General features: G+C 42.7%; 1 protein-coding gene across 2 annotated transcripts; it reads right to left on the bottom strand.

Annotated features, from left to right (window-relative positions):
- Positions 1 to 25,990: 25,990 nt before the first annotated feature.
- Positions 25,991 to 56,231, bottom strand: LOC147456085 (RING/FYVE/PHD zinc finger superfamily protein). 2 transcript variants are annotated; one of them, XM_086514648.1, is made up of 7 exons: positions 56,001 to 56,231; positions 55,641 to 55,726; positions 55,391 to 55,537; positions 28,209 to 28,317; positions 27,997 to 28,129; positions 27,157 to 27,430; positions 25,991 to 26,590 (listed from the first exon to the last, which is right to left on the bottom strand). In XM_086514648.1, the coding sequence occupies exons 1-7, from the start codon at positions 56,173 to 56,175 to the stop codon at positions 26,483 to 26,485; spliced, it is 1,032 nt and encodes a 343-aa protein (XP_086370774.1). In that variant the 5' UTR covers positions 56,176 to 56,231; the 3' UTR covers positions 25,991 to 26,482. The 2 variants fall into 2 exon arrangements, with proteins under 2 accessions (XP_086370774.1, XP_086370775.1); XM_086514649.1 differs by having other exon boundaries at positions 27,997 to 28,120; positions 56,001 to 56,230.
- Positions 56,232 to 72,089: the final 15,858 nt, after the last annotated feature.

The following is a 72,089-nucleotide window of genomic DNA, read 5'->3' on the forward strand; positions in this document are numbered from 1 at the left end:
TCTCACTCACACAAAACTTGCAATGACGGCGCCGTCGATGACGTGGTGTGGGAGTCAGATCTATGATGTGGCAGTCGCTGGGTTTTTGTAGCGCAAAAACCGCCGCCAGTGGCTCCGAAACTGAGCGCACTAGGGAGATGGTGAAATTTCATCTCTGTGACGCCCTTATCTGCCGCTCGTCTAGCCCGACGCAACACCTTTTCTCCAGCGCAGTCTCTGTTCGTAGCCCCTGCCCGCCATCTCCTTTCTTTATTTTTTTCTTTTTACACTCTGTTTACCCTTTAATTGGGTGGCCACCCCTCTTTAGGTCATGGGCGGGTCAGGTCATGGGCGGGCAGCCTTTAGGTTCATTGGGCGGCCTTGGCTTCATAGTGGAGCTTTGTAAGGGCACCACATTTGGCATATACACACTGAGCAAAGGCAATGTAGTAGACACCAAATTTGGTGTACATAAAACCTATAGCACATCCTTTAATTTTCAGCGGCCCTTGTCTTGGAAAGTGCCACAGGCCATCAAGACACAAATATAAGTGATTGCATTTGTTGGAAAGCATTCCCTTCGCACTCGATGAAAATAGCCCGAAGCTTCTTACCGCAGCCATGTTGGGCATTCCCCACAATCATTGCATTCCAAGAGACCACATTCCGGACACGAAGCACTTCAAAAGCCTTATATGCTTCTGTTCGGCACCACATTTGGCCCGGATCCAGTGCCAAGCACAATGATGACACAGATTTTGACTAAAGTAGTGTCGAGTTCATATCCTCTCGCATATATAATTATTAGTGCACCACAAAAGATAACATTTTGAAACTTGGTGGAAGTCAAAAATTCCGAGATGGCACTCCAGCCGAGCGGACCAGACTAGTACGGAACCGGCCCCCGGTGAATCTTTAACGACCAATATCTTGGCAACCGAAACTCCGATCATTGACCTAAAAAGACCCACGCGCTCCACGAAGTGAGGACTTCAAGCCCATGCATTCATTTAAATTATGTCCCCTCAGCTGGAGCTGCCAATCTGGTACGGATATGCAATTGACTCAAACTTCAACCTGCCATAACTTCCTCACCGTAGCTCCAATCGACGAGTCGTAAAGATAGGCCGGTAGAGCACGTCAAGCATTACAGTTCTAGGTCATAATCTCCATTCTATGATAACCTCAAGTGTATTATCTTTTAGAATCATTAAGGCATATGTTGGCCCCTTTAAGCCGCATACGGCATATATTAATCATTAAACTTGGCCTGTTAACAAGCCTTGATCACTGCTCAACAAATGTTTAGGCTTCAGAAAATCTTAGCTTGCATTTCTTTGCTCTTTTTTCCATCATGGAAGCGGAGCTGCATGACATCCACCCCCTCTGAATCTGCACAGCCTCCGGTCTATTCCAAATGCAATTCAATCTACATCTGCTATAGGTACCTTAAGCTCTTTGTCATCATCAGACTCATGTAACTGGTAAACATATAAAAAATAAAATAAGGCTTATACCCTATCATTAATGTTCTAGATTAATCATTAGGTAGCTGCCCATCAGAAATCTCTGAACAATATATGCACTCAATTATGGAAACCTGTTTAGTGAACCACACCAGACTCAAGTGCTCCAATTAATGATGCACACGGCTTGACCATTAAGCTCGCTTTAAGGAACCCTGTCAAGCTCAAGTATGTCTTACTCTGTCTGCACACGGAATGGCCGTTAAGTCCTTTACTTTAAGTTCTGGTAGCAGAACCGACTCAAAAGGTGTGAAGATACTTCATGAATTGTCCAATGATTTTAACTGGAAGCTAGCCATGTAAGCTTATTGAATGCATAACCAAAACTCTTCTGGCTCAGTATGAATCTAGAAAACAAAACCTTGTACCATGAAACCTGCTACAACAGATAATTGGTACTCTTCAAATCTGCAACTTTGCAGTTTAGTAGCCCCCAAGATCAAATGGGAAACCAATCATTTGCCCTTTTGTGACCATTCCTTTAATAATTTTGCACCATCCTCCAGGATCATAGGGAAAATACAAGAATTTCCAATCAGTAGTACATAAACATAAATCAACCCACAAATCTTCATGCAAACCGCCAGGATCATATGGCATATAATTCAATTGCCCCGGACCATGCATATATCTCTCAGCTCCTGGGTCAAAAGCTAGCTAAAAATCTTCTACATCATAGGGTATCATCAGATTCCACATAGCATCACGTAGCACTAAATACTACCATATCCCCTGTGCAACTGGCTCATCCAATTATCGATCATCAATCACAGGTAAAAGCATTGGTAGTGCACCTTCACTCTCACTAGTGTTGGAATCCCAATCATGCATATATGAATACATCAAGTCTCTGGTAAAACTCTCTTCATTAGGCTCACAAGATGCATCAAAAAACAATTCTCTATCTTGTAGAGGCTCAAAATCAAGTAAAGCATCATCCAACAACTGCATAAGATCATCATCAACTACATCTGAACAATCTTGCTCATGCATGAATCTGGATTGATTGGTATCCTTAGCATTTGTATTTGAGAACCTTCCAAAGCTTCATCCAATAAGCACATAAGGTCTAGGTCCGCCACTTCAAAAGGTTCCTCCATCCTGCACATCTCGGACTGTTGTAAACTAAGATTTCCACATATGCATGCATACTAAACACATCTGCTGTAGACTGCTCTGTATGTCTTTCAACCTCATCCAAATATCTTTGCACTTCTATAGCACAAAGTTCAACATGCACATTGAAAATTTCATCTACTGCCCTGTCTATCATCAGCACAATGAAACCAATCATATTCAACATCAAGAGATTGCATTTCGCTATGCACCCCCTCTGAATCAGCATCATCAAGTTCATGATCATTCTGCCATAGTGTGAGCCCTATATCACAAAATCTTGATAGAGAAGAAGTTTGCTCCCCCTCTAAATCACCAGCAAATTCAGGATCAATTTTCCACATCGGTAGCTCTGGGTCACAAAAACTTGTCAAAGAAGGAGTTTGCACCCCTTCTGAATCAACAATTTGCAAATCTTCAAGCACATAATCTTGCTTAACCAAGTCCTCAAAATATGGTATATCCAAATTTGGCAAATCAGGTATACACAAATCCATGGTCCTGTTGCTCTCAATAGCAGCCCTACTGTGACCTATAAGATCGTATCTCAATCAACTCTATGGTAGAATTTGCACCAGTATCATCAATCAACTCTATGGTATAATTTGTATCAATTTTTTTTTTCTCTAATTCTGAGTCAATAGTAGCAAAAGTATCAGTTGTAACCGAATCTTCCTGCATGTCTACTTCAATATGGTTGCAGTCATTCACCTGTACTATTTCTTCTTGAGCTTTAGCAACTTTGTTGTTCCCTGATTCTTTTCCTCCTGTACTGCATGTATAGATTCTTTGCAAAATTCATCATGTGTATCTTGTGGCGGAAGAGCCTCACCCTCAAAGACTTCTACCTCATGCACGACATCTGCAAAACCCCACTTTTCATACACAGCTTTAACTATTTCTTTATCATTAGCCTGTAAGAAGGTAGCATCTTGTATAATACACTCATCAATCACAGCTTCTAACTTTCACCGTACTTATTCTCGAATATCTGTGTAGTTTGGTAGACTTGGACTCTGTTCTTGATAGCTTTCATAATTCTCATAACTTACTGTACAATTCCTTCTTTGAAATATTCCCAGTCGTCATTGCAAGCTTTGGTAACCTCTTGAATCTGCTCCTTCAAATCCAAACTCACTAACTGCTCAAAAGATCTAATCATTAACTCTTCAGGTATCCATCTTAACTTGGTTTCCAACTCATAGCACTCTAGGTAGCCCTCTCGATCGTATCCATCAAAGACTCGCCTCTCTTCGTATACCGCATCTAAAACTGCATCAAAAGCTTCATCCATTTAATTTTTCTTCTTTACGGTCTCCATTTCAAGTAGAGATCCTTGAACCAATTGAAGCATCTTCAAAAAATCTGGAACTGTCGACTTATCATCAAAACTGTTTGCACTTAACTCTACAATCATCTTCATCATTTGCTCTAAATTCTCCATCTTTACCTCCCACCCCGGCTCATTTCGCGCCGGGTTCACCAAAGATGTCGGGGGAAATGTGAGCGGACAGGCGTCGGGCCTCTGGCTGTGAGAGGTGTGAAAGAGAGAGAACGAGAACATCAGATGCAAATGGCTATTGCAATCACCACAATCTTCAATTAATTAGTTCAAGCACTAAGTACAATGTAATTGATAGGCAAGGTGGGCTGTTAGCAGCACCAACACTTGGATTAATTGGTAAGAAGGAGTCTAAGCTCCCTTTATAGATTAACCGGGCCGTTAATGACATCGAGCTTAATTAAACGGTTAATTAATCTTCAGACTGATGACGATGATGGAAACTTTTGACTATCACTTTACCTGATTTGTGCGCTTTGCACTGCCTTAATTGCCAAAATAATATTCAACTCTTTTATCAGCTTGTTTTGCTTTGATTGCAGTCGTGCTTTATATCTCCTTGGTGCTTCCTCTTTCCGAGTTCAAGAGAGAGAAAGAGGGTTTCCCTGCTTTATTTCCTAGGTCAAGAGAGAGAGAGAGATGTTCCCCCTTTTGCCGAGCCTTTGCTTTGCTTCCTTTGTTTTGTTAGCCGAGGACGAGATCTAGAGAGAGAGCCTTGAGTTGCTATGCCTTCTTCTTGCTTGGTTCCCCCCGCTCCCTCGTTCATGCCCCTTTTTTATTTTACGCCATGCTATGCCCTCTCTTGTTTATGTTTCCTTCAATAGCCTTCTCTTCCTTTGCTATGCAAGGATGAGAAAGAGAGTCACCTTCAAGCTTCTTCTTCTCCCTCACTTCACCAAGCTTCTTCTCTTTGCCAAGCTTCTTCTCTTTCCTTATTGCTTCAAGGTCGAGAGAGAGAGAGAGAGAGAGAGAGAGAGAGAGAGAGAGAGAGAGAGAGAGAGAGAGAGAGAGAGAGAGAGAGAGAGAGAGAGAGAGAGAGAGAGACCCTCGCTTATTCATGCACAAAGAGAGAGAGAGAGAGAGAGAGCCTTCCTCCTTGCTCCAAGAGCTTTTTCTTGCTCTTGTAACCCTTGAGTCCTTCTCGTCATGGCCTCCTTACCCTATTCTACTTTCCTCTTCTTTTTTTTTTTGCTTACCCCATCTCACTTACACAAAACCTGCAAACGATGACGCCGTCGGTGATGTGGCAATTGGCCGGTCTCGGGAGCGCAAAAACTGCCACCAGTGGCTCCGAAACTGAGCGCACTAGCAAGATGGTGAATTCCCATCTCTGCGGCACCGTCATCTGCCGCTTGTACATCCCGGCGCCACACCTTTTCTCTTGTGCAGTCTCTCTGTTCGCAACCCCTACCCGCCATCTCCTTTCTTTATTTTCTTCTTTTTACACTCAATTTACCCTTTAATTGGGTGGCTACCCCTCTTTAGGTCATGGACCGGCAGCCTTTAGGTTCATTGGGTGGCCTTGGCTTCATAGTGGAGCTTTGTAAGGGCACCACATTTGGCATACACACCGAGCAAAGGCAATGTAGTAGGCACCAAATTTGGCGTACATAAAACCTATAGCACATTCTTTGATTTTCAGCAGCCCTTGTCTTAGAAAGTGCCACAGGCCATCAAGAATTGCATTTGTTGGAAAGCATTCCCTTTGCACTCGATGAAAATAGCCCGAAGCTTCTTACCGCAGCCGTGTTGGGCATTCTTCACAATCATTGCATTCCAAGGGATGACATTCCGGACATGAAGCACTTCAAAAGCCTTATGTGTTTCTGTTTGGCACCCCATTTGGCCTGGTTCTAGTGCCAAGCACAGTGATGACACAGATTTTGACTAAAGTAGTGCCGAGTTCAAATCCTCTTGCATATATAATTATTAGTGCACCAGAAAAGATAACGTTCCGAAACTTGGTCGAAGTCAAAAATTCCCAGATGGCACTCCAGCTGAGCGAACCAGACTAGTATGGAATCGGCCCCCAGTGAATCTTTAACGACCAATATCTTGGCAACCGGAGCTCCGATCACTGACCTGAAAAGACCGACGCACTCCATAAAGTGAGCACTTCAATCCCATGCATTCATTTCAATTCTGTCCCCTCAGCTACAGTTGCCCAATCCGTACAGATTTGCAGTTGACTCAAACTTCAACCTTCCATAACTTCCTCACTATAGCTCCAATCGATGAGGCGTAAAGACAGGCCGGTGGAGCACTTCAAGCACTGCAGTTCTAGGTCATAATCTCTCATATGTGATCGCCTCAAGTTTTTTTTTGTGGCATCATTAAGGCATTTGTTGGCCCTTTTAAGCCGCATCTGGCATACATTAATCATTAAACTTGGCCTATTAACAAGCCCTGATCCCTGCTCAATAAATGTTTAGGCTTCAACAAAGCTTAGCTTGCATTTCTTTGCTGTTTTTTCCATCATGGAAGCGGAGCTGCATGGCAACGTGGGTAGGTGCCACGAGCGTAATCTAGCCACCACGGAAATACTCAATCTCCCAATCAGACAAACCATGATCTCTCATCCATAGGGGATACATGCACTCTTCAGAAAGAAGGTCCCTTCAAATTTCAACTACAACTAGAAGCTTCTCCAACAAAGTTTGATCGTAAAGCTGAATTATCCATCTACATAGATGCAAAGTGCATTTAACTTTGTTTGAGTTCCTTTAGCAAGTGATTTATTTATTATAAAAACTCTAAGTGCAAAACAAGTATCAACAATAGAGATATCAATTGCAACACCTGAATAAAACTCTCCTTGAAGATTCCATGAGCTTTGGAATTTTTCTGTCCGACTCTTTTGTGTTGAGCTTACTCCAAAGCTCCACAAAAGCTTTATCAATGTACTCCCTCAACTAATGATGAAACCATGCTTCAAAGCCCTTCGGTAGTTCATTAATCATTTTCCATTTGATCCTTAAGCACTGCTTTAAGTTACTTTCCCAATACCATTCTTTATGCAAATACATTTTAAATTTCATGGCACTAATGTAACGCTCAGAAGCAACGTCATCTATACGGCAATGAATCAAAGAGTGCAATATTTCTTTTTTCTATAAACAAGACAAATAAACAACCCACGAATGCATTGATTCATTTGATGATTCATGTACATTATTTAGCCAAGGATTATTACTTCTCAGATGATATTTTGGAAGTGGCCAAAGAGTGGACCTTGTCTCTTGTAAGGCCCCCCTGACCCTTTCCTCTTACCCAATTGAAGTTAAATAGCAAAGAAAGTTGGCAATGGCTAACATCTATGTTCCATTTTCACCAAATGAAGTTCAAACCTTGTCAACATTTTGTAGAAATTCAAACATGTATGGATAGTAGAGAAAGTGTTTACCTTATAAGCTCTTTCTTTGAATATTTTTTCTACTCTTTCTTGAGCAACCATTTCATTTTCTGGCATTGAAAACAATGGATCATTGATCTCTTGCATCTCTTTGATAAGAGACATATCTAACTCTTCCTTTTAAAGGCAAGGATAAAAAAAGTAAGAGGAGAAAAATTATACCTAGCATTAAAAATTACATAGAAAGTATACCTTGACCTTAATGTGTATCCTACTCCTAAAAGCACAAAAAACAAGACCACAATTAACTTAGTATATTGAGTGACAATCAAAGAAAGCAAGCAGTAATATTGAACTTACTTTGAGAGAGACCTACCTTGCCACATTTAGATGGTGTACGAACCATAATCTCTATCAACTATAATCAATAAAAGCATGCTTAGCAAAAACACCACAAGTAAAAACACCAAAATTTTGGTAACATAACGGCGTGAAAATGCAAATTTTAAAAAAGTACCCTATTTAAACTTACTTTGAGAGAGACCTACCCTGCCACGTTTAGATGGTGCACAAACCATAATCTTTATCAACTATAATCAATAAAAGCAAAAGCATGCTTAGCAAAAACACCACAAATAGAAACACCAAAATATCGACATCATATGTTACCATATACATGTGGTAGTGATGTGTGTGAACCCACTAGGGCCACCGGGGCATTTTTACCCTCTTTAGGAGGTTTTTTAACCTGAGCATTGTATATACGCCCATCACTCTAGGGCTATTGATCTTTCCATTGCATACTAAGTAACACACTCTCTATTGTGTGCCTTGAGCTTCCTTCGTCTTCTCCAAGATGTGTGCGTTTCTCTACAACCCTAAATCCAACAATTGGTATCAGAGCAGGTTACGTCCTCCCGGGCTTAGTCGCCAGCTACTCCAGCACACACCTGCTCACTTTCTCTGATTACAGTGAGCTTTGGCAAGTGTTCGTAGGTCGACAAAAATTTAGGGCGAGCTCGTAGAGCTTCGTCTGCTCAGACTTTTGATTCGGGCTCATTTCGGCCTCCGTTTCCAATACAAGCAGTACTGCACAGGCTATTTCGTCATTTTGTGTAGAATTTCAGTCAGTGCCGTTTTCTACATCGCAAGTGCCTCATAGTCTTCTACGGTTTGTGCTATATAGCATGTGTTGTTCCCACTCCGTTTCTCCTATTTTCGGGCAGTTTTCACATCAGGTGCAGCATTTACCATGGCTGACAACAACACAGATGTGTTCAAGATGTTTGCTGCTGAGAACAAGCTGGATAGGCAACTACCCTATGTGGGCTTATATGATGCAACATGTTCTTGTGTCAAAGGGCGTCTGGAACATTGTGTAGGGCATTGATGTACGTCCTAGTTTTGAGGATATAGGCAATGTTGAGGATGTTGCAGGTCTTGCTGCAAGGATTGCTGCTATTAGAGTTGTTTTGCCTACGACAGAACAAGCTCGTTGGGATGTAAAGGATGCGCAGGCTCATGCATTGATTGCGTTGTCTATGAAGCGCAGCATTGTTCCTCACATTCATTCAACAAAATCTGCAAAACAGGCTTGGGATATTTTGGCTGGTCTTTATGCAGGCCGCAATGAGGCTAAAATTGCTTTGTTGCGTAAAGAGCTGGAGTCGAAGATTATGCATGAGGAAGATGATATGGACACTTTCCTTGCTAGTATCAAGGATATCAATGAGCAACTTATTTCTGCAAGGTGAAGTCATTTCAAACAGTTCCCTTGTGTAGACTGTTCTTGATGCCTTACCAGATTCTTACCAGACTTTTGCTAGTACTTGGAGACTTATGACCCAAGGAAATCCAGAAGTTGTCAAGTTTGATGCATTATGCACATTGCTGTTGCAAGAGTCACTTTCCAGAAAAAACAGGACTAGACAACGTGCAGTTGAACAGGCATTTATTGCTTCTCAAAGAAAGGGTGGTAACAGCAATGCAACCACTTCTTATGGTTCTACTGCGAGTGGCAAAAATTTTGTTCCTAATGCTTCCGCTGGCAGCACTTCGTCTGGCAATTCTGATGATAAGGGCAAAAAGAAGATGTGTTGCCATTATTGTAAAGCTAATGATCACTTGATCAAGCAGTGTCCTAAGTTGAAGGCCAAAGAGGCTAAGAAGAAAGAGGGTGGTTCCACTACAAATGCAGCCAAAGTTGAGTCTTCAGTGAAAGGAGACTATGTTGCTGATGTTGATGCAGAATGGGCTTTTAGTGCAAAGTGCACTTACAATCCTACTGTCCATGATGCATGCTTATCAGTTGCTGCAGATTCACATGGGTGGTATTTTGACATTGGTGCTACAAAGCACATTACCTCACATCGTGAATTGTTGACCTCTCTCGAGTCTGTCCCTCATGGGAATTTAGTCACTTGTGCCAACAATGCCTCTTATCCGGTTCAGGGAGTTGGAAAGATTGTGCTTACTGCTGCAATTGGCAATTCCTTCACACTTGTTGATGCACTTTATGTACCTGGGATCAAGAAGAATCTCTTGTCTGTATCCGCACTTGCTAGACTTGGACTTGTAGTCAAATTTGTGGATGACAGATGTACAGTTCATGATCTCAGTTTTGGTGATGAAATTGTTGCATTTGGCCTTTTGTGCCGTGGTCTGTATAAGCTCACTTTGTATGACAAGTGTGGACAAAATTTTGCAAATGCTGTTGCAGATTCAAGGGCTTTTTCAGATGCAAAACTTTGGCATGCACGTTTTGGTCATCTGAATTTTGCCAGTTTGCTGTGTTTGCAAAAATCTGATTTGGTTGCTTCTTTGCCGCCTCTTGAAGCACCTGTCAAACGTGTTTGTGAAGGCTGTATTTTGGGTAAGATGCAGCGTTCTAAGTTTCCAAAGGATGGTTCAGTTTGGGCCACATGCAGGTTGCAGCTTGTGCATAGTGATGTTTGTGGGGCCATGCAAACTCCATCCTTGGGCAATTACCTTTACTTGGTGACATTCATTGATGATTACTCCATGCATGCATGGGTATTTCCACTTAAAGCGAAGTCCGATTTTTTTTTGTGCTTCAAACAATTTCTGGCTATGGCTGAAAATGTCTCAAAATGTACTATGGGCACCCTCCGTTCCGATCGAGGGGGGGAGTATATGTCTCATGAATTCAATGCATTTCTGGCTAGTCGGGGATAAAACACCAATGTACAGTGCCTTATACACCTCAGCAAAATGGTGTTGCTGAGAGGAAAAACAGGTCACTGACGGAAATGGCATGATGTATGGTCAAAAGTCAAGCTTTGCCACATTCTTTTTGGCTTGAGGCCATCATGTGTGCCACTTATGTACTTAATAGGTGTCCTACAAAATCTTTGCAGTCTATTACTCCATATGAAGCATGGCATGGTAGAAAGCCTTCTATTGAGCACATGCGTGTTTTTGGTTGTTTGGCATATGCTTTGGTGCCACAAACACAACGCAGAAAATTGGATGATAAGGCTATCAAATGTATTTTTTTTGGTTATAATGCTAAAAGCAAAGGTTACAGGTTATATCATCCGCAAACAAAGCGTGTTCTGGTTTCACGGGATGTAGTGTTTGTGGAAGATTCTGTTTAGCCCTTGTTGTCATGTACTAGAGACAGTAATGTAAGCTCACAGGACATTCATGACACTTTGTTGCCTCTTTTCAGTGGTGGAAATACGAATGTAACTTTCAATGAGGCAAATGTACAGCCTATGGGGTTTCTGAAAATGGTACAGATCAACCTATTAATGATGCAGATGTACATGATGTACTTGATGAGGAAAGGGCTGAAAATGAGCAAGCTAGAGGTATGCCAAAATGGTTGGTGCACACTTTGCGTGACAGTAAATTGGATGCACCTTTGTCTAGTCGTACTCATTCAGGCTCTCGCCATGCAGCTTATGCATCAGATTGTTATGCTTTGGCTATGTCTAGCTTACATGATGTTGAGGAGCCTTTGTCTTTTGATAAAGCATAGAATTCAGAAAATTGGATAGTTGCCATGCAATCAGAATATGATGCACTTATAGAAAATGACACATGGACTTTATGTGATTTGCCTCCTGGAAAAAAGGCCATTGGTATGAAGTGGGTATACAAGTTGAAATGCAAGCCGGATGGTGAGATCGATTGCCATAAGGCTCGACTTGTTGCAAAGGGTTATGCAGAGCAAAAAGGCATAGATTGTGAAGAGAATTTTGCTCCCACTTGTTGTATGATTATTGTGCGTTTTCTATGTGCATTGGAAGCTCATTTTGGTTGGGATTACATCAATCAGACATTGTTACTACTTTCTTGAATGGTGACATATTTGAGGAAGTTTATGTAACGTAGCCTCGCGGTTTTGTCATGAAAGGACAAGAGGAGAAAGTGTGCAGATGTAAGAAGGATTTGTATGGGTTGAAGCAATCTCCTCGTGCTTGGTATGAGAAGCTGATACTCATTTGGTTAAACGAGGCTTTCGTAACAGTCCAACAGAAAGCACATTGTATGTAAAGCATGAGGGTGATGTACTTCTCATTGTGGTTCTTTATGTCGATGATTTGCTGATCATTGGACCAAATGAGAGACGTATTGCTGAATTTAAGGCTGATTTAAATGCTACTTTCAAGATGAAAGATTTGGGTCTATTGCATCATTACTTGGGTATATAGTTTAAGTAGAGTGATGGTGGTATTGCCTTGTGTCAGAAAAGTTACATAGAGACATTGCTATGTAAGTTTGGACTTGAGGATTGCAAACTTATTACCACTCCCATTGAAACAGGTTTGATATTGAGTCTACATGATGCTGGCGATTCTGCTGATGTCACTCTTTACCAAACTGTTGTTGGCTGCCTCATTTATGTATGCAACACGAGGCCAGATATTCAATTTGCAGTCTCACAAGTCAGCAGATTTATGCATAGCCCAGGGTCTAAGCATTGGCAGGCTGTCAAGAGGATTTTCCACTACCTTAGTGGCACTTTACATCTTGGCTTGTTTTATCCCAAGGGGGGATCATTGCCGCCAAACTTACATGCTTTTTCGGACTCAGATTGGGCTGGTTGTTTTGACACGCAAGTCTCCACAAGTGGTTTTTGTTTCATGCTTGGTAGTTCATGTATATCATGGTTGAGCAAGAAGCAACCTACTATGGCCACTTCGAGTTGTGTGGCTGAGTACATGTCAGTCTTCACAGCTACGGTTGAGTGTGTATGGCTCAGACTCCTTATGGCTGCTTTGGGTGTTAGACAGGACACTGCCAACACTATCTACACTGACAGTCAAAGCGCATTGGCAGTTGCGAGGAACCTAGTTTTTCATGCTCGCACAAAGCACATTGAGGTGCATTACCACTATGTCAGGGAGAGGCTCTCAGCAGGAGAGATCAGCTTGGCTTATGTGCCAACACAGGACAACCTTGCAGATCTTTTCACAAAGGCATTGTCTCGTGAGAAGCTTGAAGCTTTCCGCAAAGCTTTGGGCTTACTCCCCTTTGTGGACTGATCATGTCCTCAGGGCATGGCACTTCCCTTTACTCATGTGCCAGCTCTCATTCACCGCATCACTCCAGGGGGGATTTGTTACCATATACATGTGGTAGTGATGTGTGTGAACACACTAGGACCGCCGGGGCATTTTTTCCCTCTTTAGGAGGTTTTTCCCCCGAGCATTGTATATACGACCATCACTCTAGGGCTATTTATCTTTCCATTGCATACTAAGTAACACACTCTCTATTGTGTGCCTTGAGCTTCCTTCATCTTCTCCAAGCTGTGTGTGTTTCTATGCAACCCTAAATCCAGCAGCATAACGGCGTGAAAATGCAAATTTTAAAAAATCCCCACTCCATACTTGCTTCCGTGCAGCAAGACAATGCTCATGGGAAGAAAAAAACACACAAGACCACTACGGCATATGTGTATCTCTGCACTTCTATGTCAATATGTCAATCTATGTGTTAATGTCTACATTTGTATTTGTGTGTATGCAAGCGTGTTTGAATTTATGTGTGTGTATGCAAGTGTGTGTGTTTGTGTGTGTGTGTGTATGCATGATTGTATGTGTGTCATATGTCAATGTGTGTTTGTGTGTGATCAGCAAGAGCAACAAGGCATATGTTTTGATCAAGGCACAATGAAAATGTTCCAAGCATTCGCCATGTTTATGCAACAACAACAGGCTGCAGAAAGAAGGAAGGTGTCAACAACCAAAGCCCTTCAAGCTATTGTGAACAAAATGGAATTTGAAGGGAAAAATGTTACAAAGTTTCTTTGTGGTTATGTAAAGGAGATGGAGCTACAATGGGTTCCAGAGGTGGACATGATTCATAGTTTTGAGCTTATTGTGGTCCCCAAGATTAGAGACCATGTAAGGGGAATCACGAAGGAGCATGGAGAAGGTTGAAAGCAATTAAAGTTAGCCCTAAAAGAGGAATACTTCATGGAGGACCTGAAAGGGTTACAAAAAGGACCTTCTTGGAATGGGTTGCAAAGCCAAAAGAAGGACTTTCCATCGTCAAACTGTTGAGAGATTTTGAGCAGCGCTATGCTCAGCTGTCACGAATAGAGCGAGCCACTTTGGATAATAAAAAGACTGAATTGTTCCTTCAAACTACAGGTTCTAAGCTCCAAGAAAAGTTAGAGATACTCCTTGAAGACAAGAATACAGAATAAGGTCTAAAGGCTGAGTGGAAAGAGGTTGAGGGCTCAGTCTCATTACTTGCTAAGAGGCAACGCCGTAGAGATAAGATGGTGGTGAATGGTGCTACTTCTACCTCCAACATGTCTGAGATTCCTCCAAAGCCTATTAGTGTGAGTCCAAAAAGTGATCACTCTATGATTGATGAGCTTGTTAAGGGCATGCGAGAAATGAAGTTAAAGCTAACTAGGCTTGAAGAGAAAGGACAACCTATAGGATAGAAATCCCAAAGCAAAGAAGGATTTGTGCACAGATACATATGGTGTGATGGCACAGACCATGGTGGAAGGGATTGTGATAGCTTCAATGATGCCTTGAAAAGAGATCTTGTGTTTTTTAAGGATGGCAAGATCCATCTGCGAGAGACAAGTATGCCATTAGGAACTGACTTTGGAAAAGGGGGTATGCGAAAGTTAGTGGAGACTATGGTGACTAGTCATGTTGTTTCTGTAGTGGAGGCTGCTACCTATGGGGAAAAGATAGAGCTAATTCCAAAGAAAGCATTAAAGTCTACTCCAGATGCTTTTGAGGATGTTGATAGCTTGTGGCCATATGCAGTAGCCTCAGCCGAAAAAGGGAAGGTAACTAAACAGGTATTACACGAAGCTAGTGATTGCATACGCCATACAACAGGTTTGGATGAACATGTGGACTCTTTATCAGTGCATGCCTATCTTGCAAAATGCTATAACAATGAAGCAATTGTGGAAGAGAAGCGTAGATGTGAGAATGGAGATGCAGGTCCTACTTCAAAGAGGGTTACACGAGCCAGAGGAAGAAAGGATCCAGGACCTTCTTATGAGGCTCCACCACATGTGCCTCCTCCTCCTGAGATTCCTATGGAGGAGGCATCTACAAGGAAGAAGAAAGAGCAAGGAAAAGCCAAAGCAAAAGGCACTGCATACAAAATACAATCTGACATTGAAGCTACCACTAACTTAAAGCAGGTATTGGATGAAAGGATTTTGAATAGCAAATTTGGGTTTACCTTGGGTGAAGTTCTTGGCATCGCTAAACGCAAGCTTCATGAAGAAATTATAGATATCATAAAAACAAAGAGGTAAACTCTCACTGAGTCTATTTCTCCAAAGTCTGAGGGTGAAGGGGAGTCACTTAAGGCACATGGGATACATGTCCAAGAGTGATTGAGATGAAAGTGTGGTAGCATGCTACCAGTCTTCTCGAAGAGATACACATGCAGATGATGATGATGAAGATGAAGCCTCCTATAAAAGCCACTACTCCAAAAGTCATTGAGCAAGAGCTACAACGGAAACTTTAGTCAAAGTGGGTGATCTTGAGGAGCCATATGTTGCATTGATAGATCATGGCTCTAAAATCAATCTTATGTCCAAGAGTCTTTACATGAAGGGTAAGTGGACGATAGACACAAAACATGGATGGATGATTAGAGCTGCAAATAACTCATCAGGAGAGTTGTATGGGGCTTGTCCAAGTGTGAAAGTGACAATTGGTAATGTGAAGGATGAACAAAACTTCTTTGTGCAGGAGATGTCTACCTAACCTCTTATCCTTGGGCAGCCATACATCACAGCCGTTCGCATGGAAACAAAGGTCTTGGATGATGGTTCTGCTTATGCTACAGTAAAGAGCAGAGATGGGAAGCAAGCTGTGAAATTTTTGACTGTGTGTGTGAATCACGAGAGGAACCGCAATAGTCTTAGTGAGTATCCCCTACCAAAAGCGAACAAAGAGTTCAAGGAGTACAGGGAGACAAGGGGTTTTGGCCATGTACCATTGTAAAGTGTGATGGCAATGGTACAAGAAGGAAAAGATTCTCGCCTGACCCAAAGCAAGAAGAAGCTTTTTCTACAGGTTTCTAGGGATCAACAGAGCATGGGTCAGTATGTTTTATGAAGCTTGAGGATATGAAAAGAAGTGCACGACAATATGTATATAATGTATAGAAATACATGAAGGAAAATGGTTTCATAGAGGATAGTGAATGCATTTCAGGTTTCTTTGGACAAGTTTCTCATGTGAGATACTATGCTTGAGCTTGAGGCTATAATGGACTCTAGCATGCAAGATGGAACCCACATTGTGGAAGTATGCTCTATGGAAATGTATGATGTGATTGAGGCATTTTAAGATCAGAAAGATTTCAATGCTAATGAAGGACTGGAAGTGCGTGTGGAGACTAAGTACAAAACGGTGGCAAAGAAAGTGAGACCAGTGGCCTTACCTTTATCATCAGATTGCAAGAAAAAGCTAGAGCAAGCCTCTTTGCAACCAAATCTGAGGGATCAAAAAAGAATTGGACACAAGTTCATAATGGAATCCCTAAAAGAGATAAAAGTTGGTTGTGAGGAGTTTTTAACAGAAGAAGAGTTTTAAAGAAATGCTTTCAAAACATGGCAAGGCTTTTGCTTTCCAGCCACATGAGATAGGGTGTGTTGATCCTAATGTTGTTGCACCTATGGTGATCTTCACTATCCCTCATGTACCTTGTAATCTACGTCCAATCCCGCTTTTGAAAGCACATTTGCCAAATTTAATAGAGCTACTCAATGAAAAGATTAGTATGGGTATCTTGGAGCCTTCTTGTGCGCCATATTCAAACAGGTGGTTCACTGTGCCTAAGAAGAATGGATCTTTGTGGTTCACAAGGTAGCATCAGGAATGTGGGTACATGACCTATAGTGGATGAATTTACAGAGGCGTTTGCAGGAAGGTCAATTTACTCAATGGGGGATCTCTATTCAGGGTACGATCAATTTCAGCTAGATGTTGAGAGTAGAGATCTGACAACTATGGAAACACCTTTGCGACTGGTAAGGATGTGTACCTTACCTCAAGGAGCAACGGATTCAGTTGCACATATGATGAATGGGATGAACAAGGTTGTATATGACTTTATACCTCAAATCACAATGCTATTTCTTGATGATGTGCCCATCAAAGGATGTGAAGACAAAGAAAAAGATGAATCTATGGATTCAAGGGGATGCCGTAAGTTTGTTACAGACCATATCAAAGGGTGTGAGAAGATTTTGTCAAGGTTGGAAGAAGTTAATCTTACCCTTTCAGGACAAAAATCTATATTTGGAGTTAATGAAGTGTTGATGGTGGGGCATATGTGTGGTCCGTATGGTAGAAGGCATTGTCCAGAAAAGATGGATGCAATCAAAAACATGAAAGAAACATGTACAAATATAACTGAAGTTGGAAGATTTCTTGGTGCTTGCGTCTCCTACCTTATTTGGATACCACATTATGCACATGTAGCAGATCCTCTTTATAGGTTGTTGAGAAAGAATCGGAAGTTTTGATGGGAAGAAGAGCACACAAAATCCATGAGGAAGCTAAAGAACCTACTTCTTTCATCGCAAACCTTGAGAAAGGTAGACTATGCATGTGAGAGACCTGTCATTGTGACAGTGGACACAAGTCCTACAAGGATACGATGGGCAGTAGGGCAAGATGATGATGAAGGAAAAAGGTATGTGGTGAGATTTGGAGCCAAGATTCCAAGTTCTCGCCAACGAGATTATGCACAAGTAAAAAGGGAACTATGGGGGGTGGCTACATCATTGAGGTGTGACAAGGAGTACTTGATAGGAGCATCAGTGGTTGTGGAAACTGTTTGTTTGCCTCTTCTTGGAATGTCACCAATTGTTTGACTCCTAATATTGCAATGTTGCAATGGATAGCCTACATAAAGTCCTTAAATCTTGAGTTCAAGCATATTGCAGGGAAAGACAATCCAAAGAAGATATGCTATCTAGGGCAAGGTATGAAGATGAATAGGACATGATTATTGAGGGAGATGATGTAGGCACAAAGTTTTACACTATTGATCATGCAAAGAGTAGTCATGCATGTTTTGTATCTTCACTTGAGTCCTTTTCAGAGGACCTATATGAGGATGAATGGCTCTTGATAGGTCTCTACTTAAGTACTCTACAGAAGCAGGATGATTGGACTGAGCAGGAATTTAAGAGGATAAGCAGAAAAGCATATGGATACTTCTTGAGGGATGGCTATGTATAGAAGCATCCTAAACAAAGAGATGGAACACCATTGCGTGTAGTATGCGATAAGCTTCCTCAAAAACAAATCCTCAAGGAGTTCCATGAAAGTTTATGGGCAGGACATCGAGGTGTATGGGCAACATTTACCAAGGTAAAAGAAAGGTATTGGTGGAAAGGGATGTATAAGGATGTTGTTGGGTTTGTGAATTCTTGTGCAACATGCCAAATGTATTCAAATGTACGGCATTGTGATGGACTACATCCTACTTATCCATTAGCCATGCATTAAAAATGGGTTGTGGACTTGGTAACAATGCATTTGGGACTTTGGCAAATGAGGTATTTAGTGCTTGCAAGAGAAGATTTGTCCAATCAAGTTGAAGGGCGTGCATTGAAGACAAAGAACACAAATTGTATGTTAATTCCTTCTTGAAGATGTGATCTGTTGCTATGGATGTGGGGAAAGATAACTGTAGATAGAGGAGAATTGGATGCCGATGAAGCAAGGGAATTCTTCTCTAGGATGGACATCAAACTAGCTCTAACTTGTGCTTATAACCCAGAGGGAAATGGAAAAAGTGAAAGAGGACATCCTCCAATAATCAAAGCTTTAGCTAAGTCTTGTGAAGGTAAGCTTGGTGAGTGGCCAAGGTTACTTCCGTTTGCAATGTGGGTTGACCGTACGCAACATAGTTCAGTCATTGGCTATATGCCTGTTGAATTGATGTATGATCAAATAACTGTGATGCCAATTGAAGATGTAGTTCTTACATGAAATATATTTCCATGGGAAGATGAAATGAGTAGAGAAGACCTTCTTGCATTGTGCATATGGCAATTGGAAAGAAGGCATGAAGACATTGAGCTTGCAAAAGCTCGACTAAAGAATGCAAGGTTGAAAAACATAGACAAATTTGACAAGAGGTATAGGCTCAGACCAAAAGACATTGAAGAAGGTGATTGGGTGTTGGTGTAAGACAGCAGCCCTGAAAACCAGCACTCTACAATAAGGGAGCTTGCAAAGAGATGGTTTGGTCCTTATGTTGTCAAACATGTGCATGGAAATGCAACTTACACCTTGCGTGAACTGGATGGGACAGAAATAAAAATTCCCGTTGCATGAAAAAAAATTAAATTATTCAAAAGAAGAGGGGATGATAATCCATTTGATGAACAATCTAGTGAAGAAGATAATGGGTCTAACTATATGCAATTGAGGATGAGAGTGAAGATGTGGTGTCTGACCCCGTGAGTTTTAATGCTTAACAAATGTTGTTGTGGCACATACCGGAGGATGTACAGGTTCAGAGGGGGTGGATGTCATGCCATGGCACGTACATAGTGTGAAATAAAAAAATTCACCTCATTTTTGACAGTTCTTGATGCATGCAAATAAAAGCAATCATGTACATATTGTGATATATGTTGAAGCGGCTACTGCGGTCGCTATCATGTACATACCTATCTGCGGAGTCGTGGCCCTAGATGTGGAACCTTTGCGTGCTTTTCCACTTGATAAGATGCCTTTTTTTTAAATTATGTACATACTCCAAGTGTTTCTTGCTGGCACACTCATCTCGCCTATAAAGAGTGATGCGGGCAAAAATTGTCAAAAATAGCAGCTAACAGACGCCGTTGCAGAATTGCATAGAAAGTGACCCAAAATGGTATATTGATTAAAAATGATGTTTATCCATGATTTTTATGCTTATGCGAGTGATCCCACAAATTTAGGACTCTATTTGGGATTTTTCGGATAAAAAATGGCATTTTTTGGGTCAAAGATGAGGTGAAAATGACCTAGTTTTGGTCCCAAGTGGCAAAATGGCCCAAAAATTGACCCATCAGCTCATATTGCCGTTGGGAAGAGAGAGAGGGTGGCTTTTTACCCAAAAAAAAACCTTCAATTTTTCTCTACTGTGCAATAGCTTCCATGGTTGCCCAATCTAAGTGTGCTGCAATCCCGCCTCTATGTAATCTGGTATCTGAGCTTGTGAGGGAGTGAGTTTCCCCTTACCAAAATGGTGTGTGGGCTTCAATTTAGAAGCTCATAAATCACAGCAAGATCAAAAAATTGTCGCCGTGAAGGTGGAATTCGTGCATTCCTTTCAACTGTTTGGTGCTACAACTATGTAATTGGGGGTGAGGCTACATGAACACTTACGAGTGTTGGAAGACATTGTATGTAAAATAAGAGATTAGAGTCAACTTCCTCGAACCTGTTCACTTTAGAAATGCTATTGTAGAAATGGCTTTTATAATTTTGACTTTTTTTGTCTTTACATTAATGTGTAGAGGGCGTCGGGCTCTTCAATTGAGGTTATAGATCACCCAAATCGGAGTTCGGAAAAAGAAGTTATCAGCTGTGGGAAGAGTTGATTTGAAATTTCAAAAATCTTAGGTGATGGCTTTTCCACCTCGGTAGACTGCCCATTTACCTTGTTTGCAAGCTTCGTGTACCTTCTTGAGCTCACTTTCCTTAGCTTTGAGTTGATTTGTGGTCAATTCTTCAGCTATCCAAAATGATTTTCCCTTGAGGAGGTGGGACTAGAGCAGTAGCTTCAGCCTTTCTTCTTTGTCCTTGAAGGTGATGATGTAATGCTTGGGTGGCACATGTCTATGTGTGTCGTTGATCCAAAAAATGGTCTCAGGTTTAATGTGGACAGGTTGAAGAATGTCCTTGAGCTTGACGATTTCTTCTTTGAGAGTGTCCTTGCTAGTGCACCATGGTGAGTGAAGTCCTTCAATCCTAATTTTAAGGCCAAGGGATTCCTGTAGATGGCATTCTTGTAAAGTTGCTTGTATCTTGGTGTCAATCTTCCTGTGATTTTCTTCATGGACTTCCTTCACTGCCATGACGATTTTGGTAAAGGACCCTTGGGCTTTTTGAGTAGAGCTTGACTCTCTACTTTTATCGTCTCTTCTAGCTTAAGCAAGCAATGCTTGAGTTTCTTGTTCTCTCCGATGAGTTCTTGGATCTGAGCCTTGAGGGCAGCAATCCTTGCTTCTTGGCGCAAAGTGGGATCTTTTCTTGGTGTAGTTGTTGCCGCAGCGAGGAAGCTTTTGCGTGCAGTCGGGGTGCCCAAGGAAGACATTGGGGCTTCCTCTTTTCTAGAATGATCGAGTATAGAGGGATGGCATGTTGATGAGATTTTTGATGAGTGCTCAGACCTTCATAGGTTTGAAAAAAATGATCAAACCTTTAAGGTTGAGAAATTGATTCTTTGAAGGCTGAAAACGGGTATCCCAAGACGCCACTGATAAACTTGGTGGGTCTACAGGACGTTGGTTGCTTCGGCTCGCTCAGAGAGTGAGAGCGTGTCTACAGTAGGAACAAGACAAGGGTGTCGGGGTTGCATGTCTGCACTGGGTGGGGCTATGTCGTTGAATGGCGGGCTCATTCACAATGTGAGGGCATGTCTGCAGTAGGGGCAAGAAAAGAGTGTCAAGGAGCATTGAAAGGTGCTTGGGATCGGTCCCAAGGTGTGGCTATGTGTTAATGCCCCCCACCACACACACACACACACACACACATACACAGATATTCGAACGGGGCAATAGAGAGAGAGAGAGAGAGAGAGAGAGAGAGAGAGAGAGAGAGAGAGAGAAATAGAGATAGGGAGAGGTAACAGGGGAGAGAGAGAGAGAGAGAGAGAGAGAGAGAGAGATCCGAAAACTCTTTTTGGAGCAATCTTTTTGGAGTGAGATTTTTTTCTGGATTTGTTCAGTTGAGCAATATTTGAAAAAAGCTCACTCCAAAGATCGCTCGAAAATCTTGTTCCGTTCCAATCCCGAGAGGGAGAGAGGAGGGGGAGTTTTAATGTCATAAACGCAATTCCAAGGGATCTCAAAGATCTATCTGATGAGCCTTGAAAAGACCTATCACAGAGAGAGAGAGAGAGAGAGAGAGAGAGAGAGAGAGAGAGAGAGGTTGACAATTGGAAAACAAACAATTGGCAAACGTGTGAGAGTCAATGAAGTTCGCTAGGAGGTATCCTAGAGCTTTCATCGTGCCTCCCTTTCGAATAAAAGATTTTTTGCGATTTGTAAAACAAGAAGGCAAGAAGTGAAGGTGTCCTTCACAAAAGCTTACCATGTGGTAGAATAAATTAAGTTATGAAATGATATGACCAATAACATAAATTTATTCTAGTTCTAAAAATATCTATTTTTGGGGTAATCCAACAATGTTAGAAAGTAGATTATGTCTCGTTATGGGTTCATTAATCATTTGTGTGAGGTTGCATGCCAATAACATAAATTTATTCCAGCACTAAAAATATCTAGGTTTGGGGTGATCCATAAGTGTTCTAAATCAGATTTATATATTGTTGTTGGTTGATTAATTATTTAAGTTTATTATGCTCATATATTGATCGAGTATTATATGATGAGAATTGTTTTTGTTGATGTCTATAGTGAAGTCTCTTGTGATCACAATGTCTTTCTTTCGTCAAGTGTGTCTAGAACCTTGTCAAGTGCTTCATATAGTAAGAAAAATTGTGATGAAGGGTACTTGGAGAGAGAGAGAGAGAGAGAGAGAGAGAGAGTATTTACTCTATATTTTTTTTGGAAATGTGAACATTGTGGAGATAATTTCTACACAAGGAAACAATACATTGATTGTTTTTTTTTAAAGTTATTGTTTCATTTGTATAGAAACATAACTCCTATTAATGTGATCAAATGGAAACAACGTTTTGAAATTGGTGTATAGGTTGATATAAATGTGTTTCTGGAATACATAAGTGGTTTAGTATTTATATACTCGTTATTAAATTTGATTAAATTTATGTTTGTGGTTTTTCATTTGGCTTCTTCTTTTTTATGGGCAATTTCTGTTAGTGCTATGTTGTCTTTTTTTCATTTGTTGTTTTGAGAAGATATAGATTATCTTGGAATTAATTTGTGATTACGTTGTAAATCAAACCATGGAATTTCATTTTGAAAGGATCAAAAGCTAGTGTTTACAATGATCATCCTTGCAATTTTTGGATTGCCCGCGCTGATGCAAATTGAAAAGAAATTGTGATTTTTACATAGTGTTTGATATATTTTCTCCAACTTGAAATTCTCTTGTGATTCTTTGAACTAGTGTTCAATATTTTGATATTACATTTGAGAAAAGGCATCAATTTTCATATTTTGTTCTACTTTACTTATAAAATTTTATCCAAAGAGTAGTCTTATTTTGAGTATCCATGTGTGTTTTATAACGATTGTTCAGGAATGTTATATGCTCCTTTGTATGTTTACTTTCATATATTCTATTTAACGTATGGATGGTTTTCAATGTGTTGTCACATTATCTCGTTAACTTGGAGCATCATAATTGTGTTGTGCGTGCCAAAATGAACAAATTAGAGCATCCAAAAGTTTTTTCTTTGCGACAATATCCAACTATCACATGTGTAACTTGCTTTTGACATGGATCACCATAGAGTACGACATCTAAAACACCAAATGGTTTATCATGTATTCATTGATTGCACAAAGTCTTTTATTAGGTTGCTAAAAAATATCTCCTCAATGAAAACTAGTTGTCAACCAATATAAAGCAATGATCATTTGTCCAGCTTTTTAGTAGTTAGAGAACTTTTATGGTTATCATAAGTAAATGCAATGCTTAATGTATAGTAGTTCCACCAATATTACATGATGCTTTTCCTATGTATGTCATTAGCAAAACTTCCGTTGTTTCAATGTGGTAGATGATTTAAAATTGTGTTGATGATTGGCACTCATAGCCTTTGCTACTAATCATCGATTGACATTGTCATAAATTTTTAGTTGATCCTAATATTTTTAGTAATGGTGTTTATATTTGAGAGAATGGGCATGATATCATTGTGTATATACTCTTGAGAAGATGTTAAGAATTATGATGTTTGTGTATCATTTACTGAAATTGATTCTTTATTATTTATGATTTCTATGTTCACTTTTTTATTTGTATGAAATCAGTTTAGAGAAATGTGTGTACACAATTTTTCACACGTCAAAACCCTGTAAGATGGGTTCTCATCAGTGTGCTAAGGTAAAGATAATAACCATTGTTCACAATAAATGTTTTAAGATATTGGTGTTTATTGTATCAAATATATGATGTATAACTCAGGGAAAGTGCAACAAAAACTTACAAATGTACTACTTATAGTAAAAGTAAAAAAATTCTTTGCATAAATTATGCAACTTGTTTGTTCTTTATCCGTATATGTCCATAAGATTCTTAAAGAAAATATATGTACTATTTGGCTCTAAAAGTTTCAGAGCTTCCTTTTTATTAGATGAAACAATCATTGATGTGGAGGGTTTGTATTAATGAAGATAAATTCTCTAATAGTGCTAAACAAAATTGAAGAAAGCGCCGTATTTACTACTTTTTATGCACTTAATTTTTGAACGTTCAAGATTGTATCTTTTACACATCATAATCTTTCAACATATCAGCATTATTTGCGATACAAAGGTCTAATTTGACATCCATTGCTGAAATTAATGTATGTTCTATATTATTTGTATTCATTATTGAAATTAATGTATTTTCTATATCTTTGCTATATATGAGATACAATTGCAATATATAACTACTTTGTATGCATTTGTTGTGAATTAGATATCTATATATGTGCATTCCACAAAGTTTTTATTTGAACATTGAATTCATTTGTGTGAATATCGTGTGGCTTTTTGTGAAACCGTACACTTGGATAAGTAATCTGATATTTGCATCTCTTCTTTAAACAAGAGTTTAAGTTCACGTCAACCCAACATTGTACCTCATGCTCGTGTAGTGCATTCCGACAAATGAGACTTCGAAAATGAAAGCATGATATCAAAGAGAGTAAGCTCATACAACTCTTACCAATCATCTCAGCCATGCTCTCAAGCTCCATTCCCTTGCATTTCCGGTCTTTCACTGCTTCTTTTGGACCAATACATTTTGAATCTGCTGTTTCTAGTAAGAAAAGATGGTGTCATCCTATTTTTTTGATGTTATGAAGGGAATTTTACAAACTCGGGGAGCAAATTGCACAAAGTGAAGCACTAAATACCATCTCAATCACAAGAGATTTCCATGGAGACTTTGACAAGAGTTTGCAGTTTTTAAAGATTCTTCATCACATGTAAACTAAAAATACACAAATGTCTAGGGAGGTGGCATTCGACTGCCTTCCTTTTGTGAGAGTGCACACGTGTAGTTTACAAATGGTTTTTAGTTTACAAATGTCTAGGGAGCCATGTATAGGGCACACTCCCAACCTAATATATATTGTGAAGGTGACAAATCTTCCAATACAAAGCTCTCACAAAAACTTCCATCACCCTCTTCAAACCCTCTAGTTCAATCAAGATGTCAAACTGCCGTAAAACTGCCAATCAATGGAACCTCAAATTGCACATCCAGTAAAATTGGCAACGACCATGTACAAAAACAGAACTTAGAGGAGGCACAAATAGTAGTCACTGTGCATACATGCACCATTTAAGCACTTTTATGTCCTTTGGAGGCACGTTTATCCTTTGATAAGAGAAAAAAGAGTATTCTTGTTGAAAAAGAGTTTGAAAATTCTTCAAATAGCCCTTCTAATTGTAGCTTCATTACAGTTTAATTAGAAGTGGGTTATACCTTACCTCACACAATACACGACTGAGTGTTGCCTTTGTGAGACACACACACACACACGCGCGGAGTTTGCCTTGGATTATCCAAGTGGCCCTCACCTGCAATCGCTCCTTCCCTTGCTCTTGTAAAGCTTTGAAAAGGTCCATTTTATTAAGGGATCTTATCTACAGTTGCAGGCATCCAAAAACATGAAGCCAATTGCTTTGATTGAAGGCACATAAATTCCTACTGTCATTAATGCCATAGGGGAAGTCGTGAAAGACCACCATATAGCCATTGCCTGGACACAAACACAGTTCCAACATAACCAAGAAAAATATCTTCATCCGCGTCCGAAATCAGAGCATAAAGCAAACCAAAAATTATTACACAAGAAGGGTGTTTTGCATCCAATGAAACCATCTTTGTTTGTACATGAAAAGCTCTTAAGATATGTACGAGCGTCGACTAAGAAATGTATAATTGGCACATTCATTAAAGAGACAGTTTGCTTTTCTAATTGACATTTGTTGATGAGACACATTCCTCTTCCATATGTGATAGAGAGATTGTGAAATTAAAGATACGACCTTACATACTGGTATTTCCTGTCTAACTTTTGTTAGAATCATGATCTCCACTCATAAGAACACTCCGACAGCTTTGTATTAGGCTGATGGAGTTCCGATAAAACCCTAGATTCATGTCTTTTCTTCATCCATCTATGGCTCACAGAACCGCAGACCTGTCTTTCTGGACATCTTTTATTTGTTGAGTCGAAGAATGCCAGATTAACTCACCGGGTGGTGCATGATACGATGCACGCGCGAAGATGGGCTTGTATTAAGTGGGAGGGAGATTAAAGAAGCCCGAGTGATTTCAACTGCTGTACATGCTCCGGTGGGAGGGGAGGTGGTGCCCAATCTGGGCTGAGCAATTCACCATCCAAATCTTCCACAACATATTCCTACAAGAAAAAAGTAGGCAATCCCTCAAGGTGCAGTTTACGCACAGTAAAAAATATCACACTTAAAACTCAGAAGCAGAAACCACAGACCAACAAAAAATTTTGGTACAGAGACCGCAAACACATTGACGTGTCACTTGATTCGGGGACTGATTTGTACGAAAAGGGATCGAAAACAGTTTTGAGGGTGTGTGGGCTTTTTAGCTTGCTTTAGCGAGCACATGTACATGCAGTGCAAGTCTTGAACTCCTTTGCAATTTCTTTATCGTATTCAAAGTACATAACCCATTCCCTCCCTTAGTATTACCCCTTTTGCACCCTCGGTACACTTCACCAAGTATATCACCACCATTTCACCCCTTGTTCAAATTTTTCAGTTGATTGCTAGTTTAAGCCCCGAATGCCACCTCCCTGCTGAGGCATAGAATCCTCTTGGAGCATAATCCAAGAGGTGATGTTTTAACTTAGAAGAAACCTGGGCTAGGGAATACATATATTATTAGATGCTCCTGCTAAATCTGTAATTCTGCTGAAATAAATGACGAAAGTACTGAAAGCTGACTTACTTTCGCAAGCATTCGCTTCGCCAAGATATGATAATGGCGCTGCCAGATTCGTTGCCCAACCATGGTTGCTACTAAAGCACTGTAAAAAATACCGACGATGGTGAAAAGAGCAAGAGCAACAAGGCCCATTATGAGAATTACAGGGGCCCCTGCTTCCCCAGCACCTCCAAGGCAAGTACTGCATTCTCCTGCTGTCCCGGCACAGCCTTCAATACAAGCTGAACAATCAGCCCACATGCAGAAAGTTCCTGAAAGATGGCAGTCCGCACATACCCTACCACCCCAAAAAAAAGACCTGCTTTAGACACTTGAACTTACATAAAGCAGTCAGCTATTTGACTGCAGAGATGGGAGGGTGTATGGTCCCAGTATAAACCAAAGCACAGCCTAAGTTAAGATCCACGAGACCACCACACCATCAGATTAAAGTGAAGAGCCTCAAATGCTCCAAACATTGTTCCACCCATTCAAAGATGACCACGACATGCACACCGAGCAAGTAAGATAGGGTTTAGGGTTTAGGGTTTGGTGTGTACAGTAAGTTGGCCAGGTAACAGAAAATTTTAAGCCTTTCGGAAGATGAATATACAAACAATCCAGAGCATAAAACATGAATGTTGCCCTCTTTTATTGTCATTTCACACTTGTCAAAAGGCCGTTCTAAGCATGCATCTACAGTTTACCCCATTTTTAATTACAAAGATGGGTATAGCTTGGAAAAAGTGACCTAAAACAAACAAAAAACATCTCTCTCTCTCTCTCTCTCTCTCTCTCTCTCTCTCTCTCTCAAGAAACTACACTTCATTTCTGGAGCTTAGCTTAAGGATGCAGAGAACAAACCCAGAATGACAACAGCAGAGGCAAAGCTCGCGGCATGGTTGTGCTAAGTCATTTCTCACTCTTCTGTCATAGCATGTTATCACACAACCAGAGAGTCCGAGCAGAGCAAAAAACAGAAGGGCACCTGCAGCAGCTTTCCCCTTGCACACGTTGGAAACTATCTTGATATAAAAGTTGAATACAACGCAGAAAAGAAGTGAAGGCATCAATACCACAAATATAGAAAAATCGAACTGGACTTTTGAAACCCCATAACAGAAGTAGCCAATCCTTCTGGTGATGGTCAATGCAGTATACTGAGTATGCTAATGAAACAATTATCTGCAAGAAGATGTTGCAGTAAGTGAATTGAAATTAATTTCAAACAAAGCTTAAAGGATAGATTCATTAATGCATTGAAAAGACATCTCTCAACTAGGTGTAGCTTTTCTTTTCCATTTGCTATAATTCCATTTGCAAGATGCCATAGTGGCCTTGTGTTTTGAAGGTTCATATTTCATTATTTTTTACACGACCAACATTTCATGTTCATTTTATCTTAAAAGCAGCTTCCAAAATGCTGAATGCAAACAAAATGCGCAAAGAATAGAGGAGGCAGCGAATCTGCAACAGCAGAGACTGAACTCTCTCTCTCTCTCTCTCTCTCTCTCTCTCTCTCTCTCTCTCTCTTGTGTGGTAGATTAGTTATGCCATTTCCCTCTTGAATAGCAGGTCTTGAGTAACTCTCCTCGTCGGATAGATCTTTAAGGTCTCTTGGGATAGTTTCCTACGACATTAAAATTCTTCTCTTCTCAGGTGTGTGTGTGGGTGTGTGCATTGTGTGCGCGCGCTAATAAAAAAAGAGGAAAATGGTAGAACCTTTCTATCACCCAAGTGTGGTAGGTTGGTTATGCCAATTCCCTCTTGAATAACAGGTCTTGAGTACTTGACCGCCATCCTTGAACTCCTTTCTCCCCTTCTTCTTTTCCAAGTTGTCGTACAAGCTAGTAGCAAGTGATTCTTCTTCTTGACAAGAATTGTACCAAAAGTGTGGGTATCACTGTCTAAATTGTCAAAGGCGGAAGAGCTTTCCGGCTTCGCTTGACTCTTGTTCATCCGGTATGCAGCAGTTGGAGTTGGCTTTGACAATTACAGGAGGATACTTCTATGATCTATCTCTAGAACCACTCCTTGTTTGATCACCCGACTTCTTTGGATGAGATTTAGAGGTGGAGCATGTGGTTCCAAACCCTTAGCCGACAATGACAACAATATGAGGAGGTTTTGATGGAGTGTGGACTTCTCCTATCTCCATGTTCTCTCCTTCCCCGGTGATAGTGTGGCCCTACACATTTGGCCATTCCTTTGCCCTTTTGCAAGCTTGTCAGTACCAGTTGTGGGACAGGTTTATGATCTCTTGTGAGCTCGTCGGTTGGAAGGTAGTCTTCATGTTTGACATCCCATTTGTTGAGATCCTTTGGATCACACGTTTGCATGTAGTGTCGACAATTAGTGGGGACATCTAGTTCCTACTCCCGCAATCAGCAACATTTGGATACTTCTTCCATACATCCCTTTGGAGAGCTCTAACCTTGGGGGCAGTCCTTCGGGTGCAGATTTGGCCACGGACGACAAGTATAGCAGGTTCTTTTGTTGCAGTTTTTTGCCCAGCTTTCTAGCATATTACAGATCAGCCCCAGCGTTCTTCACGAGCTTGTTCACCGAGCCAGTTCCTTTACTCTTCCTTTGAGTATTGGTATCATGTTGTGTGTTGGATATTGATTGCATAGTTAATCGTGGGTATGTTCTCTTCAGCACCAGTGGTAAGGACAGTTTTGGTACAGATTTTAAGGAAGCAAATTACAACAGTGGGAGTATATGTGATCTTTCAAGTCTCTATGCAGTTTGGCATATTGTATTGGATTGTACCTACCAGTTTGATCTTGGCAGATGCAAAGAGGTAACGGACATTTGGTTTGATATGAGGGAGTTTGCTTGAGTAGCTAGGTCCTTTCTGGACCACGACGGCTTCTTTTGCAAACATGATCCTCAAGTCACAACCTATCAGGTCTTTTTTTTCTTCGTAGTCCAAGTTTACCAATGGTGTGATTCTCTTTGGGTCTTGTGTTTCTTGAGATTTAGGTTTTGCTATTCACTTACAAAGGAAGCAGTTTTACTCCACGTTGTCTCAAATTTCTTTCTCGTGGTACTCGTTCTCTTTTCCCACGATTGAGCGGGAAGAGGGGCTTCCTATCTTGAGGGGAGCTCTCGGCTTTAGCTCTGGAGCTTTCAGTGACAGTGTTTGCTCTGTAGGGTTGAGTCAATTGTTACCTCAAAGTGTACTTCTGAGGATACTTCTCTTTCATAGGGGGCTTCTAGGTTATTATCTTCAATCGACTTCTGGAGCTCCATTCAACGGAGTAACATGCACGGTGTCTTCTAGTCCTTGGTTTCTTTGCCCATTTCTTGCGGCTTTGGATGGTGTGATTCAACCCACATTATAATTAGTATCTTGGCAGATGTTCTTCTTTAGCCATTTTTGGTGGTTGCTTCATCTTTCGAATTTGTCGTGTGATGGTTGCTCTTCCCAGTGCATCCGAGCAATAGTGCCTATGCCTTGTATTCCAGATTGATCCTTGGAGACTGCACCATTCAGGACACACTAACTTCCCTTATCCTTAGACTACAATGTTATTTCGTATAGGTGGATAGTGGTCCTTCTTGAACTAGGAACCAATTACACTTAGCCATGGCATACTTTGCATCTGGGAAGATGTTCTTCTTGGATCTCCCAGATTTGGTTTAAAGTTTCACATGTATATTTGTTTTCGAATTCACCTACCTCGCGTGATCCAGTTACACAGGTACAGACTCTTGGAGAATTTTGACAGTTATCCATGGTCAAGGTGTTCTCCCTTCATAGGGAGATGTGGAGCCAATTTGAGACAGTTTCCGCGGACTACTTCCTTTCAGTACCAGTGGTCCATGTGCAACGGGCAGGATTGACAATCTATTTGGTTGCTTTCTACAGCACTTTGTTTTTCTCTTATAGAGCTTGGGTGCAGAGTCTCTTGATCTTGCCAAAAGAGCCACAAGTGAAAGGTAGTGCCATCTGGGCTCACCCTGGACCATGGTGAAGAAAGGCCCAGGGCTCTAGAGTCGTAGGAACGCCTCTCTGCGCTCCCGCATGCGGTTAGAGCTTCCTTGAAGTCTCTCGACTGTCCCCTAGGAGTATGGATCAACTCCAACCAGAAGTCACCAACAGTCTCTGCCGGTAGGACAAGGCAAGCCTCGAAGATGCGGAAGCAACGAGCCTGCCAAATGTGTCACGTGACACATCCAACCCTATGTGTCCGTAGACAAGCTACTTCATAACAAGGGTTCCGTCAGTCCAATCAGTCTAGATTAGCAAGTGTTCTGGCACTTTTGTGAGTCTGCTCGCAGACCGTGCATGCCGAGGCACTTAGTGTAGATGCATATCCTCTGGTTGCACACATCATGATCATAAGCATTCCTATCACAATCCATCATAATCCTTCAGGGGAATTTTCCAGTGTATTTGACCTATTTTTCCTATTTTTGACATTTTTCGCTTATTATTTCAAGTGACTTTTGTTGGGAACTGAGTAGGGCAAATTGGGTAAGATAATATATAAGCAAACCAAGGCTAGCACTATTTGGCAAAAGAGAAGGAGAACAGGGGCCACAGGCAGCAGGTTCTCCCTCTCTCTCAGCAAGATCAACCCTTGGGCAATTTCCTCCAAGCAGGCATCCTCTAGCGTTTTCCTCAGTAAGACCTCATCGCCAAGACCTCCCAGCACCTAGCGTTTTTCAGCAAGGTATCATCGCCATCGACACCCTGCCCTTACCGTTTTCAGCAGGCTTCATCGCCACAAGTTTCCAGAACCCCTAGCGTTTTTCCACATGAGCTGCATAGCCTTTTCCCGGCATTTTCAGCAGTGCAAGAGCTTCAGCAAATCAGCCATCAAGCATCAAGAATTCAGCCATTCCGGATCAGTCAAACCAGCGTTTTTTTGGAGCATTTTCACGGCTGCAAATCAGCGTTTTTGTGGGCAGCAAAACAGCGTTTTTCAGCAGCAGCAGATTTCAGCCCCTGGCGTTTTTTGGACAGCAGAACAAGTGTACCCGCTTTCAGCCCTTGAATCGGTCTCGTCACCCCCGTCGACGACATCAACCTAACCTAGACTTGCATCAGTCACATGCATCCACTTTGTACCAGTTTGTGCAATCAATAGTAGACCACTCTCGCCAACGAGTGTGGGGCCTTCGGAGGAGGGTTTTACAACGTCTCTGGTGTCGTATTCTCTTCTCTCTCTATCTCTCAGTCTCACACACTCTCATGCACAGTGTCCATTCACTTTGTTAGTGATCATTGCACTCTCTCATTAAGAACGGAAGGCTCTCCCTTCCCTAAGAACAAAAGGAACCTTGAGCACATTATGGAGCACTCATCTTGAGAAAAGTACAACATTCATTCCGTTGCACCTTACATTGGTATCAGAGCTTTGGCAGTGTTTCGTATCACTCAAGGAAAGAACCACAAGAATCACAAAAAAAAAATAATTGCTTGTTGCAATCGCACGAACCCAAGTTCACTTGGGCGTGTCGATTCCTAATCATGTTTTTGAAGAGTGACAGAATCCCAAGAAAGAAGGGCTTGTCTAGCCTCCCCTTGTGCCTTTTTTCACTCATTGAGAGCGGACCGTGCACTTAGCGGCCAGCCAATCAACGTGAGGTGGGAAAAAGCAACCTTGGTGTGAGCGCAAGGCCGCCAAGGGGTGCGCCCGCAGAAAAGAGCAAAACTCGGGTGAAGAGAAGATCATTCTCAAACACAGATTGCAAGCAAAAGAAGAACCTCAAGAACCTCAAGACCCTCAAGAATCCAAGAACCCAAGTTCCTCGTGAACTTAAGAACCAAAGATCATAGTGCATGGTCATCACCCGAAGCGAAATGGATACTTCGCATACACGTGATGAGCATGAGAGAGGCGATGAAGAATTTTTCCCACCAGGAGGTTTTTCGACCTCCCCCTTCTCCATCTACGCAACGAGTTGTACAAAATCCTATGGAGGCGATGGTCAAGTTGATGTTGGACATGATGGCACAACAACAAGAAGCAAATCGAGTTGCGTTGGCACAACAACAAGAAGCGAATCGCGTTGTGCTGGCACAACAAGAAGCGACTTGCATTGCTTTGGAACGCGAGCGCGATGCACGAAAAGAAAGAAAAGCACAAAGAAAGGAGGAAGCCGAAGTAAGACGAGCGGCCTTAGAGGCCGATCGTGAGATTCAAAGAGACCTACGCACTCAAGAATTGGTTTGACAAGTTCTTGCCTCGAAGTCTGAACCAACCAAAGATATTGGTAGTTCCTCAAGTGGCGCAAGCCGGGATGCAGACTCCAACAACCCAGTCACAGAGAAGTTGACTTTCAGTAAGTATGATGGTAAGATGGATGCTACGGTTATTCATTCTTGGTTGCATCAATTTAATGCTTATTTTGCAACAACTAAGAAGACAAGAAATAGCAAGGTTTTGACGGCAGCTATGTACCTTACCGGTGATGCCATAAATTGGTACCACGCATGGCAAGAGGCACAGTTGGCCGCGCACCTAGAGGAAGCCAACGAATTCACGCCCCTTTCCTTTAGTTGGGCTGATTTCCAAGACAAGCTCAAGGCGCGGTTTATGCCACCTCAGTACCTAGCACGATTGAAGGACGATTGGCGCGCTCTCAAGAAAAATGGTATGCCGGTTATGTCTTTTTCTAATCGTGTTTTGCAACTCGGCACTCGATTACGCAAGTCGGATGCGGAGCGCAAGGAGACATTCCTTTATGGATTGGACGAGTATATCAAGTATGATGCAGAGGTACTTGATCCAATTGATCTCAACAAGGTGGTAGCAATTGCTCTCGCACAGGAAATGAAGCACAACAAGGGAAAGCTTAAGGAAAACAAAACTTCTCAAGGAACCCCTCAGGATTCTCAAACCACGCAGAATGATAAGAACGGTAAGAATGGTCACTCTTCTAGCCCATCTTCCTCTAATTCTTCGGAAAAAAACTCTAACAATGAATCTAAGGGTAAAGCTAAAGCACCTGCAAAACCTAAGCTAACTCCGGATGAAAAAGCTACACAAGGAATTATAGGAGGATACATCACGGCTGAAGAACAAATGATTTATGCTACGGAAGGTGAATGCTATCAATGTCACGTCAAGGGTCACATTAAGAAGGCTTGTCCTAAGACAGCCCCACCTAAAGAACCAAAGGCACCCACAGCAACCACAAGCACTTTAATGAACCAAGCCGAATCTTCTCTTGTCTCTGAAACACACATTTATGAGTCTCTCATGAAGTGTTATGGTCATGTAAAGGGTCGGTGTTTTATCATATTCTTTGATCCAAGCTGTATGCATGATGTAATTAGTGCCTCTCTTGTTGAGAGAGCCCGCCTAGAGGTTAGTCAGAAATCTCCTCTCGAGGTTTCTGGCTTTGCTCTTGGTATGGACTCTGTCATCACGAAAGAGTGCCTTGATGTGATGTTTACCGTTCAACAAGCTGCTTTCCGTATTTCTTGTGTCTCCTCTCAGGATGTGATATGCTTTTGGGCATAAGATGGTTTCGTAAGCATAACCCTCTCATTGATTGGGAGGCTAACACTCACATTAAATGCCAAAACTGACTCCCCCCTCATCATTCGTGCTGAGGAGGGCTTGCATTCTTTGCCTCTCATCTCTCATGTACAGGTAAAGCGCGAATTACGACGAGGAGCACAAGCGGCATTCATTTATGCCGCTCCAATTTCCCAGAGCATTCAAGGCTCAAGCTCCAGCCAAGTATTCAGATTTGTTTACCAAGTTTAAACATCTCTTTTTGCAGGATGATCTTCCACCCTGTCTCCCACCCGAGTGGCCGGAGGACCATCGCATCGAGCTTTTGGAGGGGGCACAGCCTGTCAGTAAGGCTCCCTATCGTTTGAACAAGACACAGGAGGAAGAGTTAGAGCAACAACTCACGGAGTTGGTGGCTAGAGGATTCATACGTCCTAGTGTAAGTCCTTTTGTTGTTCCTATTTTGTTTGTTCGCAAGAAGGATGGTTCGTCTCGTTTGTGTGTTGATAAAAGGGCATTGAACAAGATGACCGTCAAGAACAAGTTTCCGATGCCTCGCATTGAGTATATCCTGGATAGGCTCAATGGGGCAAAGGTTTTCAGCAAGGTCGATCTCAAGAGTGGATACCATCAAGTACGAGTATTCAAAGGCGACATCTTCAAGACCGCTTTTCACACGGAGCGAGGGCAATGGGAGTATATTGTTATGCCTTTTGGATTGACACGTACCGTGCGTACATTTAATCGTCCAATGATAGGTCGTTTCGGCGACATGGTCGGTGTATCTGTGTTTATCTTTTTAGATGATATTCTCATTTTCTCTGCATCGTGGGAACAACATGAAAGGGATGTCGAAAGGGTACCAACCCGTTTGGATGAGTGTCAGTTGTACATTGCAGCTAAGAAGTCTAAATTTTTTCTTACTGAAGTCACTTATGTGGGTTATATTATTTCTGCAAAAGGCGTCAAGCTAGATCCCGCAAAGGTGGAACAGGTTCGTAATTGGGATTTGCCCAAAACTACGTATGATGTGCATTCTTTTCTTGATTTATGTCAAGCATATAGTACGCACATAGAGAATTTTGAACGCATTGCTGCACCTATGACTGATGTTTTGAAAGGGGTAAAGACTCGCCGTCAGCGCGTAGACTTGCCCGAAGCAACCATTGAGGCTTTCGCAGCTCTCAAGGTTGCGGTGACAGAAGCACCGTGTCTTATCCTTGCCTCTTGGGATGATCCCTTTGAGGTATGGACGGATGCGAGCAATGTCGCCATAGGCGCTGTGCTTCAGCAGCATGGTCGTCCTGTAGCTTTCCTTAGCCGGAAGCTCAATAGTGCGAAAAAGAATTATTCAATTTATGATAAAGAACTTTTGTCTGTCATTCACTCTCTTAAGCATTGGAAGCATTTTCTTTATGGTAGAGAGTTTACAGTTCGATAGATCATCAAGCCCTCAAGTGGCTCCAGTCTATGCCTAGTGCACATTGAAGTGATCGCCAAGCACGGTGGTCACAATTTTTTGAGCAATTTGGAGGTTTGATTGAGTATGTGCCTGGAAAAGCTAACCCCTCTTGAGTCAAGATCCACTTTTTCTATTCAGGGTGTGTCTTTCGACAGCATGAAGAATCAGTATGCAGATTCCGAGTTTGGTAAGAATTGGTTGCAGGCTCTTGCTTCCCAAGGGCCAAGCAACTATCTCATTTGTGATGATTTGTTGTATTTTTGTCAACGTTTATGTGTGTTGCCCTCTGTCAGGCCAACCATATCGCATGATGCACACGATTCTCTCACGAGTCGGCACAGGAGAATGAACACCACTTTGGAAAAAATAGAAAGATTCTTTTATTGGCCTAAAATGCGGAAGGATGTGTTTCGTTATCACACACTGCACTATATGTCAAAAGGTAAAAGCTCCTCGAGATAAGCAGCAAGGCCTCTTACTTCCGCTGCCTATTCTCGATGGACCTTTTCAAGATATTTCCATGGATTTTGTGACTAACCTTCCACTAAGTTTGCATTCAAGGAACACTCAATGTTTGACAATTGTCGATCGTTTCAGCAAGTTTTGCATGTTGATTCCTTGTAAAGCCACAGTTACTGCACAAGATGTAGCACGGTTGTTCATTAAGCATTGGTACCCCCTCTGTGGTTTGCCAAAATCAATGGTTTCAGATAGGGATGTTAAGTTCACGTCCAATTTTTGGCACGCACTCTTTGAAAATTTTGGCACTAAGTTGAATTTTTTATCGGCTTTTCATCCACAATCAGATGGTCAAACAAAGATTTACAATCAATTGGCTTTTGATGTTTGAAAGTCATATGTGCATGATCAGCAATCTCAGTGGGAGCTCTATCTCCCATTGGTCCAGGCTATTTTGAATGACTCTTTTTCTTCTGCCATTGGTCGAACTCCGTATGAGGCAGCTTTTGGCCGTCCGTTCCAGTAACTTTTGACTCGCTCGGTCAGTCAAATGCCTGATGCCAATGCTGAAAGTCAGTCATTGGATAAGATTTCTGAGAGTGTGAAGCTTCGGCTAAGCAAGGCTCAGGAATCTTATTCACGGCAGCTAACAAGAATCGTCAGGATGTTTCAATCAAGGAAGGGGATTGGGTGTATTTAAGAATCATGAAGCAACGCCTTAAGCAAGTTGGAAAGAAGTGTCCAAAGTTGTCTTTTCGTATGTATGGTCCATTTCCATTCATTAAAAAGATAAATGAGGTTTCAATGAAATTGCACTTGCCTAATTCATGGTCAATGCACAACGTTTTCAATGTTTCTTGGTTGAAAGTGTTTCAGGGAACACCTCCAAAGGACATTTCGGAAGAAGAAGAACCAGAGATCATCGATGAAGCTGAAGTCATGGCGCCGGAGCAAGTGTTGTTGCATCGGTTTCGACATGGTTCAAAAAAGCAAGTGAGACAATACTTCTTGAAGTTCAAGGATCGAGGAACCCACGAAGTGGTGTGGGTCAACGAAGAGTTTTTCAAGGATTATCCAGAGTTGTTGGCAGACTACAAGGAAGCCATGCAGCTCGGTACCAGTACCTCACTTTAAAAAGGAGGGGATGTCACGTGACACAACCAACCCTATGTGTCCTTGGACAAGCTACTTTATACCAAGGGTTCCGTCAGTCCAGTCAGTCTAGATTAGCAAGTGTTCTGACACTTTCGTGAGTCTGTTCGCAGACCGTGTATGCCCAGGTACTTAGTGTAGATGAATATCCTCATGTTGCATACATCATAATCATAAGCATTCCCATCAGAATCCTTCAGGGGAATTTTTTAGTGTATTTGACCTATTTTCCCTTTTTTTGACATTTTTCACTTATTATTTTAAGTGACTTTTGTTGGGAACCGAGTAGGGCAAATTGGGTAAGATAATATATAAGCAAACCAAGGCTAGCACTAATTGGCAGAAGAGAAGGAGAACACAGGCCACAGGCAACAGGTTCCCCCTCTCTCTCGGCAAGACCAACCCTTGGGCGATTTCCTCCAAGCAAGCATCCTCTAGAGTTTTCATCAGCAAGACCTCATCGCCAAGACCTCCCAGCACCTAGCGTTTTTCAGCAAGGTATCATCGCCATCAACACCCGCCCTTAGCGTTTTTAGCAGGCTTCATCGCCACAAGTTTCCAGAACCCCCAGCACATCAGCCGCATAGCTTTTTCCCGGCATTTTCAGCAGTGCAAGAACTTCAGCAAATCAGCGATCAAGCATCAAGAATTCAGCCATTCAGGATCAATCAAACCAGCGTTTTTTTGGAGCATTTTCTGGGCAGCAAAACAGCGTTTTTCAGCAGCAGCAGATTACAGCCCTTGGCGTTTTTTGGACAGCAGAACAAGTGTACCCGCTTTCAGCCCTTGAATCGGTCTCGTCACTAAAACCGGCCCGTAGGGCGGTAGGCGTTGGCTTTCACCCGAAATTCTTTACTTTATACACACACACAGAGCACTTTGCAAAGAGAACCAGCGACGGGAATTAACACTTGAATACACACACGGCTCGGAAGCTAGAATGCTCCGAGCAGACGCCGACAACCTGTAGGCCCCAAAATTGGCGCCCCTTTCGGTATTTCTTTATTCTTTAGGAGGGTAAATTACAAGGTAAGGTCCTGGGAATCCTTCACGTGTATCCACCTAGATACCATTTGATTTGGCCAAATTTCGGCAACATAACAACCCCAAAACTTGCGCGAAACCAATTCCCTTGCTGGAACTCGCTTGCACTGACATATACCCTCTGATTCCTGTCCAAAAACAGTAAATCCAGCACGCTGTATTTACTGGTTTTTGCCCTGTTTTCAGCCCCAAACAGTCCCCTAACTGTCCTTTGTCAGTGGGGCACAATTCCCAATGATCCTGGCGTCCGTATGGCTGAAAAACAGTAAATATACAGCGCATACACAGCGCTGATTTTGCACCTGTATGGTGAGGTTATGACCCTCACCAGTGCCTGCTTTGGAGCAGCAGCTAGCTACCCCTGTTCCTGCTCAAGGAGGCTCTTGCCTCAGCACAAAAGCATGAACCCACACAACTGTACATCAGTCAAATGAGGAGCCCTCTTGTGGGGCATCAAATAACTGCACGTAGGGGAGAGAGAGAGCAGTGTGTAGTGTGCAGGCATCACTCCTAGCACCACACTGTACATGAGAGGGAAAGGAAGCACTCCATAGCTCTTAACCTGTGACAGGTTGCAAATGAGGCCTCTCCCAGCATAAAAATCAGCGCCCATTTTTCTGCAAGAGGAAAGTTCACCAAAATGTGACACTTGGCGCATTTTCAAGCATTTTCCCGTTTCGGGTTCGCCGCTTAAAAATATCCCAACCGACGCGTCAGTTGACTTCGCGGCAGAGTTATAAAGTGTTCCCCTAGTCATACCGGAGATAATGACGCGAACACATTTCACAGCCCAAAATAGCAATTCCCTAAATTTTAGGAGATGCTTCCGTTGGGCTCCCACTGGTCTTCTGACCATCTATCCTCATTGGGACCGCATCCAAAAGTGCAATGTGGCCCAACTGTCGGATACTTTTTGTTGGTATTCCCACCTTGACTTTACGCCTTAATTGAGTTCACTTCCTAGTATCCACCAACTTGCTAAGTGCGACGGGGGGACCTATATGATCTTGCTCTGAGCCTAGACATCCTCTTACCATACGAATTCCAGTGCCGACCACTTCCCGTCTGCGGGTGAATCTACCGTTCACATTGGCCATACAATGTCCGACCGTTTGCTACTTCAAAAAGAGGGTCTTAAACAAATAAAATAAACCCCATTGGAAAGAAACCAACAACCAAGGTTAGCAGTTGCCACATCTCTGTGACATGGTTAATAACTGCCACGTCCTCGTGACATACCCCCCTCTTGAAATCGCAAACGTCCTCGATTGCATACCATAAATACACGCCACTGATGATCTTGTGGTATTAACACTCTTTTATCATCGCATGTATCCGCAAGAAAGATCGTAACATACATAGATACAAATGACTTAATGAGGCCTTCATACTTTTGCCATTTCCATCTATGGCACTGAATTCATATGTACATTTGATGTACTAGCTCTATCATTACCCCTCCTTTGCACACGTTGGGTTGGGGCATAATTAGGCTGTAACCCAAAGGCTTCAAGGTAAAGCTGCAATACATTTGGTGACTCTGACAGTTCATGCTCTTCCATCCACTTTGCATCCATAGGCGGATAGTTCTTGAACTTCACCAAATAGCGTCTTGCAACTTGTCCTTTAACTTTTCTGTCCTTATGTGCCAAAACTTGCTCAGGTACCAGGATCTCATCAAGTTCCTCAACTTCGGGCTGATCCTCAATTGGCATATCTTCTGGCACATCACCCACGAAGGGTCTTAGAAGACTCACGTGAAACGCATTATGAATCTTCCATGCATCAGGCAATTTCAACCTGTAAGCCACATCGCTGATCTTGTCAAGCAATTGAAAAGGCCCATAGTATCGCATGCTGAGCTTAGGAAACAGCCGTTCCTTGCCCTTCATCTTCTTTAACCTTGCCTTTTCGAACCTTAAAAGAACCCAATCACCAGGTGATAGTAACAATTCACGACGGTGACGATCAGCAGCCTTTTTCTGTTTTGCCTGAGTCTTCTCCAAGGCAACTTTAATCTTCTTATACATCTCATCCATGTTCTCAACATATCGATCTGCCTCAAAGATCTTGTCCTTTGTGTGCAAAATGGGAGGAACCTTTTTGCCGCCTTCAACAATTTCAAAAGGTGCTTTGCCAGTAGACGAATGCACCGTATTATTGTACGCATACTCAAGCATAGGCAAATACTGTTCCCACTTGCCCTTATTATCTGACACATAGCATTTCAGCAGATCTAAGACAGTAGAATTAGCCTCTTCTGACTGTCCATCAGTTTGTGGATGAAACGAAGACGAGAACTTGAGCGTAGTACCCATGTTCTCAAACAATCCTCTCCAGAACAAACTGGTCATGCGAGGATCACGATCACTGATAATCGATTGTGGCATACCATGGTACTTAAACACATTGTACATGAACAAGCGTGCCATCTGATCAGATTTTATCTTCTTCCTGACAGGGATAAAATGGGCCTGCTTGCTGAACCTGCAAATAATGGTCCATATACCATCATTCCCTGTTGGCGTCCTTGGAAGATCAAAGATAAAGTCCATAGCAATGCTTTCCCATGGCTTATCCGGAATCGGCAGTGGTTGTAACAACCCTGGTGCCTTTTGCCTGTCAAACTTGACCTTTTGGCAAACTATGCATGCTCGCACAAAGGCATCCACATCTCTCCTCAAGGTAGGCCAATAGAAGAACGTCTCTACCGCTTTAACTGTTGCATCAATGCCACGATGCCCTGCATACGGTGGGACATGACTCTCTTCCATGACCTTTTGCCGCACTGGCCTAATGACACAAAGTCTGCCATGCATCATCATAAAACCATCTCTGAGGAGGTAGTGCTCGTGATGTTGCCCCTCTTGTAACTGTTCAAAGATCCTTGCAAAATCTTCATCAGCAGTATATTGTTCCTTCATGTCATCTAACTCATGATGATAAGGAATTGACACAGCTGAAATTTGTGGCTTTCTTGATAACGCATCAGCCACAACATTCTTCTTGCCTTCCACATGCATAATCTGGAAGTGGAACATGGAAAGAATGTTTGCCCATCGCATATGCTTTTCGGATAACTTTGACTGTGTCAAGAAGTATCGCAAGGTCTGATGATCTGTTTGGACAACAAAATCAGCACCTAAGAGGTAGTGCTTCCAGCTAGAAAGCGCATGAATCACGGCCAAGAGCTCTTTCTCATAGACTTGCATAGTCCTCTCTGGCCCTTGCAAAATTCGGCTTTCATAGGCTACTACCCGTCCATCTTGCATTAGCACTGCTCCGATGCTACTGCCACACGCGTCACACTAGACCACAAATGACTTCCTGAGATCTGGCAAAACAATAACTGGATCTGAAGTCAACTTTTCCTTTAAGAGACTAAAAGCTGAAATCTCTTTTTGGGTCCATCTGAAAGTGACCTCTTTCTTTTGCAATGCGTGAAGAGGCGATGCTATCTCTGCAAAATTTCTGATAAACCTTCTATAGTAGGAACACAATCCCAAGAAGCTTCTGACATCGTGCACAGTCTTCAAGTCTGGCCATGTCTTGATAGCTTCGACCTTTGCGGGATCCATTCTAACACCATCCTTTGAGACTATGTGGCCCAGAAAGTGGATCTCTTTGAGGAAGAATTCACTTTTCTTAGGATTGACAAGTAACCTGTGACTGCGCAGCTCTTCGAACACAATGGTCAAGTGACGCCTATGCTCCTCTTCATTCTTCGAATACACAATCATGTCATCGAAAAATGTTCCAACAAACTGTTGATGCGAGCGGAAAATCCGGTCCATCATTCTGTTGAACGTGGCAGGAGCATTTGTTAGCCCAAACGGCATCACTAGAAACTCATAAAGACCAAATGTCGTTCTAAACGCAGTCTTGTGCACATCCTCTGGGCTTATACGAATCTGATGGTACCCACTCTTCAAGTCTATCCTGCTGAAAATTGTAGCACCCTCTAAACGATCGAGAATATCATCAATGCGAGGAATAGGAAACCTATTCTTGATGGTATTCTTATTCAACGCACGGTAATCAATACACATGCGCCATGAGCCGTCCTTCTTCTGCACTAGGAGCACTGGGGAGCAAAAGGGTGAAGAACTAGGCTGAATCAGCCCCTTCTCTAATAACTCCTCAACCTGGCCCATAATCTCTTTCTGCTGCGCCGCACTAACCCTGTAGGGAGGTCTATTTGGTGGGCTACACCCTGGCACCAAATCTATCCGATGGTCCTCAGGTCTCTCTGGCGGCAATTACGACGGTAATGAATCAGAAAAACAGTCACTAAACTTTTGCAAAAATGATGACCTTTCTTTATCTAACACAGATAAATTTGATTGATCCCTATCTGAGACATCACGTGCAAAAATCAAGTACACAGAAAGATGATTCTTTATTACAGAAGTGATAGCAGAAGCAGATACAACAGGGACTGACTCTCCTTTAAGCTTTACATCAAAGATGTGAGTTTTGCCCCTATGCTGTACAGTGATCTTTTTGTTGTAAGCATCCAAGACTTCATGCACTCGGAACATCCACGGGATCCCCAACAAGGCGTCACAACCTTCCAGCGGCATGATGTAAAACTCTTCAGTGTCCACATACGACTGAATATGCAGACGCAGTTTTCCAATGATGGGAGTAACACACTCTGAGTGGCCAGGACATGCCAACCTTGCCTCTGCGGTGTACCCCATCTCTTCAGCTCTGATGCCGAGCTTCAAAGCTAACTCTGGTGAGATAAAGTTGGCTTTGGCACCTGGATCAAAGAAGATGAGTGCCATCTGATCCCTAACTTTACCCCATGCCCTGCATAACTCACTGGCATCTGTGCTGGGCCTGTCACCCACCATGTCTGGCACTAAACCTGCCATGGGTTTTGGCTTCTTGCCTTTCTGGTCTTCTTTATCCTCTGAGTCAGCTGGCCTTTTCCTTTGTGGACAATTGATAGAAATATGATCAGGCTGCTCGCATATAAAGCATTTGTTCTCAGCCATTAGGACCTTCTTTTCCTCGAGCGACTTGCGCACAAAAGGCTTCCTTTTCTGTTTCTTTGCCTGCGCTCCAGAAGTCCCAGCTGAATCCTTGTCTTTGGTGGCCTGTTCAGACCCCTATGACGCATCAGGAGCCGTTTTCACAAAGGGCTTCTTCGCTGAATTTTTCTTTTGCTGCCCTCCTTTATCACTGCTCGGAAATCCACTGTCCTCTCCTTTCAACAGGGCAAGACCAGTGTTCGCAACTTCCATAAGCTGAGTAAGGGTAGCCACTCTGTTCTTTGTACAGTAATCGCGAAGCCCTTTAGGCAGCCCACAACAATACTTCTCTATCTGCTCTGTCAATGGCACAAATCTGTAGGAGGTCACTGAGAGTAATGCTTTACAGAACCTCCTATTGTACTCCAGCAAGCTCTTGCATGAAGCTGCCGTAAGCTGGTGCCAATCTGTCAGGACATAGGCTTAAAATTCATTTGATAGCCAAGCAGATGCAAACATTTGCTTGAAGTAAACCCAAGTGGCGGGTGCCTGTCCTTGCATTAACAATGTCGTCCACCATGTAAGCACATTGTCCTTTAAGAAAGTGGCAGCTTTCCTAACCTTCGAGGCCTCAGTAAAATTCCCTCCCGCATAAGCTGTATCAAACTGCTGGAGGAAAGTAAGTGCCTTGGTCTTGTCCTCGAAACCACTGAAGGTACTGAACTTTACTGCTGCACCACCTTCTTTGTAAGCCTTCGGCTTCTCTAGTGCCCCCAAATTGTCATACGGAATGGTCTGCAACATGGGCACTGTAGTAGGCATGATCGGCACGTGTTGGCCATTCACAATTTGCGTCGGAGGTGCAATATCTGGCTGCTGTCCAGAAAAACCAGCCATGCTAAAATGACCCTGTGGCACCCCAAACTGGCCCTGGTTGCCGTGGAAACCTTGCTGCATGCCGATAGTACCATACATGGGGTTTGGCATGATGCCTTGCATACCCCCGAACACTGTTCCTGGCATGTACGGCTGACTTCCTGACGCATAACCAGCCATACTTTGGAACACTGATCCACCCCCGAAATACCCAGGATGTACCGTGGGTGGTGGAAAAACTGAGTGCATAGCCTGGTATCCAACTCCCTATCCATTCAAGACAGCATGCTGGCTCTGAAAGGTGGCGGGCTGAACTGGCATAACCTGTGGAATAGGCGTTCTAGCCACCTGTTCAAGCACGGGAGGAACCTGCTTTGGAGCCCTCGACTCCGCAACATGCGAGTGTTCCCTTTCCTCCTGCGCCTCATGAAGTACCTGGGCTTGAGCTTCAACAAGCTCCGTACGCGGCGTAGGTTGCCTATTTTGCTGTTGCACTGGTGGCGCTTGCAAGAATTCCATAAACCTCGGATTCTGCACCAGCTGCGAAAAGACATTCACCGCGGCAACTAACTGAGTCTTAAACGCATCATCCTCAAGTTGCCCTGTCATAAAGCCCTGTACTACTGGAGGGACATTCACGTTGACAGTAGGTACAGACTGACGTGGCCATGAGCTCTCGCCAATCTCAAAAACCATAGGAATCTCCTGCCTGTCCTTTGGAGAGGAACCCTCTTCCATAATTCCCTTCCCCTTGTCGGCCATAGTGTAATCCCCGTGTTCTTGCACTGTGTGTCTTTACCCTGAACAATCCAGGCTCACTCTTTGAAGAAAAAGTGATTGATGTCCCGACAACGGAACCATGAAACCGGCCCGTAGGGTGGTAGGCGTTGGCTTTCACCCGAAATTCTTTACTTTATACACACACACAGAGCACTTTGCAAAGAGAACCGGCGACGGGAATTAACACTTGAATACACACACGGCTCGGAAGCTAGAATGCTCCGAGCAGACGCCGACAACCTGTAGGCCCCAAAATTGGCGCCCCTTTCGGTATTTCTTTATTCTTTAGGAGGGTAAATTACAAGGTAAGGTCCTGGGAATCCTTCACGTGTATCCACCTAGATACCATTTGATTTGGCCAAATTTCGGCAGCATAACCGTCCCAAAACTTGCGCGAAACCAATTCCCCTGTTGGAACTCGCTTGCACTGACATATACCCTCTGATTCCTGTCCAAAAACAGTAAATTCAGCACGCTGTATTTACTGGTTTTTGCCCTGTTTTCAGCCCCAAACAGTCCCCTAATTGTCCTCTGTCAGTGGGGCACGATTCCCAATGATCCTGGCGTCCGTATGGCTGAAAAACAGTAAATATACAGCGCATACACAGCGCTGATTTTGCACCTGTATGGTGAGGTTATGACCCTCACCAGTGCCTGCTTTGGAGCAGCAGCTAGCTACCCCTGTTCCTGCTCAAGGAGGCTCTTGCCTCAGCACAAAAGCATGAACCCACACAACTGTACATCAGTCAAATGAGGAGCCCTCTTGTGGGGCATCACATAACTGCACGTAGGGGAGAGAGAGAGCAGTGTGTAGTGTGCAGGCATCACTCCTAGCACCACACTGTACATGAGAGGGAAAGGAAGCACTCCATAGCTCTTAACCTGTGACAGGTTGCAAATGAGGCCTCTCTCAGCATAAAAATCAGCGCCCATTTTTCTGCAAGAGGAAAGTTCACCAAAATGTGACACTTGGCGCATTTTCAAGCATTTTCCCGTTTCTGGTTCGCCGCTTAAAAATATCCCAACCGACGCGTCAGTTGACTTCGCGGCAGAGTTATAAAGTGTTCCCCTAGTCATACCGGAGATAATGACGCGAACACATTTCACAGCCCAAAATAGCAATTCCCTAAATTTTAGGAGATGCTTCCGTTGGGCTCCCACTGGTCTTCTGACCATCTATCCTCATTGGGACCGCATCCAAAAGTGCAATGTGGCCCAACTGTCGGATACTTTTTGTTGGTATTCCCACCTTGACTTTACGCCTTAATTGAGTTCACTTCCTAGTATCCACCAACTTGCTAAGTGCGACGGGGGGACCTATATGATCTTGCTCTGAGCCTAGACATCCTCTTACCATACGAATTCCAGTGCCGACCACTTCCCGTCTGTGGGTGAATCTACTGTTCACATTGGCCATACAATGTCCTACCGTTTGCTACTTCAAAAAGAGGGTCTTAAACAAATAAAATAAACCCCATTGGAAAGAAACCAACAACCAAGGTTAGCAGTTGCCACATCTCTGTGACATGGTTAATAACTGCCACGTCCTCGTGATAGTCACCCCCGTCGACGACATCAACCTAGCCTAGACTTGCATCAGTCACATGCATCCACTTTGTACTAGTTTGTGCAATCAATAGTAGACCACTCTCGCCAACGAGAGTGGGGCCTTCGGAGGAGGGTTTTACGTCGTCTCAGGTGTATTATTCTCTTCTCTCTCTATCTCTCAGTCTCACACACTCTCATGCACAGTGTCCATTCACTTTGTTAGTGATCATTGCACTCTCTCATTAAGGACGGAAGGCTCTCCCTTCCCTAAGAACAAAAGGAACCTTGAGCACATTATGGAGCACTCACCTTGAGAAAAGTACAACATTCATTCCGCTGCACCTTACAAAATGAACCAGAGTGTCAAGCCACAGACGAGCTCCCAACACACCTCTCATTGCACTACTCCTAGGAGGTAAGCTCTGTAGCAGGCTGGAGTGTAGGACGACCCCCCTGGATGCACTGGAAAATTCCCCTGATGGAATCTGATTGATTCTGATGGGAATATTGATGATCATGCTGTGTGCAACCAGAGGATATGCATCTACACTAAGTGACTGGGCATCCACGGTCTACGAATAGACTCACCAAAGTGCCAGATCACTTCTAATCTAGACTGACTGGACTGACTGAACCCTTGTCATGTTGTAGCTTGTCCACGGACACATAGGGTTGGATGTGTCACGTGACATCATGCGAAGTATCCATTCCACTTCGGGTGATGACCATCCACTGAAGTCTTGGGTTCTTAAGTTCACGAGGAACTTGGGTTCTTGTGGGTCTTGGTTCTTGGGGTCTTGAGGGTCTTGGTTCTTGGGTGCATGAGGATAAACACTGAATGAAGGTGCATGAGACTGAGAGATAGAGAGAGAAGAATACAACACCAGAATGTTGTCAAACCCTCCTCCGAAGGCCCCACTCTCTATCGCGAGAGCGGTCTACTATTGATTGCACAAATCTCTACAATGCTTTGGACTTGCCAACGATGTCGACGACGACGAGGACGACGACGAGACGGGCTGAAATCTGAAAATGCTAAGGGCTGAAATCTGCAAATCTTTATCTGCTGAATTCTGACTCTATGTCGATGACGATGTCTATGGCAATGATGCGACGACGACGTGCTCAAAACGCAGATGCTGAAATCTGCGTTTTCCGGGCTGAAACTGCAAACTTCGATGGATCTGACCGTGCGGTGAGGATCTACTGCGGGAAGGTGAGATCTGCGAGGTTCCGAGGTTCTACTGCGAATTCTAACTGCTGAAAACTGAAAACGCTGGTCTACTTGTTGGTTCTGTCGCGAAGATCTGCAAAACGCTGGAATGCCAGGCTGATGCAAAAATGCTAGGGCTGAAAACTGTCTCCTTGCAAAAACGCTAGGGCTTTTGCTCGTTCTGCTGTCGAAGGTTGTCTTGCAAATGCAAAACGCTAGGCATTGCTCGAGCCTGGGGTGTCCTGTTGAGAAGGTGCCTGTTGAACCGAAGCTCCTGCTGCCTCTTCTGTCCATAGGTACTAGCGCTAGGTTTCTTTATATACTTGCTTGATAAAATTGCCCTACCTACTTCCCAACAAAAGTCACTTAAAAATAATAAGTGAAAAATGTCAAAAATAGGGAAAATAGGTCTATGCACTGTAGAAATGCTCTTGATGGGTTTTGATGGAAATCGATTGATCATGTTGTGTGCAACCAAAGGATATGCATCTAATCTAAGTGTCTGGACATGCACGGTCTGCGAATAGACTCACAAAAGTGCCAGATCACTTCCTATTCTAGACTGACTTGATTGAACTGAACCCTGGTCATGTTGTAGCTTGTCCACGTACGCATAGGGTTAACCATATGTGCACGTGACAGATGTCGAGAAATTTCAAGTTTTAATCTGCGAGGGTTTCTGTGGCAAGCCTTTCAGGATACCCCACTTTGCCAGAAGTTGCAATCTGAAGGAAGATGTCTGAAGGCATGTAACTTCGGGAAAAAACATTTTCTTGAAAGCTTGCCAAGTCCTTGGAGTGTGCAGCTTGGTAGCTATATGCATCCACCACTGCATGGCACTGCCTCTGAGAAAAACAGCGGCTTGAAAAAAATCCTTGATCCTTCTTTGCAAGTGATCTTAATGGCTTATGTCCTGTAAGACACAACGATGAAGATGGGAGCGCGCCTGATGCGCGATGAAGTAAGGGTGAGTGTGGCTAATAAGTCTGGGGTCAGGACACAAAGGTACTTCAAATAAAATTCCGATAGACTTTGGAGCGCCGGTTTGCTATGTCTGCTCTTTGGTGGCAGCGGTATGCTTTCAAAAAAGCACATGCCTGAAGCTCTGCTACCACTGTCACGAGACAGGCACCACATGCCAACGGAAAAGAACATACTAAACACACTTTTAGAACTTCAATAACAATTGCACTGAAAGAGATGCACGACACGAGACGAGGAGTGGAAGAGTTCCAACCCCAAAGATCACTCGCCCCAAACCTTGGCACCCCTTTCGGTATTTCTTTATATTGCTTCAACAAGGTACAACATTGGTACTCCATCCTCTGCACCTTCATATTGAAGCGCGAATGAGCGCTTGGCTCATATTTAAAGGCCCTTGGCCATGAAAAGCTTTCAAACTCAAACGCACCTGATCCCAAAAACTGCCTTTAAAAGCTGCCAACGCATTTTACGAAAATCCGTACAACTACCACGTCAACAGTGCAAAACGTGGAAATCTGTACTATTTGCCACGTGGCATTGCCAGCGCAAATCGCGAATGTCCGTACAGTTACCACATCATCATCTTCTACGCTTTTGTGTGTGTGTGTGTGTGTGTGTGTGGGGGGGGGGGGGGGGGGGGGGGTGTTCCGGCTTTAGTTTATTCTCTCTAGGTCACTTGGGCCCCATCGGACGGAGTCTCATAAGTTGGTAGGACTCCTCTTTAGTAATAGGCCACTCGGCAAGACACTGCAAGTCGGTAAAACTTCTTATGCTGCTGCTTCTAGGGTTTAGGCTTCTCAGCTAAGATCTGCAGGTTGGCTCTGTTCTTGAGTGGCTTGACATGTCAGCAATTTGTGACACATTACACCCTACAGTGGTCTCGGGCCACCAGAAGCTGAACAAATACTAAAAATATAGAAACACCAAAACTTTGCCCAGATACAAGGCTAGCAGCAACTTCCACAAATGGCACTGCGATTTATGGGCTGCCATGTGGCAGTCCATACATCTAGCCCACAGGGTTCCATGCCAGAGCTTTTGGAGGGTATTGCTTTCGGGAGACTACAGGTTTTGGGGGCGCCTATTTCGAGGGGCCAAGGCCTCTATACCAACAGATTAGCTTGGGAGCATCGCGAGAGAGAGGACCCTCACTAATTGTACCTTTATGAAGCAATCAAGAAAAAAATACCGAAAGATGCACCAGACGTTGGGGCCAGTGCATCTCGAAGCGGGACTCCACCCCTCTCTCTCTCTCTCTCTCTCTCTCTCTCTCTCTCTCTCTCTCTCTCTCTCTCTCTCTCTCTATATATATATATATATATATATATATATACACACACACACACACACATATATGTGTGCGCGCGCGCACTCGTATGCGAAAGCACAATTTTTTGATAATAAGGGTAACGAAAGTAAATGCACAGGGTAACGACACGATTCGTGAGAATTGAAGATACTTCTATTGCTAGAGATTACAAAGAGAATAAACTCGGAAATCTAGAGATGGTATTGTACAAAGACATAGTAACTAAAGGATAGTGAGCTCGCTCAAAAAACTCTCCCCCTTTACAATGAAGCAAGGCCTCCTTTATATAGAGGATTGGGCACTTGCGTGATATTTACGCGAGGCTACGTGTTACATTCTCAGGTAAAGTGCCTTTTTACAGTAGTGGGTTTTGCTAGCATCATTGCTTATCTCTCTTTATTCTTTCTGTATGACATCAGTGCTTTGGTCACTTTTTATACGAGAGAGAAGATCTGCAATATTATTTTTATTCCCGGGAATATATTCATAGGAAATATCGAAGTGATTGAGCTTGTAGGCCCATCGGTAAATTTGAGCATTCCCGACTTTACCAACATTTTTTTCTTTAAAAAATTTATCAAAGTGTTTAAGGTCACTTCGAAGCGTAAAGGGAATTCCCATAAGGAATAGGCGAAAGGATAGAACAGCATTGACTCCCGCCAACATCTCTTTTTGAATTGAATGGTACCGGATCTCTGCATCTTTGAAGCGCCCTGAAGCCCATCGGCAGATGATGAGGGTTGTTCCATTATGATCTTCGTAGAGATGCCTCCCCGTGCTTCTTCAAAGGCATCGGGATAAACCATAAGAGGTTTATCAGTAGGGATGTTAAGGGGAGGAAGATTCTGGCAAACATGCTTGATCTTCATCACTGCCTCTGATAGCTCATCAGACCAAAAGAAATTTTTACTTCTTTCAAGAGTTTTGAAGAGTAGTAAGTCCTTGGCCACTTGAGGGTACTGAGGAGCAATCCATTGCAAACATCCAATAAAGGATTGAACTTCTATGCGATCCTCGATTTGATTGGGAAAACTTTGTAGCTTGTGCAATACATGTCCTTGCATTTTAATACATCCTGCAAAAATTTTAATTCTCAAAAACTCTACCTGTGGTTTACAAAGCTCTATCTTCTTTAAGATCAGTACCAACCCTGTATAAAGAGTTGAAGGTGCTTGACATGGCTCTGGACATCTTTAGAGTAGACCAAAATGTCATCAATATAAAGAAGTAGAAATTCTTTACAATCAGCAAAGAGAATTTCTATTCGTTCCTGACAGAGAGAAGGAGCTGGCTTGAGTCCCATAGGAAGTACATTCCACTCGTACATACCTTGGGGGACAACAAAACTCGTTTTGTATCTGTCCTGAAGCTTGATCTTGAACTGCCAAAAGCCACTCTTTAGGTCAAACTTGGAAAAGACCTGACAATTCTTTATCCTTCGTAGCAATTCATCTTTTAGGGACAAAGGAAATCTTTTATGCTCCAGCCAGTCATTGATAGGTTTGTAATTAATCACCAATCTCTTTTTTCCTCTTTTTTGTTCAAAGTGATTATTTACATAAAAGACCTGACATGCGAATTCATTGTTGGATGGAGCAATTAAGCCATCTGCAAGAAGACGATCAATCTCTTCATGGCATAACTTAGTATCTGCTAGAGACATACCAGGATGTGTAGCTTTAAGCCATGTCGGCTTAGAATCTCCTGGCAGAGAGATCCAATATTCTTCTCTGTCCAAAAGGCTAGTGGGTTGTCACTCGTTTGTTGTGCCAATTGAGCAGCAATAAGCTCAAGTTGTTTGGAGTATTTCTTTCTTTCATCAACAAACCATTGTAAAAACCCCTCATTTTTGTGTGGATTTGGTAGCATAGGAACTACTCCCCCCCGTAAAAAAGATCCATGTAGCTTGGTGAGGACAATATAAGAAAGACCATTCAGAGAGAATTGAATAGAAGCATCAGGATGAATGGTGTATGGGGTAATCTGGGAAATCAGATCAGCACCAAGGGTAAGGTCTGTATTAGGATGAGGATGTAAATATAAATAAATTTGCATCTTGGCATTCCCTAAGGCCAGCTTACAGAGAACAATTTTGTTGATTCGACCCTTTGAATTATCAGTATATGAAACACTGATTCTATAAGCCAAGCTTTGGACAAGGTGTGTTGAAACCAATGCTTGGTTGATATATGAAATAACAGAGCCAGAATCCCAAAGAGCATCTAATTGAAAGGATTATTCTTGAGGAAATTTAATCCATACCTCATAATAGTATGCTCTGTTGTAGGCTGGATTGAATTGAAGGATATGGCATCCATTAATATTGCGTTCAGGGATCCATTTAGCTGTTGATTCATTGGCAATCTGTGCTACTGCAGCGAGTTCGAACAAATGTTGAACCATCCCATAGACTTGATATAATTTGGCTTCAGTGGCTGCAAGTTGTGATTGAACAGATAGCATGGGACTCAAGCCAGCTCCTTCTCTTTGTCAGGAATGAATAGAAATTCTCTTTGCTGACTGTAAAGAATTTCTACTTCTTTATATTGATGACATTTTGGTCTACTCTAAAGATGTTCAGAGCCATGTCAAGCACCTTTAACTCTTTATACAGGGTTGGTACTGAGCTTAAAGAAGATAGAGCTTCGTAAACCACAGGTAGAGTTTTTGAGAATTAAAATTTATGCAGGATGTATTAAAATGCAAGGACATGTATTGCACAAGCTACAAAGTTTTCCCAATCAAATCAAGGATCGCATAGAAGTTCAATCCTTTATTGGATGTTTGCAATGGATTGCTCCTCAGTACCCTCAAGTGGCCAAGGACTTACTACCCTTCAAAACTCTTGAAAGAAGTAAAAAATTCTTTTGGTCCGATGAGCTATCACAGGCAATGATGAAGATCAAGCATGTTTGCCAGAATTTTCCTCCCCTTAACATCCCTACTGATAAACCTCTTATGATTTATTCTGATGCCTCTGAAGAAGCAAGGGGAGGCATTCTCTGCGAAGATCATAATGGAACCCCAATCATCTGCCGGTGGGCTTCAGGGCGCTTCAAAGATGCAGAGATCCGGTACCATTCAATTCAAAAAGAGCTGTTGGCGGGAGTCAATGTTGTTCTATCCTTTCGCCTATTCCTTATGAGAATTCCCTTTACGCTTCGAAGTGACCTTAAACACTTTGATAAATTTTCAAAAGAAAAGAATGTTTGTAAAGTCGGGAATGTTCGAATTTACCGATGGACCTACAAGCTCAGTCACTTCGATATTTCCTATTTCTCGGGAATAAAAATAATATTGGAGATCTTCTCTCTCGTATAAAATATGATCAAAGCACTGATGTCATATAGAAAGAATAACGAGAGATCACCAATGATGCAAGCAAAACCCACTAATGTAAAAAGACACTTTACCTAAGAATGTAACACGTAGCCTCGCGTAAATATCACGCAAGTGCCTAATCCTCTATATAAAGGAAGCCTTGCTTCATTGTGAAGGGAGAGAGTTTTTTGAGCGAGCTCACTATCCTTTAGTTACTATCTCTTTGTACAATTACCATCTCCAGATTTTCGAGTTTATACTCTTTGTAATCTCCAGCAATAGAAGTATCTTCAGTTCTCACGAACCGTGTCGTTACCCTGTGGATTTACTGTCATTACCCTTACTGTCAGAAAATTGTGCTTCCGCCCTAAATTGGTATCGTATATGTCATACTTATTACCCCGAACGGGAATGGGGCCAGACAGTCGATTAAAGTAAGGCTTGAACTACCTCCATTCAGCTTATCCCAAATAAACTCCTAAACAACCGAAAAACTGTTCTCAAATATGCCCCCAAACCTGCCCTCAAACTGCATGAAATATGTTCCTCAAACAACCCCAAATCTGCCCCCAAAAGCCTACCTTTACCCGTTCCGCCCCGCATTTCACCGTTCCGCCTTATGTTCCTCCCGTTCTGGAACACCGTTCCGGTTACACCCCGTTCCGAAACGACGTTCCGTTTTCGACTCCATTTCGGGAACGAGACTCGTCCGGAACGCCGTTTCGGAACGTTTGGGCTGTGTTCCGCCCGTTCCCTGTTCCATTGATATATATGTGTGTGTGTGTAGTTTCAAGTTCTGTTATTCCAATTTTCTCACGTGTTGGTATTGATTTCACGCTTGGAGTGTCCAAGCTTGTTACACCCCCTCTCAAGCGTCCTCCTCTACTCATTCTACTTGCAAGTTTTGCAAGTGGTGCGCTGCCCTAGGCCCGTACAATAGGCTGCTCTAGTTCGGAGGCTGATTCGGTGGAGTTTTGTCGCAGTAGATCCGAGATCCAGTGGCTTCCCATGTTCAAGAGGAGGTTTGCTCGCAGTGGCAGTCTTGATTGCTATCCAATTCACCTTTTCCGTTGCACCTTTGACAGTCTTACCATCTCCTTCTCTTCTTGCTTGAACATCTAAGATAAACAGACTAATTGATTGGTTGATCAAACAGTGTTACAATGGACTCCTCATATAGGAGACGAAGACCAATCATGAATATACATCTTTAAATTTTAGGGTAATAGACACATAGTTTCAATAAAGAGTTGCAACCAATTGACGAAGGCGCGCAACTGATCGACGAAGGGACATAGTCGATGGATGAAGAGACAGATCCTTTCTGCAAAAGTCATGTCCACTCCAGGATAGGGGTCTCGTTATGTGGTCATATACTCAATCTACTTCCATGCTGAACTACAAACTTAGAAAAAAAGGGATAGCAATAACGAAAAAGTGACAAAGTGACATAGAAGAATTTTTGAGTTGTAAGTATGCAAAGCATGACCACCCTATTCATCTGCTTCACATCCTACCAAAGGCATCAATCAAACAACTGGATGGCCAGCATGATTGCTCTAAAAGCATACAACATCACAACCCTCCCCCTCCCCACAACGGAAAAGGAAAAGAACTAGCAATTTCAGCAGAAGTCTTTTGCTAAAAGCATACCAGTTGCACTATGAGAAAGATGGAGATAATGTCTCGGGTGACGAAGAAACGAAACTTTAGTGTTCGCCATTTTCTATCAGCTGGAACTTGAACTCTTATGTGATACAATGCCTTACAAGTAGTACAATGGGCGAATGCAAAACCTTCCTGCAAATACATGGAGTATAGTCATGAGATTTTATGCAGAGCTACAGTTACAAAGATATACCTAAAATTTTCCAAAGACTGACTACAAGATTAAAGAACCAACCTTAACGGATCTCCAGTGATCCAAACAATCCCGGTGCACATACTTTGCAGACCCTTTACATTTACAAGGCGCAATGAAGTCTCTTCCTGCAAACATACAAGTTCTACGATTACCATTTTCTGGCCTTGGTAACATTGCTATGCAGAATCATTGTGGCATACAGATTTTCATAGATGAATTATCAGCCTCTCTCTCTCTCTCTCTCTCTCTCTCTCTCTCTCTCTCTCTCTCTCGCACATGCACACACGCACACTTTCTGTTGCAGAGATTCTTAAACCGGAAAAACCAACACAAACGAATGCACAACTTTTGTTGTGAGTGCGCGCACACACACAGGTTGCATGTAAAAGGAACGCAGACCGTCTGTTTCGAGGCAAATCCGACACTGAGGCTGCTCGCCAGGTCCAGCTTCGAGGTCAATGTGATCGCGGGCAAGGGGAGCAATGGCAGGCGGCGAGGAGATGAGGAGGGGATCGCGCTCAGAGATGGAAACACCAGACGATGATGTCTCGCTCAAGCCCTTCTCCTCGTCCATTGGGATGAGCTGCTCTCACTCTCTCTCTCTCTCTCTCTCTCTCTCGGTTCACATTTCAAAGTCAATAAATAGCACACGAAAACTGTTCAACGCTAAAACGTTTACATTGGCCCGCCAAAGGTGATGGCCATAGGCTAGTGTAGTTTTGGCCTGATAAAATTACGCAAAAACTAGTCTTGCTGGGTGGGCCTTGCTATATAACATCTATAGAATAATCATGCAGCGCACGCCAATTGCAATCGAATCCAACTCATTGAAGTACTGCAGGACATTAGAAGCCACTACTGAAGGACATTTATATTGTTACCCGCGTTCATCTTCATTTCAACTTTTGTAATGTCAGTTTGATTGTACAACTTATTCAAGGCGAGGTTGTTATAGTGTTGGACGTCTCATCTGTGAGTACATATTAATTATCATAGTAGAGTTGTTGATGTAGTCATGCACATGAGCTTCATCTATAATACATCCACCCAAGGTACAACTGATCTCATCTATGGCTAGTTTTCTTTCACAATTGATCGTCAAGAACTAAAGCAATTCAGGGTCCGTTGCATGTCTTACAAAGCATAACATCTTCTACAAAGTTACAAGTAGCCAGTGGACCGAGCTTGTGGTATGGCATGTGTTACAAAGCTCCCGTGCATGACTACAAACTGGGGATAGTTGGGCAAGATCACCCAACAAGAGAACATATTTGTTGTTGAAAGGATCTGCCAATGTACTGCTTGTTACATTTTCTCTTACTATAAGGTCAAAAGTCGCTTGGGTTAACATGGATAGCTCATCTATAATTATAATATCTGCCTCTTTTATGTCCAAATAACACTTATTCGTCCCATGAATAGAGAAGGGAGACTGTTAATTCGTAGTTGGTATCTTATACTGGTAACAGATTGTAGATGCAATGTTGTTAAGTCTTGTTGATGCCACTCCGATGGCAAAGCACCCAACAATAATACAGAAGTCAAGACAGCAGGAGTGTATATTTCATTTGTGTGTCGATCTCGTTTATCGCTATATATGTGAGGTATGCCGTCGTGCAAGAAGGACATATTTCTAGATTGTGAGCAAAGATGTGACATTGCATGCTCCAATCTTTATACAATATAGTAATTTCAAACCATGACCTAGCACATGGACGATAAGCTAGTTTCAGGTTGGTTGCATTTTGCTCCCTAGCTTATTGATGCTTGGACCGTAATCTTCTAGGTCTTGAGAACTTCATACTGACACCTAGTACAAGAGAAACGAGGACATATATAGTATGGCATCAATTATTTAGACACCTAGTATGGTATCAATTATTTAGAGCTAAAGTAAAGATGCATAAGGTAATTTCACAACTATGATACATCACATGCATTCACTACTTGTGTATTCACCATTGTGATACATCACATGCATTGGCTAGCAACCGTATGTAAAGAGTTGCGTGTATAACTAACATGTACTTGCACTAGAACAAACCTCTGCCATGGATTGATCGCACGAAATATATGATCTTTGAAGGAGTACCGGAGACCTTTCAAACCCTGGTTTCCTTATCTGTAGGCGACATCCTCCTCCCTTTGTACAGCCCACTGGCCTCTTTTTTTTTTTACTGCAGCGCGTCCCCTCTAGAACCTGCTCGCTTCTCTTCTACTCCCTTTACTCTAGAACCTCCCCTCTACTCGAATTTTTTTAATCCTCCTCGGCTTCTCGTCAACTCCTATAACGCTGTCGTCGATTGTGCTATCTTCCAGATTTTCCACATATGTCGCCAGTGTAGTCTACTTTTCTTGCAGCTCATCGATTTCGCTTCTCAAAAACAACGTTGCTTGTCTGGTCTGGCTTGGTATGTTTTTTTAACGCTACAATGAAAAGCAACGCTGGTAATTTTTTTATCAGATGACCAGGAGATGCAGCACAGTTAATTTTGATCGGATGACCAGGAGATGTGCCACGTGGTTGCCTGTGGGCTCGAAGAGCCAAAAAATGACCTTTGGCTCACCAAGTAACTAGAATCCTTCATTAGGTGTAATTGAATTTAATTGGTGTCAAGCTAACGTCAAAATTTGTTATGGGCTTTCAGTAAGTATTATTTCTGTGACTCCATCTCATCTTATTATGTGCATTCATGTCATTCATATTAGACTGTAATTTGTGGTTGTCATTTCTGCATTTGACAAGAGTATACATCCTTGAACAAGACGCTTGTATAGAGAGAGAGAGAGAGAGAGAGAGAGAGAGAGAGAGATTTTGCTTTGTTTTCATGAAAGAATGTTTACCTTGTTTTTGACTTGATACTATGTTTAATAAGTTGCGGTCACGATGTCGTAGTTTTGAAATGTCCACCTCTCGCAGAAGAACCATAAGAAGGGTTAGAATAGATTAGCAGAATCATTTGTGAAATGATTTTTTTATTAAATGTTGTCCTCCTTTAGAAATTTAGAAAAAAAAAATTGCATAGAGAAGTTTGCACAATCCTTCACAATTTTTATAATATGTGGGAACATGCCATTCCCATGGAAAAATGATGTTTTCGATGTATTTGGTTCATTGTCTTGTCACTAATGAGCAAAGGATGTTACCATATACATGTGGTAGTGATGTGTGTGAACACACTAGGACCACCGGGGCATTTTTTCCCTCTTAGGAGGTTTTTTCCCCTGAGCATTGTACATACGCCCATCACTCTAGGGCTATCTATCTTTCCATTGCACACTAAGTTATACTCTCTCTATTGTGTGCCTTGAGCTTCCTTCGTCTTCTCCAAGCTGTGTGTGTGTGTTTCTCTGCAACCCTAATTCCAACAATTGGTATCAGAGCAGGTTGCGTCCTCCCGAGCTTAGTCGCCAGCTGCTCCAGTACTACACGCCTGCTCACTTTCTCCGATTTCAGTGAGCTTTGGCGAGCGTTCGCAGGTCAACAAATACTTCGAGTGAGCTCGAAGAGCTCGGTCTACTCAGAATTTTGATTTGGGCTCATTTCGGCCTCCGTTTCCACTACAGGCAGTACTGCACAGGCTATTTCGTCATGTTAACCCTCACGGCTCACGGACACCCTATTACCTACGACGGACGTTGTAACCTACGGCGGACATTGTATTATTTATTTGGTAGAGTCAAGTACCGGGCTTGTTGGTCCAATAGGAAAAGGGTAAGAGTGATCGTCGATGAGAGGCACACTCTAACTGGAACATTCAAGGGATTAGTTGGCTAAGCATGGGCGCCCAAGTGTGAATGGGGCGAGCTCATATAAAAGTCAACTAAACCTAAAATTCACTTATTCTCTCATTTGTGCAATAGAAGAGTGCTCTTGCTCCATCTCCATCTCCATCTTCTTCTTCTTCACCTCCTTGTGTGTGTGTGTGTGTGTATGTGTGTGTGTGTGTGTGTGTGTGTGTGTGTGTGTGTGTGAGAGAGAGAGAGAGTGTGTGTGTGGGCGATTGAGCATTACGAAGTCACGACGGCGGCGAAGCGGCGGCTCCTTTTGCTTCGCGGCGAGGAATCCTCCACGAAGCAAGCATAGAGCGGTGAGTGACACACCATCGCCTTCTTTGAGCTTACTAGTTTAGGCTTGTTGTGTGCTTGGAGCCATTTGTGGCTCACACACGGTGTATCGGCAAGTTCCTTGCATTGACACGTGCGACATATGCGCACATTTTTGGCGCCGCTGTCTGGGAATGCCATACATGAAGCTCGAGTAGCACTCTGTACTTCTCCGTGGTGCAATTTCTATTGTAGGAAAGGTAAGGAAGGAGTGTGTGTGTGTTGAGAAGAGGGATTTGGTGTTATACTGTGTGTTTTTTTTTGTTAATGGATTTTTCAAAGGTTCTGTGTTTATTCTCTGTGTATTAAGGTAGTTAGTTTTCTTTGTTAATAGAGATTTCAAAGGTTCTGTGTTTATTCTCTGTGTATTAAGGTAGTTAGTTTTTTGTGTACAGTAAGTAGGAAGTAGATTAATGAAAGTTAATAGAGTGTGTTAGTGTGTAAGAGTAAGTGTATTAGTTAGAAGTAGGTAGATAGAGTGTGTGTGTGCTCTCGCGCAGGCCGCGACGACCTTATACTTAAAAAAATAAAATAAAAAAAATAAAGGTAGGATCGAGATCGGGAATTTCTCCCAGATCCAAGCCCAGACGTAAGCCCAAGCTCACGCTCAGGCCTCGGCCTCAGTCGCCTTTAAAAAAAATGAATTTTAGCTTCACACGTAGCGAAAAATTGATTTTTTTGAGGACCAACGGAACGTCAGATGCCCGAAAATTGTGTTGTAAAGCACACAGCGACCCTTTAAGTGATACGCTTGTTTCGAGCTATCACACACCTCAATCAAAAAAATCAAACATTAAAAAATAAATTCAAAAAACATCAAAAACAAGAAAAAATCAAGTAGAAAACGGGGTGCAAAACACCCACAAAACAAAGCAAGTAACCTTTGAGGGTACTTGCCGACACTTGTAAGGCACCCAAAGCACATGTATCTACGCTCTGGTCGTGTGCTAGAGTCCGAACAACTAGCTAGTGCTTCGATTTACGGGGGTACTCACTATCCTTCCACGCTAGGGTCTATGCCCTCGGCGGGGACCCAAGGTAGTGCAACCCAAGACCCAAATATAGTGGCTAGCGACTCTTCCTTTGACTACGATATTATGGAAGAGCATCTTACACAAAGCCCCGGGGGAACGAATGAAACCGTACCTAGCTGGGCCCAACAACCTGGAACTAGTGTTTTTAGCCGTTTGATGGAAACTTTTAGTAGAGCTACGCGCTCTAAACCTACAGCTAGTGAAGTAAACGAAGGGGGTGGGGAAGTAGAATCACCATTCACATCTCCTGTAGACCCCACACTCCCTCAGAGTGTCCACGTGGACATTCTACCTACCTCATTTAATGAGGGCCCTACAGAGCTACCACCTTCCAAAGTCGCCTCTAAGGTAGCGGTGACTAAAAGTCAAAACACGGGAAGCAACATTGCATCCACCTCACGGAAACCCTCTAGTACACCAAGTTTGGACGGGGTATTTCTCAATGAAAATTGGGAATATGACCTACACACGGAGACTTTGACCGACCTATACATGGGCTACACATACCATGTGGGTTGGTTAGAAGTTGTACAATCTACATCTAGTGCCACTAGTCTAGAGGAACAACAACACATGATCTGCAATGCCATCCATAGGATTATCCAGTCCGAGAGGCAAAATCGAGGAATAAACATACCTTCGACGGGTCCTATGCGATTTTTAGACACGGGCAAAGGGAAACAATCCACTCTATCACAAATGGAGACTCCCCCAGTGAGTCCCATCGATCCCCCATATATTGTTTCGCCAGGGGTCTCAATGCAATCTGAGCCCACAAGTGATAGCTTTACTTTTCCAAGTCTAGCTCATCTTTCCCTGGATGACACCACGGATACCATGCCTACCCCAATGATGGGCATGCCAAGAAACACACCATGGACCTCATTTGTTAGTAAAGCACCGCTACATGGTAGCTCAATGCTTGCAATAGTACCTACAAGTGCGAACCAATCGTATGCACCTATGGGTCCACGTACTCCTGTAGTCCCTACCCCTCCCATTGTTTCAACTCCCTATGCTCCACAACCACAATACACAAGTTCTTATTCCCATGGGACTATACCGGCTAGCATTAGCATGTCACATCCGACGTCTGCTATGCCTAGGGCCACTCATATGAACTATGGACCACCACATGGCACAACATCGTACCCAACGTGGAACCCAAGGGCTTCCTATGCGCCAAGCCCAATGCCAATACCTACTCCACATGTAGTCTCTGGAGCGCCTTCACCCACGGTGCCTGCTCACTTAGGTGACTTGGCAACATTTGCTCAAGCTATTGGTCGATCTATTGTTGAGAATATGCGTAACACGCCTGATAGAGAGTCTAGAAGTAAGGCAGTACAAATAGCCAAGCTCACACAAAAATTTAGTGGAGACGGGGATGTGAGAAAGCATATCGAAGTGTTTGAACAAATATGCGATTCTCTAGGAGAACACAATGACCTACATAAGAGCAATGCTTTAAGCCTAACCTTAAGTGGAAAGGCTGGGGATTGGTATAGAACCCTAAGGGTGGAAGAAACAATGATTTACCCTACTCTTAGGAGATTGTTCTTAAAAGAATACATACGAGAGGGAGTGCTTTGGGGTGTAGCCTCTCAGCTCCAGAAAGCCCAACAAGAGGAAGGAGAGTCGGTGAGAGACTTTATAGTCGCTTGAAGCATTTGAATTCTCGTTGTAATCCAAATGAGTGCTTCAACAATAACCAATTGCTTGATAGATTCATTAGGGGGTTACGACATGAGGATATCTACAATGGCCTAGTCATTAGAGGTATCACCACTTGGGAAGCAGTCACCACCAATGCAATCCAATTGGAGGATAATTTAATGATTCAAGGAGAAAGAGTGTCTGTTGAGTCTAAATCTATTAGCTCACAAGCATCGGGGCATCAACCAATGACCCTAAAGCCTATTGCTAAGGAGCCAAAGATATCTGAGATGACTTTAGCATATCTCACCAAGGCTATTCAAGAGAGTCTTAGAGACAATCACGCTCTGCAAAACAATCATATGTATCCAAGAAGGGAGTAGCAATGGTGCTCAGTGTGCTATGGACCGCATAGTATCAGTGAATGCCCTACTTTTAGAGTAAAATTCAATGGGAACTGCAATGCATGTGGGAGGTATGGTCATCAAGCTAAGGATTGCATAGTATTTAAGCGTGCGATGGCCAATAGACCTACCTTAGCATGGACAGACACACCTCGAGTGCCTGCCTTGATGCCGGCCCCACCTCTTGAACAAACAACACAACACATGGTCCCTAGGGCCCAAAATGTTGTTCAAACAACACCCTTACCACCTCCAGTGCTAGGACCCCAACCACCACATCCGAGAATCACTTCTGTGAATCAAGTGGGTTGTGAGTCATCTATTTATTGTTTGGAAGGCTATGAGGAAGATATAGATCCTAATATCGCCTATGGGATGGATGTGCTTGAAGAAAGTCCACAATACTACATGGAGGACTATTGGGGACAAGTCAAACCTGTATATCAAGTAGCTGCTCTTGCGGCAAGAGGCCAAAATATCAATTACACCGCTAAGAGACCACCTCTTCAATGCTATGAGTGTGGAGGTCCACATCGGGTAGCCGAGTGTCCTATTAGGCTACAAAAGAACGCCACACTAATGCAAACCAATTAAGCGACCACGTCTACAATGCCGATACTCATGTGTAATCGATGTGGCATAGATCATTTGATTGCCCAATGTCCAAATAATCCAAATGCACCGAAGATCACGCCATTAAACTTGATTAAAGTTACCGAGGAGCCATCACCAAGTACACCCGCGGTACCAGCAAACGTACTCACACGATCGATGCTCTGAAGGAGTACGAGCGGAAGTGCGACGCAAGAGAGAGAGTGCGAGAAGAAGAGCACGACGATATGGTGAACTCGCTCTACTGTAATGTGTAGAGCATAGTGAGTTCTTATTAGGTTTTTACAAAAGAATATGTGTACATACCTGGCGGCCCGCCCACTTACCTGGGCGACCACATTGGGCTTTATACCCCAAAAACCTCCCACTTAAAGTCCAATGTGGTACTTTAAGTGTGAGAGAAGCTACTATACAAGCTAATATACAAGAGATGTAGAGAAGTGATGTACTACCCTACACCTAACTGCTTGCGAAAATGCGCAAAGCTCTCTGAGAGAAGTCCTTTTGTAAGTAGATCAGCAGGATTTTCTGTTGTGTGAACTTTGACAAGCTGAAGTTGCTTATCCTCGAGCATTTCCCTGATGAAATGATACTTCACATCCACATGCTTTGTCTTTGAGTGATAAACTGGATTGCGAGCCAATTGTATAGCACTTTGACTATCACAATATAACACAGGCATCTCTTCTTTGATTCCCAAATTTGTTACTAGTCGATTAAGCCAAATTGATTCTTTGCATGCCTTTGATGCTGCAACATATTCAGCCTCTGTAGTAGACTGAGTAACACAATCTTGTAATCTAGAACGCCATGATACTGCTCCACCAGCCAATGTAAAGACATACCCTGACGTAGACCTTCGGTTGTCTAAGTCACCTGCATAATCTGAGTCTGTAAAACCCTTTACACTTAGCTCTTGACTCCCATAGCATATACGCATACTCTTTGTAGCTTTCAGGTATCTCAATATTCCTTTCACTGCCTCCCAATGTTTCTTGCCTGGGTTTGACATGTATCGACTTACTACTCCCACTACAAATGCAATGTCTGGGCGAGTAGCAATCATTGCATACATCAAACTACCCACTGTAGACGCATATGGAATATTATCCATTTCAGGCTGTTCTTCCTCAGACACAGGACAATCCTGTTTGCTAAGTTTCACATATGGTGGCAATGGAACACTCAATGCCTTTCCCTTCTCCATATTGAAACGTTGCAAAACCTTGTCAATATACTCTGTTTGAGATAACCAAATCAACTTCTTTGATCTGTCTCTCTCAATGCGCATACCAAGTATATGACTTGCCTCACCCATGTCTTTCATGTCAAACGATTTTGCCATCTTTGACTTCAAAGCTGAAATTTCTTCCAAGTGCTTGCCAGCAATCAACATGTCATCCACATACAAAATAAGGATCAGCCAACTGCCATCCTTAGCCTTCTTTGTATATAGACAATGATCGAACTCACTACGTTTGTAGCCTTGAGAAAGCATAAACTTGTGGAATTTATGGTACCATGCCCTCGGTGATTGTTTTAAGCCATAAAGACTCTTTAACAACTGGCATACCCAATCTTCCTTGCCTTTCTCAACAAACCCTTCTGGCTGCTGCATGTAAATTTCCACATCTAAATCACCATGCAAGAACGCTGTCTTGACATCCATTTGGTGCAACACCAAATCTAATATGGCAACCAATGCAAGAAAGCATCTCAATGTAGTCATCTTGACCACTGGAGAGAAGACTCATCAAAGTCAATGCCTTGTTCTTGCTTAAAGCCCTTGGCAACAAGCCTTGCTTTGTACTTTGGCTGACTATCATGAGCGGTGATCTTATACCTGTAAACCCATATACAAGGTAGAGCCTTTTTGCCATGTGGTAATTTAACTAGCTTCCATGTCTTGTTTTTATGCAGAGCTGTCATCTCTGACTGCATAGCCAATTGCCAATTCCCGGAGTCCTTCATTTGCACTGCTTCCTTGTAACATGAAGGCTCATTGCAATCAGTCAACATGACATAGTTCATAGATGGAACAAACCTATCAGGAGGTCACGTGACACGTCCAGATCTACGCACAATAGGTGGCTCAGGCTCAGCCACAACCTGTGGTTCCACTCTATCCTGTCCTTGCTCCTCTTGAGCCCTGACATTTTGTCTTGCACGTGCAGGTCCATCTTCTTGGAAGACAACTCTTCTAATCTCCTCAACCCTCTCTGGTTTAGAATGATATTTGGATTCATTAAAGTGAACATCATTGCTGCGGACAACCTTTCTGGATTCGGGATCCCAAAGTCTGTACCCCATCTCACCATAATTACCAAAGCCTAGAAAGATGCACTTTCTACTCTTTGGCTCAAGTTTGTTCCTAAATTCCTTTGGAACGTGAGTATATGCCTCACAGCCAAAGACTCCGAGATGCTTGTATGAGGGCATTTTGCCTGACCATACCATCTCTGGCACTGAATCCTTCTGCAAAACCTTGCTAGGAGATCTATTTACAAGATGAACAGTTGTTGATACAGCTTCAGCCCAAAACCCATTTGGCAGTTGTGCATTAGACAACATACTTCTGACCTTCTCTTGTATGGTCCTATTCATCCTCTCAGCAACACCATTTTGAGGAGGATTGTAAGGAGCAGTAAGTTCACGTTTTATACCTTTTGACTCACAAAAGTCCTGAAAGGCCTTTGAAACATACTCTCCACCATTGTCAGTGCGTAAGCATTTAAGCTTCTTGCCACTCTGATTCTCCACAAGTGTCACAAACGTTTTGAAAACACTAAACGCTTCATCCTTGTGCTTGAGAAAGTAAACCCATACTTTCCTCAAGTAATCATCTATAAATGTCATAAAGTAAGAAGCTCCCCCTAGAGATAGGTTAGGCATAGGTCCACACAAATCACTATGAACAAGTGCCAACTGTGTATCTCTTCTACTGCTTCTATGCTTATGTGGCTGCTGTGTTTGCTTACCATACAGACAATGTTCACAGAATTCAAAATCATTAAATGAAAAGCCAGGCAAATAACCAGAACGAGACAAGATTTCCATTCCCTTCTTGGACATATGTCCTAATCGGCTATGCTACAAAGAAATGTTCGGCTGCTCGGTTACATTGATTACATTTTTAGAGACATTTGATACATAAATCATGTAAAGTCCTCCAGACATTACTCCATGTGCTACTGTCATAGAACCCTTGGATATCTTCCACATGTTCTGTCCAAAAGTGGTGACGTAGCCAGCATCATCAAGTAAACATGTGCTTATCAAGCTCTTTGTAATTGCGGGAACATGTCTCACATTCTTCAGCGTGAAAGAAGAGCCATTCTGAAACTTCAATTGAACATCTCCAACACCTAAGATCTCACATGTCTGCCCATTGCCTAGCCGAACATGATCTTTAGTGGTCACATAAGAAGTAAACCACTCCTTGTTTAGAGACACATGAAGTGATGCCCCTGAGTCTATAATCTAGTCACTCAGTGCATTTCCATCAGATGCTTTAAGAAGAGCTAAGTCCATTGTATTATTCAAGAAGTAGACGTCTCCTGACACTAGACTGTCATCCTCTGCAACAGTGTTTGTCACATTTATTTCTTGAATCTTCATTGAGGACTTGTTCTTCTCACCATGGTCTTAAGCTTTCTCTTTGCCTTTGTCTGCTTTCCATTCTCTGCAGTGTCTTTTCATGTGACCCTTCTTGCCACAATGGTAGCATTCTATGTCACTCTTGCCTTTAGCACTGCGGGACTTGCTACGAGACTGATTCCTCTTTCCACCTTTGTACTTTTTTTTGGTCCTTCCCCTGACAACTAAGGCTGTTCCTTTGCCTTTGTCCATTGTCTTTCTATTGGTTTCTTCAGTAAGCAGACTTCCTTCTACACCTGCTATGTTCAAACCATTTGGAGGTGCATAATTACTCAAAGCTATGCGAAAAGTGTCCCAACTTTCCGGCAATGTGATCAACAAGAACATAGCTCTAAGAGGTTCATCAAACTTGACACCTTGAGCTGACAACTGACTATAGATTGTGTTGAATTCATTTAGATGATTGGACATGGGTGTCCCTTCTTTCATCTTCAAGTCAACAAGCTTCTTAAGCCAGTATACTTGTGAAGTTGCACTCTGCTTCTCATAAAGATCACTCAGCTTTAACCATGCTTGATAAGCCGACATCTCGTCTGCTACATTGAAGTAAACGCTTTCTGCCAAAGTCAGCATAATGGTAGAAAGTGCCAATTCATCCATTTCGCTCCATTCATCTTCGTCCATATCTTCTGGTTTTATCCCCTTGAGCTTTATAGGTTTTATTTGCTTCTTTTGTACCAACACATGCCAAATCTGCTTCTTCCACAATGGGAAATTGGTTCCATCCAGCTTCTTGATATTGTAAAGAGCAGTGTCCTGTGATCCATCCATAGCTACGCTTCATAGTAGTTTACTTTCCTGGGAAAAATTCGGCAGAGTTTCCCCTGTAAACTGACCTCTGAACCAATATCAACCTGTCAAATGAACCAAGAAAGCTTCAGATTCTGTAGAAATTTTGGCAGAGTCTCCTTTGTAAAATGGCTCTAGTGTACTAAAAAACAGACCAAAAGCAGCTCAAAAAACACTATCTCTCTGACACTGTAAGCTGCGGGTAAACCTGTCCTGCACCTGTACTGTCTCTCACTGTCTTATAAGCATAGACTGCGACAATGCCTCAACGGCAGTAAAGCAAAGATGCAATCCCAACTGTCTAACTCACAGTCAATACATCCTAACTGCCTATTTAAGGGTGCTCGAGGGATCGCTCCAAGACCTGTATCACCGAAAGGATCTCAACATTCGAGAATCCCCCAGCTCAATAAAACCTCACTCGACCCTCAACAAAGGTTGCAGTAAATCTGACAGTACATAGACTTCCCACAAAGTCATACATCCACAAATTTCCCACTGTATGTTGTAACCGCTGCGGCGGTTGTTTGCTGCGTGACTCACAGCCAGCAAACCCTTAACAGACATACATCATCTCTAACAATACATCCCATGTGGAAGTACCTGCAATGTCAGGATGAAATCTGGAATATCAAGCAGCAAACACAAGCTACCTGATGAACTAGTGGATGTCGCCTACAGTCTGTGTGTAGATGCGTCCGTGTCGTTAGTGACACGCCTCCAAGAACTGTGAGCCGTCCTTCGATGTGTAGACAGCCACAAATCAACACTCTGGGAGTGTCGATATCCTCAGCACCTGCAGTCATAGGCCGAAAACCCAAAATTTGCAGAGTCGGATATGTACCCGTCGAGAACACGTAGTCGAAAATGGCCTGTGCAGACCTTTGTCGAAGCCGAACGGTGGCCGAGATGACCTCAGAATGAAATTCTGACAACACCAGCCCTTCGGGCTATCCCACGAGATTTGGAGTCGTGTCTTCGCCTGCCGAATTTCACTCCAATCTGAGTTGGTGACTCTAGCCTCCTGTAGTGCTGCCCCGAGCCTCGATTTGAGCTCTGATACCAGTTGAAGGAGTACGAGCGGAAGTGCGACGCGAGAGAGAGAGTGCGAGAAGAAGAGCACGACGATATGGTGAACTCGCTCTACTGTAATGTGTAGAGCATAGTGAGTTCTTATTAGGTTTTTACAAAAGAATATGTGTACATACCTGGCGGCCCGCCCACTTACCTGGGCAACCACATTGGGCTTTATACCCCAACATGCTCCAAAAACAAAATTATATTCTTGAGGAAAGAGACACGGCATCAATTGCCCAATCTCAGAAAAAGAAGAAAACACGAAGAAAGAGATCGCAAAAAGCAGCGAAGTCAGACCCCAGTTCAAAGACCAACATAGGGACTGGTGACGACCCCGTATATATGAACGACGCTGAAGAAGATTCTGATTCAGGTGAAACCATGGAGACCAAAATGACCACTAACATAGAAACCAACAAGGAAGATCTTCATGAGCCACAATGGCCGGGATCCAAAAAGAAGATAGGAACTTACCCAAACCCTACAGAGGAGATTGAGCGAGTCAAGCATTTAAGGAGTTTGGTAGAAGATACCCAAAGGGATCTAGAACCAGCACCTAGGAAGATCCAGATTACAGACACCGTGTTCCCTACGCAACAACAACCTCACCAAGTCCATAGATCCTTGGACATACCTAGTGTCATCCAAGAGGAAAGTGGGCGTACTCACTTCTTGATGGAAAGAATGTTTACAGAGGGACTACCTGATCCTATCGAAGAAATGGAGATCCCATCTTCCCCACGTCAAGGGACTCAAGGCCAAAAGGTGCCGTTAAACATTGCCAAATTGATGGATTTCATGTCTTCAGAAGTTAGAACCACCATCATGTCCAAACTATATAAAGACCCCGAGCTAGTCTCAACTCTTCAAGCCTTCTTCAATGGAGAACTGAAGTTTGGGCTACCACAATTTGCACAGATGGATGGAGCTGGGGAGATGCCAATAGAGGAGGAACACTTAGATCCACAACCCAACTTAGATGAGAACCTTGTTATAGAAATACATGTTAACAAGTTGGGGCAATACTTTGAGGGTGATGAATCCAATGCGACTATACCAATCACTACTAAGGGATTAACTGTGAAGGGAATCCTTGATGGTGGCGCTGGGGTTAGCATTGTGACTAAAAATTGCTGGGAAACTATGGGAAGACCTCACCTTGCGACCACAACCATAGTAGTGAAGATGGCCAATGGGTTTATTGTTAAACCTATTGGGATGCTAGAAGATCTCAAGATCAAAGTCTTTGGACATAAAATAAGGATTACCTTTATTGTTATGGATTTCTCCAACCACACTATGGCATCGGAGATGATCTTAGGACGTCCTTTCATGAGGGAAGCAAAAATGGTGCATGACTGGTCTAAAAACCATGTCTACTTGCAGTTCCAAGATTCTGTCATTCGAGTGGATCTTGTGATGGGTCGAGCACATCCTCTAGGAAGCAGGTTTATAATTGATCATAGATCTGACACCACAGTTCACTCAGCCCCATTGCAGTATTGTTACACGTGTAAAGCGGACACTGATGTTGGGAAAGATTTTCCTTATATGGATGTACTACCTAGGATGACTGAGTCGGACAATGTGGATTGGGTCCACCTAGCAGCAACCATAGACACTTGGGGAAATAGGGGGACGACCTGGGTAACACCTGAGGGGGATGAAATACCACCACTTGTACCCTTAAACATGCTAGAAGCAATGCATATAGCTTCTGATGATCTACAAGATGAAAGTTTGACTGGCATTGAAACCAGTAGCGCCTCACAAGACTATAGCCCCCACAATTTGGGGTCAGAATCATCAATTGACTTTGACTCTGAGGATGAAGAATCTGAGTTAAATCTTAGTGCAAATGTGGGGACAAACCATTCAGGGCCCAGTGGTAACCTAGATGATAATCTATCCAAGGGAGTAGAAGACACAAGTAGTGATTCATCTAGTGAGTTTTCACTAGAAATCGACCGTAATCGAGAATTAAACAAGAAGAGTAAGAGATATAAGAGGCGAGGACGATATCGAGCAAATGTGCGTGCTAGAATAAATGAAAAGAAATCTACCGCAGAATGGCTTAATTATATAGGGGCATGTGATGCTCATCGAAAGTTGGTAGATAACTGGGGTGAATACCTTCAAAGCATTATGTGGTGTAGTCCACAACCCATTGACATCGCACAACTAGAGGCTACAGATAAGCCAAAGTTGAGCCGTACCGTAAGGAGACGACAAAATCAAGATTTAGCTCAACAACAAAAGGAATCAGAAGTTAAATCACAGTCCACAGAACAACAGGACCCCACAGACTTACACCCTGCACCTGAACATTTCAAATCCTAAACCACAGAGGAACGTAAGGTTGTGTATACAAAGGCTCAAAGAAAACCTATCGATGGGAGCAATGGAATCTATGATGGTCCAGCGATAGTTAAGGAAATAGAGTTAGCAGACCCAAGAGAAGAGTCTAAAACTGTTTTCATTGCCCAAGATCTGACCGAGACTGAGGAGTGTGTACTTAAAGAACTTCTCAAGGAATTCAGGGATATATTTGCGTGGACTTATCATGATATGAAAGGTGTTCCACCTTCCGTGGTGCAACACACAATCCCCATGAATAACATGGCTAAACCAGTTCAGCAACGACCCTACACAATGAATCCTAAATATGCAAAGATCGTTCAAGAAGAGATTGAAAAGCTTGTGGAATGCGGATTCATATACCCTATTGAGCACTCAGAATGGGTGTCTTCAATAGTGATTGTGCCAAAAAAGAATGGGAAACTCAGAGTGTGCGTGGATCTCAAGAAGGTCAATGCCGCCACTAGGAGGGACCATTACCCCTTGCCATATTCAGAACATGTGCTTGAAAGAGTTGTAGGGAAGGAAGCTTATAGCTTTTTGGATCGGTACTCTAGCTACAATCAAATCACAATTGCGCTGGAGGACCAAGGTAAAACAGCCTTTATAACCGAATTTGGAGTGTTCGCATTTCGTGTTATGGCTTTTGGCTTAACAAATGCCCCGGCTACCTTTCAAAGATTAATAAACACTACTTTTAGATAATATTTGAGGGAGTTTTGTGAAGCTTTCTTAGATGACCTTTGTGTTTATTCCTCTTGGAAAGAACATCTATCATGCTAACGAAAAGTGTA

This window comes from Adiantum capillus-veneris, chromosome 6, assembly GCF_014529385.1.
Source record: "Adiantum capillus-veneris isolate H3 chromosome 6, ASM1452938v2, whole genome shotgun sequence".
Taxonomy (NCBI): domain Eukaryota; kingdom Viridiplantae; phylum Streptophyta; class Polypodiopsida; order Polypodiales; family Pteridaceae; genus Adiantum; species Adiantum capillus-veneris.

Coding starts and splice junctions, on each gene's coding strand:
- LOC147456085 (XM_086514648.1), bottom strand. CDS start 56,175: ATGGACGAGGAGAAGGGCTTGAGCGAGACATCATCGTCTGGTGTTTCC. Junction 55,727..56,000: donor GATTTGCCTCGAAACAGACG/GTCTGCGTTCCT, acceptor GTATGTTTGCAG/GAAGAGACTTCATTGCGCCT. Junction 26,591..27,156: donor CGAAGCGAATGCTTGCGAAA/GTAAGTCAGCTT, acceptor TTTTTCTTGTAG/GAATATGTTGTGGAAGATTT.